Source organism: Lasioglossum baleicum, chromosome 16 (genome assembly GCF_051020765.1).
Source record: "Lasioglossum baleicum chromosome 16, iyLasBale1, whole genome shotgun sequence".
NCBI lineage: Eukaryota > Metazoa > Arthropoda > Insecta > Hymenoptera > Halictidae > Lasioglossum > Lasioglossum baleicum.
In genome coordinates this window covers 801,210-859,004 of record NC_134944.1, presented here as the reverse complement: position 1 = coordinate 859,004, position 57,795 = coordinate 801,210, and the positions used below count along the sequence as shown (strand labels likewise).

Genomic DNA, 57,795 nt, shown 5'->3' with positions numbered 1-57,795 from the left:
AGCTCAGTCGAGGAACGGGAAAGGGAGAGTACGAAGCAATGCTATCGGACGCCCGGCAGCTCAGGAGAGGACAGGAGTTGCAGCCTGGACGCCTCCCTGGCTAAATGGGAGAGGACGGCCATTACTAAGTACTAATAAAGACAAAAGCACTGAAAATATTTTCCGGTGTAACACACGCCGCACTACGGGGTGTCGTGGGGCAATCATGGAAATCGATGATGGGTGTATCAAATTATTACACGATGACAATCATCCGGAACGAATGCACACAACTAACCACGAAAAAATGAAGCAGGAAATGCTTCAGCTTAGTCAAGAAACGGCGTTACCATTCAAGAAAATATTCGACGATGTTTGTAGAAAGAAGGTTTTCAAACATTTCTCGAGGAACGAGACAACCCCAGGGCGCGAATCCGCTTCGGCAGTATCCTGAGATTAAGACAAGAATCGCGCCGAAACTTCTAAAATCCCTAAAACGCCTTGTTAGGGGTTAGCAACGATTGGTATAAATACCGGTAGGCTGTCGCAGAGCATTTTTGCTGCGCCTGTGGGAGAGGACGAGGTAAGAACACGGCCGCCCATAGGTTAGGGAGAGTACGAAGCAATGCTAGCGGACGCCCGGCAGCTCAGGAGAGGACAGGAGTTGCAGCCTGGACTCCTCTCTGGATAAATGGGAGAGGACGGCCATTGCCCATTACTAATAAAGACAAAAGCACCGAAAATATTTTCCGCTGTAACACACGTCGCAATACGGGATGTCGTGGAGCAATAATGGAAGGCGGTGATGGGTGTATCAAATTATTACACGATCACAATCATCCGGAACGAATGCACACAACTGACCACGAAAAAATGAAGCAAGAAATGCTTCAGCTCAGTCGAGGAACGGGAAAGGGAGAGTACGAAGCAATGCTATCGGACGCCCGGCAGCTCAGGAGAGGACAGGGGTTGCACCTGGACGCCTCCCCGACTAAATGGGAGAGGACGGCCATTACTAAGTAGTAATAAAGACAAAAGCATCGAAAATATTTTCCGGTGTAACACACGCCGCACTACGGCGTGTCGTGGGGCAATCATGGAAGTCGGTGATGGGTGTATCAAATTATTACACGATCACAATCATCCGGAACGAATGCACACAACTGACCACGAAAAAATGAAGCAAGAAATGCTTCAGCTCAGTCGAGGAACGGGAAAGGGAGAGTACGAAGCAATGCTATCGGACGCCCGGCAGCTCAGGAGAGGACAGGAGTTGCAGCCTGGACGCCTCCCTGGCTAAATGGGAGAGGACGGCCATTACTAAGTACTAATAAAGACAAAAGCACTGAAAATATTTTCCGGTGTAACACACGCCGCACTACGGGGTGTCGTGGGGCAATCATGGAAATCGATGATGGGTGTATCAAATTATTACACGATCACAATCATCCGGAACGAATGCACACAACTAACCACGAAAAAATGAAGCAGGAAATGCTTCAGCTTAGTCAAGAAACGGCGTTACCATTCAAGAAAATATTCGACGATGTTTGTAGAAAGAAGGTTTTCAAACATTTCTCGAGGAACGAGACAACCCCAGGGCGCGAATCCACTTCGGCAGTATCCTGAGATTAAGACAAGAATCGTGCCGAAACTTCTAAAATCCCTAAAACGCCTTGTTAGGGGTTAGCAACGATTGGTGTAAATGCCGGTAGGCTGTCGCAGAGCATTTTTGCTGCGCCTGTGGGAGAGGACGAGGTAAGAACACGGCCGCCCATAGGTTAGGGAGAGTACGAAGCAATGCTAGCGGACGCCCGGCAGCTCAGGAGAGGACAGGAGTTGCAGCCTGGACTCCTCTCTGGATAAATGGGAGAGGACGGCCATTACTCATTACTAATAAAGACAAAAGCACCGAAAATATTTTCCGCTGTAACACACGTCGCAATACGGGGTGTCGTGGAGCAATAATGGAAATCGATGATGGGTGTATCAAATTATTACACGATCACAATCATCCGGAACGAATGCACACAACTGAGCACGAAAAAATGAAGCAAGAAATGCTTCAGCTTAGTCGAGAAACGGGAAAGGGAGAGTACGAAGCAATGCTATCGGACGCCCGGCAGCTCAGGAGAGGACAGGAGTTGCAGCCTGGACGCCTCTCTGGATAAATGGGAGAGGACGGCCATTGCCCATTACTAATAAAGACAAAAGCACCGAAAATATTTTCCGCTGTAACACACGTCGCAATACGGGGTGTCGTGGAGCAATAATGGAAGGCGGTGATGGGTGTATCAAATTATTACACGGTCACAATCATCCGGAACGAATGCACACAACTGACCACGAAAAAATGAAGCAAGAAATGCTTCAGCTCAGTCGAGGAACGGGAAAGGGAGAGTACGAAGCAATGCTATCGGACGCCCAGCAGCTCAGGAGAGGACAGGGGTTGCACCTGGACGCCTCCCCGACTAAATGGGAGAGGACGGCCATTACTAAGTAGTAATAAAGACAAAAGCATCGAAAATATTTTCCGGTGTAACACACGCCGCACTACGGCGTGTCGTGGGGCAATCATGGAAGTCGGTGATGGGTGTATCAAATTATTACACGATCACAATCATCCGGAACGAATGCACACAACTGACCACGAAAAAATGAAGCAAGAAATGCTTCAGCTCAGTCGAGGAACGGGAAAGGGAGAGTACGAAGCAATGCTATCGGACGCCCGGCAGCTCAGGAGAGGACAGGAGTTGCAGCCTGGACGCCTCCCTGGCTAAATGGGAGAGGACGGCCATTACTAAGTACTAATAAAGACAAAAGCACTGAAAATATTTTACGGTGTAACACACGCCGCACTACGGGGTGTCGTGGGGCAATCATGGAAATCGATGATGGGTGTATCAAATTATTACACGATCACAATCATCCGGAACGAATGCACACAACTAACCACGAAAAAATGAAGCAAGAAATGCTTCAGCTCAGTCGAGGAACGGGAAAGGGAGAGTACGAAGCAATGCTATCGGACGCCCGGCAGCTCAGGAGAGGACAGGAGTTGCAGCCTGGACGCCTCCCTGGCTAAATGGGAGAGGACGGCCATTACTAAGTACTAATAAAGACAAAAGCACTGAAAATATTTTCCGGTGTAACACACGCCGCACTACGGGGTGTCGTGGAGCAATAATGGAAGGCGGTGATGGGTGTATCAAATTATTACACGATCACAATCATCCGGAACGAATGCACACAACTGACCACGAAAAAATGAAGCAAGAAATGCTTCAGCTCAGTCGAGGAACGGGAAAGGGAGAGTACGAAGCAATGCTATCGGACGCCCGGCAGCTCAGGAGAGGACAGGGGTTGCACCTGGACGCCTCCCCGACTAAATGGGAGAGGACGGCCATTACTAAGTAGTAATAAAGACAAAAGCATCGAAAATATTTTCCGGTGTAACACACGCCGCACTACGGCGTGTCGTGGGGCAATCATGGAAGTCGGTGATGGGTGTATCAAATTATTACACGATCACAATCATCCGGAACGAATGCACACAACTGACCACGAAAAAATGAAGCAAGAAATGCTTCAGCTCAGTCGAGGAACGGGAAAGGGAGAGTACGAAGCAATGCTATCGGACGCCCGGCAGCTCAGGAGAGGACAGGAGTTGCAGCCTGGACGCCTCCCTGGCTAAATGGGAGAGGACGGCCATTACTAAGTACTAATAAAGACAAAAGCACTGAAAATATTTTCCGGTGTAACACACGCCGCACTACGGGGTGTCGTGGGGCAATCATGGAAATCGATGATGGGTGTATCAAATTATTACACGATCACAATCATCCGGAACGAATGCACACAACTAACCACGAAAAAATGAAGCAAGAAATGCTTCAGCTCAGTCGAGGAACGGGAAAGGGAGAGTACGAAGCAATGCTATCGGACGCCCGGCAGCTCAGGAGAGGACAGGAGTTGCAGCCTGGACGCCTCCCTGGCTAAATGGGAGAGGACGGCCATTACTAAGTACTAATAAAGACAAAAGCACTGAAAATATTTTCCGGTGTAACACACGCCGCACTACGGGGTGTCGTGGAGCAATAATGGAAGGCGGTGATGGGTGTATCAAATTATTACACGATCACAATCATCCGGAACGAATGCACACAACTGACCACGAAAAAATGAAGCAAGAAATGCTTCAGCTCAGTCGAGGAACGGGAAAGGGAGAGTACGAAGCAATGCTATCGGACGCCCGGCAGCTCAGGAGAGGACAGGAGTTGCAGCCTGGACGCCTCTCTGGATAAATGGGAGAGGACGGCCATTGCCCATTACTAATAAAGACAAAAGCACCGAAAATATTTTCCGCTGTAACACACGTCGCAATACGGGGTGTCGTGGAGCAATAATGGAAGGCGGTGATGGGTGTATCAAATTATTACACGATCACAATCATCCGGAACGAATGCACACAACTGAGCACGAAAAAATGAAGCAAGAAATGCTTCAGCTCTGTCGAGGAACGGGAAAGGGAGAGTACGAAGCAATGCTATCGGACGCCCGGCAGCTCAGGAGAGGACAGGGGTTGCACCTGGACGCCTCCCCGACTAAATGGGAGAGGACGGCCATTACTAAGTAGTAATAAAGACAAAAGCATCGAAAATATTTTCCGGTGTAACACACGCCGCACTACGGGGTGTCGTGGGGCAATCATGGAAGTCGGTGATGGGTGTATCAAATTATTACACGATCACAATCATCCGGAACAAATGCACACAACTGACCACGAAAAAATGAAGCAAGAAATGCTTCAGCTCAGTCGAGGAACGGGAAAGGGAGAGTACGAAGCAATGCTATCGGACGCCCGGCAGCTCAGGAGAGGACAGGAGTTGCAGCCTGGACGCCTCCCTGGCTAAATGGGAGAGGACGGCCATTACTAAGTACTAATAAAGACAAAAGCACTGAAAATATTTTCCGGTGTAACACACGCCGCACTACGGGGTGTCGTGGGGCAATCATGGAAATCGATGATGGGTGTATCAAATTATTACACGATGACAATCATCCGGAACGAATGCACACAACTAACCACGAAAAAATGAAGCAGGAAATGCTTCAGCTTAGTCAAGAAACGGCGTTACCATTCAAGAAAATATTCGACGATGTTTGTAGAAAGAAGGTTTTCAAACATTTCTCGAGGAACGAGACAACCCCAGGGCGCGAATCCGCTTCGGCAGTATCCTGAGATTAAGACAAGAATCGCGCCGAAACTTCTAAAATCCCTAAAACGCCTTGTTAGGGGTTAGCAACGATTGGTATAAATACCGGTAGGCTGTCGCAGAGCATTTTTGCTGCGCCTGTGGGAGAGGACGAGGTAAGAACACGGCCGCCCATAGGTTAGGGAGAGTACGAAGCAATGCTAGCGGACGCCCGGCAGCTCAGGAGAGGACAGGAGTTGCAGCCTGGACTCCTCTCTGGATAAATGGGAGAGGACGGCCATTGCCCATTACTAATAAAGACAAAAGCACCGAAAATATTTTCCGCTGTAACACACGTCGCAATACGGGATGTCGTGGAGCAATAATGGAAGGCGGTGATGGGTGTATCAAATTATTACACGATCACAATCATCCGGAACGAATGCACACAACTGACCACGAAAAAATGAAGCAAGAAATGCTTCAGCTCAGTCGAGGAACGGGAAAGGGAGAGTACGAAGCAATGCTATCGGACGCCCGGCAGCTCAGGAGAGGACAGGGGTTGCACCTGGACGCCTCCCCGACTAAATGGGAGAGGACGGCCATTACTAAGTAGTAATAAAGACAAAAGCATCGAAAATACTTTCCGGTGTAACACACGCCGCACTACGGGGTGTCGTGGGGCAATCATGGAAGTCGGTGATGGGTGTATCAAATTATTACACGATCACAATCATCCGGAACGAATGCTCACAACTGAGCACGAAAAAATGAAGCAAGAAATGCTTCAGCTTAGTCGAGAAACGGGAAAGGGAGAGTACGAAGCAATGCTATCGGACGCCCGGCAGCTCAGGAGAGGACAGGAGTTGCAGCCTGGACGCCTCTCTGGATAAATGGGAGAGGACGGCCATTGCCCATTACTAATAAAGACAAAAGCACCGAAAATATTTTCCGCTGTAACACACGTCGCAATGCGGGGTGTCGTGGAGCAATAATGGAAGGCGGTGATGGGTGTATCAAATTATTACACGGTTACAATCATCCGGAACGAATGCACACAACTGACCACGAAAAAATGAAGCAAGAAATGCTTCAGCTCAGTCGAGGAACGGGAAAGTGAGAGTACGAAGCAATGCTATCGGACGCCCGGCAGCTCAGGAGAGGACAGGAGTTGCAGCCTGGACGCCTCCCTGGCTAAATGGGAGAGGACGGCCATTACTAAGTACTAATAAAGACAAAAGCACTGAAAATATTTTCCGGTGTAACACACGCCGCACTACGGGGTGTCGTGGGGCAATCATGGAAATCGATGATGGGTGTATCAAATTATTACACGATCACAATCATCCGGAACGAATGCACACAACTAACCACGAAAAAATGAAGCAGGAAATGCTTCAGCTTAGTCAAGAAACGGCGTTACCATTCAAGAAAATATTCGACGATGTTTGTAGAAAGAAGGTTTTCAAACATTTCTCGAGGAACGAGACAACCCCAGGGCGCGAATCCACTTCGGCAGTATCCTGAGATTAAGACAAGAATCGTGCCGAAACTTCTAAAATCCCTAAAACGCCTTGTTAGGGGTTAGCAACGATTGGTGTAAATGCCGGTAGGCTGTCGCAGAGCATTTTTGCTGCGCCTGTGGGAGAGGACGAGGTAAGAACACGGCCGCCCATAGGTTAGGGAGAGTACGAAGCAATGCTAGCGGACGCCCGGCAGCTCAGGAGAGGACAGGAGTTGCAGCCTGGACTCCTCTCTGGATAAATGGGAGAGGACGGCCATTGCTCATTACTAATAAAGACAAAAGCACCGAAAATATTTTCCGCTGTAACACACGTCGCAATACGGGGTGTCGTGGAGCAATAATGGAAATCGATGATGGGTGTATCAAATTATTACACGATCACAATCATCCGGAACGAATGCACACAACTAACCACGAAAAAATGAAGCAGGAAATGCTTCAGCTTAGTCAAGAAACGGCGTTACCATTCAAGAAAATATTCGACGATGTTTGTAGAAAGAAGGTTTTCAAACATTTCTCGAGGAACGAGACAACCCCAGGGCGCGAATCCACTTCGGCAGTATCCTGAGATTAAGACAAGAATCGCGCCGAAACTTCTAAAATCCCTAAAACGCCTTGTTAGGGGTTAGCAACGATTGGTGTAAATGCCGGTAGGCTGTCGCAGAGCATTTTTGCTGCGCCTGTGGGAGAGGACGAGGTAAGAACACGGCCGTCCATAGGTTAGGGAGAGTACGAAGCAATGCTAGCGGACGCCCGGCAGCTCAGGAGAGGACAGGAGTTGCAGCCTGGACTCCTCTCTGGATAAATGGGAGAGGGCGGCCATTGCTCATTACTAATAAAGACAAAAGCACCGAAAATATTTTCCGCTGTAACACACGTCGCAATACGGGGTGTGGTGGAGCAATAATGGAAGGCGGTGATGGGTGTATCAAATTATTACACGATCACAATCATCCGGAACGAATGCACACAACTGAGCACGAAAAAATGAAGCAAGAAATGCTTCAGCTTAGTCGAGAAACGGGAAAGGGAGAGTACGAAGCAATGCTATCGGACGCCCGGCAGCTCAGGAGAGGACAGGGGTTGCACCTGGACGCCTCCCCGACTAAATGGGAGAGGACGGCCATTACTAAGTAGTAATAAAGACAAAAGCATCGAAAATACTTTCCGGTGTAACACACGCCGCACTACGGGGTGTCGTGGGGCAATCATGGAAGTCGGTGATGGGTGTATCAAATTATTACACGATCACAATCATCCGGAACGAATGCTCACAACTGAGCACGAAAAAATGAAGCAAGAAATGCTTCAGCTTAGTCGAGAAACGGGAAAGGGAGAGTACGAAGCAATGCTATCGGACGCCCGGCAGCTCAGGAGAGGACAGGAGTTGCAGCCTGGACGCCTCTCTGGATAAATGGGAGAGGACGGCCATTGCCCATTACTAATAAAGACAAAAGCACCGAAAATATTTTCCGCTGTAACACACGTCGCAATGCGGGGTGTCGTGGAGCAATAATGGAAGGCGGTGATGGGTGTATCAAATTATTACACGGTTACAATCATCCGGAACGAATGCACACAACTGACCACGAAAAAATGAAGCAAGAAATGCTTCAGCTCAGTCGAGGAACGGGAAAGGGAGAGTACGAAGCAATGCTATCGGACGCCCGGCAGCTCAGGAGAGGACAGGAGTTGCAGCCTGGACGCCTCCCTGGCTAAATGGGAGAGGACGGCCATTACTAAGTACTAATAAAGACAAAAGCACTGAAAATATTTTCCGGTGTAACACACGCCGCACTACGGGGTGTCGTGGGGCAATCATGGAAATCGATGATGGGTGTATCAAATTATTACACGATCACAATCATCCGGAACGAATGCACACAACTAACCACGAAAAAATGAAGCAGGAAATGCTTCAGCTTAGTCAAGAAACGGCGTTACCATTCAAGAAAATATTCGACGATGTTTGTAGAAAGAAGGTTTTCAAACATTTCTCGAGGAACGAGACAACCCCAGGGCGCGAATCCACTTCGGCAGTATCCTGAGATTAAGACAAGAATCGTGCCGAAACTTCTAAAATCCCTAAAACGCCTTGTTAGGGGTTAGCAACGATTGGTGTAAATGCCGGTAGGCTGTCGCAGAGCATTTTTGCTGCGCCTGTGGGAGAGGACGAGGTAAGAACACGGCCGCCCATAGGTTAGGGAGAGTACGAAGCAATGCTAGCGGACGCCCGGCAGCTCAGGAGAGGACAGGAGTTGCAGCCTGGACTCCTCTCTGGATAAATGGGAGAGGACGGCCATTGCTCATTACTAATAAAGACAAAAGCACCGAAAATATTTTCCGCTGTAACACACGTCGCAATACGGGGTGTCGTGGAGCAATAATGGAAATCGATGATGGGTGTATCAAATTATTACACGATCACAATCATCCGGAACGAATGCACACAACTGAGCACGAAAAAATGAAGCAAGAAATGCTTCAGCTTAGTCGAGAAACGGGAAAGGGAGAGTACGAAGCAATGCTATCGGACGCCCGGCAGCTCAGGAGAGGACAGGAGTTGCAGCCTGGACGCCTCTCTGGATAAATGGGAGAGGACGGCCATTGCCCATTACTAATAAAGACAAAAGCACCGAAAATATTTTCCGCTGTAACACACGTCGCAATACGGGGTGTCGTGGAGCAATAATGGAAGGCGGTGATGGGTGTATCAAATTATTACACGGTCACAATCATCCGGAACGAATGCACACAACTGACCACGAAAAAATGAAGCAAGAAATGCTTCAGCTCAGTCGAGGAACGGGAAAGGGAGAGTACGAAGCAATGCTATCGGACGCCCAGCAGCTCAGGAGAGGACAGGGGTTGCACCTGGACGCCTCCCCGACTAAATGGGAGAGGACGGCCATTACTAAGTAGTAATAAAGACAAAAGCATCGAAAATATTTTCCGGTGTAACACACGCCGCACTACGGCGTGTCGTGGGGCAATCATGGAAGTCGGTGATGGGTGTATCAAATTATTACACGATCACAATCATCCGGAACGAATGCACACAACTGACCACGAAAAAATGAAGCAAGAAATGCTTCAGCTCAGTCGAGGAACGGGAAAGGGAGAGTACGAAGCAATGCTATCGGACGCCCGGCAGCTCAGGAGAGGACAGGAGTTGCAGCCTGGACGCCTCCCTGGCTAAATGGGAGAGGACGGCCATTACTAAGTACTAATAAAGACAAAAGCACTGAAAATATTTTACGGTGTAACACACGCCGCACTACGGGGTGTCGTGGGGCAATCATGGAAATCGATGATGGGTGTATCAAATTATTACACGATCACAATCATCCGGAACGAATGCACACAACTAACCACGAAAAAATGAAGCAAGAAATGCTTCAGCTCAGTCGAGGAACGGGAAAGGGAGAGTACGAAGCAATGCTATCGGACGCCCGGCAGCTCAGGAGAGGACAGGAGTTGCAGCCTGGACGCCTCCCTGGCTAAATGGGAGAGGACGGCCATTACTAAGTACTAATAAAGACAAAAGCACTGAAAATATTTTCCGGTGTAACACACGCCGCACTACGGGGTGTCGTGGAGCAATAATGGAAGGCGGTGATGGGTGTATCAAATTATTACACGATCACAATCATCCGGAACGAATGCACACAACTGACCACGAAAAAATGAAGCAAGAAATGCTTCAGCTCAGTCGAGGAACGGGAAAGGGAGAGTACGAAGCAATGCTATCGGACGCCCGGCAGCTCAGGAGAGGACAGGGGTTGCACCTGGACGCCTCCCCGACTAAATGGGAGAGGACGGCCATTACTAAGTAGTAATAAAGACAAAAGCATCGAAAATATTTTCCGGTGTAACACACGCCGCACTACGGCGTGTCGTGGGGCAATCATGGAAGTCGGTGATGGGTGTATCAAATTATTACACGATCACAATCATCCGGAACAAATGCACACAACTGACCACGAAAAAATGAAGCAAGAAATGCTTCAGCTCAGTCGAGGAACGGGAAAGGGAGAGTACGAAGCAATGCTATCGGACGCCCGGCAGCTCAGGAGAGGACAGGAGTTGCAGCCTGGACGCCTCCCTGGCTAAATGGGAGAGGACGGCCATTACTAAGTACTAATAAAGACAAAAGCACTGAAAATATTTTCCGGTGTAACACACGCCGCACTACGGGGTGTCGTGGGGCAATCATGGAAATCGATGATGGGTGTATCAAATTATTACACGATGACAATCATCCGGAACGAATGCACACAACTAACCACGAAAAAATGAAGCAGGAAATGCTTCAGCTTAGTCAAGAAACGGCGTTACCATTCAAGAAAATATTCGACGATGTTTGTAGAAAGAAGGTTTTCAAACATTTCTCGAGGAACGAGACAACCCCAGGGCGCGAATCCGCTTCGGCAGTATCCTGAGATTAAGACAAGAATCGCGCCGAAACTTCTAAAATCCCTAAAACGCCTTGTTAGGGGTTAGCAACGATTGGTATAAATACCGGTAGGCTGTCGCAGAGCATTTTTGCTGCGCCTGTGGGAGAGGACGAGGTAAGAACACGGCCGCCCATAGGTTAGGGAGAGTACGAAGCAATGCTAGCGGACGCCCGGCAGCTCAGGAGAGGACAGGAGTTGCAGCCTGGACTCCTCTCTGGATAAATGGGAGAGGACGGCCATTGCCCATTACTAATAAAGACAAAAGCACCGAAAATATTTTCCGCTGTAACACACGTCGCAATACGGGGTGTCGTGGAGCAATAATGGAAGGCGGTGATGGGTGTATCAAATTATTACACGATCACAATCATCCGGAACGAATGCACACAACTGACCACGAAAAAATGAAGCAAGAAATGCTTCAGCTCAGTCGAGGAACGGGAAAGGGAGAGTACGAAGCAATGCTATCGGACGCCCGGCAGCTCAGGAGAGGACAGGGGTTGCACCTGGACGCCTCCCCGACTAAATGGGAGAGGACGGCCATTACTAAGTAGTAATAAAGACAAAAGCATCGAAAATACTTTCCGGTGTAACACACGCCGCACTACGGGGTGTCGTGGGGCAATCATGGAAGTCGGTGATGGGTGTATCAAATTATTACACGATCACAATCATCCGGAACGAATGCTCACAACTGAGCACGAAAAAATGAAGCAAGAAATGCTTCAGCTTAGTCGAGAAACGGGAAAGGGAGAGTACGAAGCAATGCTATCGGACGCCCGGCAGCTCAGGAGAGGACAGGAGTTGCAGCCTGGACGCCTCTCTGGATAAATGGGAGAGGACGGCCATTGCCCATTACTAATAAAGACAAAAGCACCGAAAATATTTTCCGCTGTAACACACGTCGCAATGCGGGGTGTCGTGGAGCAATAATGGAAGGCGGTGATGGGTGTATCAAATTATTACACGGTTACAATCATCCGGAACGAATGCACACAACTGACCACGAAAAAATGAAGCAAGAAATGCTTCAGCTCAGTCGAGGAACGGGAAAGTGAGAGTACGAAGCAATGCTATCGGACGCCCGGCAGCTCAGGAGAGGACAGGAGTTGCAGCCTGGACGCCTCCCTGGCTAAATGGGAGAGGACGGCCATTACTAAGTACTAATAAAGACAAAAGCACTGAAAATATTTTCCGGTGTAACACACGCCGCACTACGGGGTGTCGTGGGGCAATCATGGAAATCGATGATGGGTGTATCAAATTATTACACGATCACAATCATCCGGAACGAATGCACACAACTAACCACGAAAAAATGAAGCAGGAAATGCTTCAGCTTAGTCAAGAAACGGGAAAGGGAGAGTACGAAGCAATGCTATCGGACGCCCGGCAGCTCAGGAGAGGACAGGAGTTGCAGCCTGGACGCCTCTCTGGATAAATGGGAGAGGACGGCCATTGCCCATTACTAATAAAGACAAAAGCACCGAAAATATTTTCCGCTGTAACACACGTCGCAATACGGGGTGTCGTGGAGCAATAATGGAAGGCGGTGATGGGTGTATCAAATTATTACACGATCACAATCATCCGGAACGAATGCACACAACTGACCACGAAAAAATGAAGCAAGAAATGCTTCAGCTCAGTCGAGGAACGGGAAAGGGAGAGTACGAAGCAATGCTATCGGACGCCCGGCAGCTCAGGAGAGGACAGGAGTTGCAGCCTGGACGCCTCCCTGGCTAAATGGGAGAGGACGGCCATTACTAAGTACTAATAAAGACAAAAGCACTGAAAATATTTTCCGGTGTAACACACGCCGCACTACGGGGTGTCGTGGGGCAATCATGGAAATCGATGATGGGTGTATCAAATTATTACACGATCACAATCATCCGGAACGAATGCACACAACTAACCACGAAAAAATGAAGCAGGAAATGCTTCAGCTTAGTCAAGAAACGGCGTTACCATTCAAGAAAATATTCGACGATGTTTGTAGAAAGAAGGTTTTCAAACATTTCTCGAGGAACGAGACAACCCCAGGGCGCGAATCCACTTCGGCAGTATCCTGAGATTAAGACAAGAATCGCGCCGAAACTTCTAAAATCCCTAAAACGCCTTGTTAGGGGTTAGCAACGATTGGTGTAAATGCCGGTAGGCTGTCGCAGAGCATTTTTGCTGCGCCTGTGGGAGAGGACGAGGTAAGAACACGGCCGTCCATAGGTTAGGGAGAGTACGAAGCAATGCTAGCGGACGCCCGGCAGCTCAGGAGAGGACAGGAGTTGCAGCCTGGACTCCTCTCTGGATAAATGGGAGAGGGCGGCCATTGCTCATTACTAATAAAGACAAAAGCACCGAAAATATTTTCCGCTGTAACACACGTCGCAATACGGGGTGTGGTGGAGCAATAATGGAAGGCGGTGATGGGTGTATCAAATTATTACACGATCACAATCATCCGGAACGAATGCACACAACTGAGCACGAAAAAATGAAGCAAGAAATGCTTCAGCTTAGTCGAGAAACGGGAAAGGGAGAGTACGAAGCAATGCTATCGGACGCCCGGCAGCTCAGGAGAGGACAGGAGTTGCAGCCTGGACGCCTCTCTGGATAAATGGGAGAGGACGGCCATTGCCCATTACTAATAAAGACAAAAGCACCGAAAATATTTTCCGCTGTAACACACGTCGCAATACGGGGTGTCGTGGAGCAATAATGGAAGGCGGTGATGGGTGTATCAAATTATTACACGATCACAATCATCCAGCACAAATGCACACAACTGACCACGAAAAAATGAAGCAAGAAATGCTTCAGCTCAGTCGAGGAACGGGAAAGGGAGAGTACGAAGCAATGCTATCGGACGCCCGGCAGCTCAGGAGAGGACAGGGGTTGCACCTGGACGCCTCCCCGACTAAATGGGAGAGGACGGCCATTACTAAGTAGTAATAAAGACAAAAGCATCGAAAATATTTTCCGGTGTAACACACGCCGCACTACGGCGTGTCGTGGGGCAATCATGGAAGTCGGTGATGGGTGTATCAAATTATTACACGATCACAATCATCCGGAACAAATGCACACAACTGACCACGAAAAAATGAAGCAAGAAATGCTTCAGCTCAGTCGAGGAACGGGAAAGGGAGAGTACGAAGCAATGCTATCGGACGCCCGGCAGCTCAGGAGAGGACAGGAGTTGCAGCCTGGACGCCTCCCTGGCTAAATGGGAGAGGACGGCCATTACTAAGTACTAATAAAGACAAAAGCACTGAAAATATTTTCCGGTGTAACACACGCCGCACTACGGGGTGTCGTGGGGCAATCATGGAAATCGATGATGGGTGTATCAAATTATTACACGATGACAATCATCCGGAACGAATGCACACAACTAACCACGAAAAAATGAAGCAGGAAATGCTTCAGCTTAGTCAAGAAACGGCGTTACCATTCAAGAAAATATTCGACGATGTTTGTAGAAAGAAGGTTTTCAAACATTTCTCGAGGAACGAGACAACCCCAGGGCGCGAATCCGCTTCGGCAGTATCCTGAGATTAAGACAAGAATCGCGCCGAAACTTCTAAAATCCCTAAAACGCCTTGTTAGGGGTTAGCAACGATTGGTATAAATACCGGTAGGCTGTCGCAGAGCATTTTTGCTGCGCCTGTGGGAGAGGACGAGGTAAGAACACGGCCGCCCATAGGTTAGGGAGAGTACGAAGCAATGCTAGCGGACGCCCGGCAGCTCAGGAGAGGACAGGAGTTGCAGCCTGGACTCCTCTCTGGATAAATGGGAGAGGACGGCCATTGCCCATTACTAATAAAGACAAAAGCACCGAAAATATTTTCCGCTGTAACACACGTCGCAATACGGGGTGTCGTGGAGCAATAATGGAAGGCGGTGATGGGTGTATCAAATTATTACACGATCACAATCATCCGGAACGAATGCACACAACTGACCACGAAAAAATGAAGCAAGAAATGCTTCAGCTCAGTCGAGGAACGGGAAAGGGAGAGTACGAAGCAATGCTATCGGACGCCCGGCAGCTCAGGAGAGGACAGGGGTTGCACCTGGACGCCTCCCCGACTAAATGGGAGAGGACGGCCATTACTAAGTAGTAATAAAGACAAAAGCATCGAAAATACTTTCCGGTGTAACACACGCCGCACTACGGGGTGTCGTGGGGCAATCATGGAAGTCGGTGATGGGTGTATCAAATTATTACACGATCACAATCATCCGGAACGAATGCTCACAACTGAGCACGAAAAAATGAAGCAAGAAATGCTTCAGCTTAGTCGAGAAACGGGAAAGGGAGAGTACGAAGCAATGCTATCGGACGCCCGGCAGCTCAGGAGAGGACAGGAGTTGCAGCCTGGACGCCTCTCTGGATAAATGGGAGAGGACGGCCATTGCCCATTACTAATAAAGACAAAAGCACCGAAAATATTTTCCGCTGTAACACACGTCGCAATGCGGGGTGTCGTGGAGCAATAATGGAAGGCGGTGATGGGTGTATCAAATTATTACACGGTTACAATCATCCGGAACGAATGCACACAACTGACCACGAAAAAATGAAGCAAGAAATGCTTCAGCTCAGTCGAGGAACGGGAAAGTGAGAGTACGAAGCAATGCTATCGGACGCCCGGCAGCTCAGGAGAGGACAGGAGTTGCAGCCTGGACGCCTCCCTGGCTAAATGGGAGAGGACGGCCATTACTAAGTACTAATAAAGACAAAAGCACTGAAAATATTTTCCGGTGTAACACACGCCGCACTACGGGGTGTCGTGGGGCAATCATGGAAATCGATGATGGGTGTATCAAATTATTACACGATCACAATCATCCGGAACGAATGCACACAACTAACCACGAAAAAATGAAGCAGGAAATGCTTCAGCTTAGTCAAGAAACGGCGTTACCATTCAAGAAAATATTCGACGATGTTTGTAGAAAGAAGGTTTTCAAACATTTCTCGAGGAACGAGACAACCCCAGGGCGCGAATCCACTTCGGCAGTATCCTGAGATTAAGACAAGAATCGTGCCGAAACTTCTAAAATCCCTAAAACGCCTTGTTAGGGGTTAGCAACGATTGGTGTAAATGCCGGTAGGCTGTCGCAGAGCATTTTTGCTGCGCCTGTGGGAGAGGACGAGGTAAGAACACGGCCGCCCATAGGTTAGGGAGAGTACGAAGCAATGCTAGCGGACGCCCGGCAGCTCAGGAGAGGACAGGAGTTGCAGCCTGGACTCCTCTCTGGATAAATGGGAGAGGACGGCCATTGCTCATTACTAATAAAGACAAAAGCACCGAAAATATTTTCCGCTGTAACACACGTCGCAATACGGGGTGTCGTGGAGCAATAATGGAAATCGGTGATGGGTGTATCAAATTATTACACGATCACAATCATCCGGAACGAATGCACACAACTGAGCACGAAAAAATGAAGCAAGAAATGCTTCAGCTTAGTCGAGAAACGGGAAAGGGAGAGTACGAAGCAATGCTATCGGACGCCCGGCAGCTCAGGAGAGGACAGGAGTTGCAGCCTGGACGCCTCTCTGGATAAATGGGAGAGGACGGCCATTGCCCATTACTAATAAAGACAAAAGCACCGAAAATATTTTCCGCTGTAACACACGTCGCAATACGGGGTGTCGTGGAGCAATAATGGAAGGCGGTGATGGGTGTATCAAATTATTACACGATCACAATCATCCGGAACGAATGCACACAACTGACCACGAAAAAATGAAGCAAGAAATGCTTCAGCTCAGTCGAGGAACGGGAAAGGGAGAGTACGAAGCAATGCTATCGGACGCCCGGCAGCTCAGGAGAGGACAGGAGTTGCAGCCTGGACGCCTCCCTGGCTAAATGGGAGAGGACGGCCATTACTAAGTACTAATAAAGACAAAAGCACTGAAAATATTTTCCGGTGTAACACACGCCGCACTACGGGGTGTCGTGGGGCAATCATGGAAATCGATGATGGGTGTATCAAATTATTACACGATCACAATCATCCGGAACGAATGCACACAACTAACCACGAAAAAATGAAGCAGGAAATGCTTCAGCTTAGTCAAGAAACGGCGTTACCATTCAAGAAAATATTCGACGATGTTTGTAGAAAGAAGGTTTTCAAACATTTCTCGAGGAACGAGACAACCCCAGGGCGCGAATCCACTTCGGCAGTATCCTGAGATTAAGACAAGAATCGCGCCGAAACTTCTAAAATCCCTAAAACGCCTTGTTAGGGGTTAGCAACGATTGGTGTAAATGCCGGTAGGCTGTCGCAGAGCATTTTTGCTGCGCCTGTGGGAGAGGACGAGGTAAGAACACGGCCGTCCATAGGTTAGGGAGAGTACGAAGCAATGCTAGCGGACGCCCGGCAGCTCAGGAGAGGACAGGAGTTGCAGCCTGGACTCCTCTCTGGATAAATGGGAGAGGGCGGCCATTGCTCATTACTAATAAAGACAAAAGCACCGAAAATATTTTCCGCTGTAACACACGTCGCAATACGGGGTGTGGTGGAGCAATAATGGAAGGCGGTGATGGGTGTATCAAATTATTACACGATCACAATCATCCGGAACGAATGCACACAACTGAGCACGAAAAAATGAAGCAAGAAATGCTTCAGCTTAGTCGAGAAACGGGAAAGGGAGAGTACGAAGCAATGCTATCGGACGCCCGGCAGCTCAGGAGAGGACAGGAGTTGCAGCCTGGACGCCTCTCTGGATAAATGGGAGAGGACGGCCATTGCCCATTACTAATAAAGACAAAAGCACCGAAAATATTTTCCGCTGTAACACACGTCGCAATACGGGGTGTCGTGGAGCAATAATGGAAGGCGGTGATGGGTGTATCAAATTATTACACGATCACAATCATCCAGCACAAATGCACACAACTGACCACGAAAAAATGAAGCAAGAAATGCTTCAGCTCAGTCGAGGAACGGGAAAGGGAGAGTACGAAGCAATGCTATCGGACGCCCGGCAGCTCAGGAGAGGACAGGGGTTGCACCTGGACGCCTCCCCGACTAAATGGGAGAGGACGGCCATTACTAAGTAGTAATAAAGACAAAAGCATCGAAAATATTTTCCGGTGTAACACACGCCGCACTACGGGGTGTCGTGGGGCAATCATGGAAGTCGGTGATGGGTGTATCAAATTATTACACGATCACAATCATCCGGCACAAATGCACACAACTGACCACGAAAAAATGAAGCAAGAAATGCTTCAGCTCAGTCGAGGAACGGGAAAGGGAGAGTACGAAGCAATGCTAGCGGACGCCCGGCAGCTCAGGAGAGGACAGGAGTTGCAGCCTGGACGCCTCTCTGGATAAATGGGAGAGGACGGCCATTGCCCATTACTAATAAAGACAAAAGCACCGAAAATATTTTCCGCTGTAACACACGTCGCAATACGGGGTGTCGTGGAGCAATAATGGAAATCGATGATGGGTGTATCAAATTATTACACGATCACGATCATCCGGAACGAATGCACACAACTGAGCACGAAAAAATGAAGCAAGAAATGCTTCAGCTTAGTCGAGAAACGGGAAAGGGAGAGTACGAAGCAATGCTATCGGACGCCCGGCAGCTCAGGAGAGGACAGGAGTTGCAGCCTGGACGCCTCCCTGGCTAAATGGGAGAGGACGGCCATTACTAAGTACTAATAAAGACAAAAGCACTGAAAATATTTTCCGGTGTAACACACGCCGCACTACGGGGTGTCGTGGGGCAATCATGGAAATCGATGATGGGTGTATCAAATTATTACACGATCACAATCATCCGGAACGAATGCACACAACTAACCACGAAAAAATGAAGCAGGAAATGCTTCAGCTTAGTCAAGAAACGGCGTTACCATTCAAGAAAATATTCGACGATGTTTGTAGAAAGAAGGTTTTCAAACATTTCTCGAGGAACGAGACAACCCCAGGGCGCGAATCCACTTCGGCAGTATCCTGAGATTAAGACAAGAATCGCGCCGAAACTTCTAAAATCCCTAAAACGCCTTGTTAGGGGTTAGCAACGATTGGTGTAAATGCCGGTAGGCTGTCGCAGAGCATTTTTGCTGCGCCTGTGGGAGAGGACGAGGTAAGAACACGGCCGTCCATAGGTTAGGGAGAGTACGAAGCAATGCTAGCGGACGCCCGGCAGCTCAGGAGAGGACAGGAGTTGCAGCCTGGACTCCTCTCTGGATAAATGGGAGAGGGCGGCCATTGCTCATTACTAATAAAGACAAAAGCACCGAAAATATTTTCCGCTGTAACACACGTCGCAATACGGGGTGTGGTGGAGCAATAATGGAAGGCGGTGATGGGTGTATCAAATTATTACACGATCACAATCATCCGGAACGAATGCACACAACTGAGCACGAAAAAATGAAGCAAGAAATGCTTCAGCTTAGTCGAGAAACGGGAAAGGGAGAGTACGAAGCAATGCTATCGGACGCCCGGCAGCTCAGGAGAGGACAGGAGTTGCAGCCTGGACGCCTCTCTGGATAAATGGGAGAGGACGGCCATTGCCCATTACTAATAAAGACAAAAGCACCGAAAATATTTTCCGCTGTAACACACGTCGCAATACGGGGTGTCGTGGAGCAATAATGGAAGGCGGTGATGGGTGTATCAAATTATTACACGATCACAATCATCCGGCACAAATGCACACAACTGACCACGAAAAAATGAAGCAAGAAATGCTTCAGCTCAGTCGAGGAACGGGAAAGGGAGAGTACGAAGCAATGCTATCGGACGCCCGGCAGCTCAGGAGAGGACAGGGGTTGCACCTGGACGCCTCCCCGACTAAATGGGAGAGGACGGCCATTACTAAGTAGTAATAAAGACAAAAGCATCGAAAATATTTTCCGGTGTAACACACGCCGCACTACGGGGTGTCGTGGGGCAATCATGGAAGTCGGTGATGGGTGTATCAAATTATTACACGATCACAATCATCCGGCACAAATGCACACAACTGACCACGAAAAAATGAAGCAAGAAATGCTTCAGCTCAGTCGAGGAACGGGAAAGGGAGAGTACGAAGCAATGCTAGCGGACGCCCGGCAGCTCAGGAGAGGACAGGAGTTGCAGCCTGGACTCCTTTCTGGATAAATGGGAGAGGGCGGCCATTGCTCATTACTAATAAAGACAAAAGCACCGAAAATATTTTCCGCTGTAACACACGTCGCAATACGGGGTGTCGTGGAGCAATAATGGAAGGCGGTGATGGGTGTATCAAATTATTACACGATCACAATCATCCGGAACGAATGCACACAACTGACCACGAAAAAATGAAGCAAGAAATGCTTCAGCTCAGTCGAGGAACGGGAAAGGGAGAGTACGAAGCAATGCTATCGGACGCCCGGCAGCTCAGGAGAGGACAGGAGTTGCAGCCTGGACGCCTCCCTGGCTAAATGGGAGAGGACGGCCATTACTAAGTACTAATAAAGACAAAAGCACTGAAAATATTTTCCGGTGTAACACACGCCGCACTACGGGGTGTCGTGGGGCAATCATGGAAATCGATGATGGGTGTATCAAATTATTACACGATCACAATCATCCGGAACGAATGCACACAACTGACCACGAAAAAATGAAGCAAGAAATGCTTCAGCTCAGTCGAGGAACGGCAAAGGGAGAGTACGAAGCAATGCTATCGGACGCCCGGCAGCTCAGGAGAGGACAGGAGTTGCAGCCTGGACGCCTCCCTGGCTAAATGGGAGAGCACGGCCATTACTAAGTACTAATAAAGACAAAAGCACTGAAAATATTTTCCGGTGTAACACACGCCGCACTACGGGGTGTCGTGGGGCAATCATGGAAGTCGGTGATGGGTGTATCAAATTATTACACGATCACAATCATCCGGAATGAATGCACACAACTGACCACGAAAAAATGAAGCAAGAAATGCTTCAGCTCAGTCGAGGAACGGGAAAGGGAGAGTACGAAGCAATGCTATCGGACGCCCGGCAGCTCAGGAGAGGACAGGAATTGCAGCCTGCACGCCTCCCTGGCTAAATGGGAGAGGACGGCCATTACTAAGTACTAATAAAGACAAAAGCAATGAAAATATTTTCCGGTGTAACACACGCCGCACTACGGGGTGTCGTGGGGCAATCATGGAAATCGATGATGGGTGTATCAAATTATTACACGATCACAATCATCCGGAACGAATGCACACAACTAACCACGAAAAAATGAAGCAGGAAATGCTTCAGCTTAGTCAAGAAACGGCGTTACCATTCAAGAAAATATTCGACGATGTTTGTAGAAAGAAGGTTTTCAAACATTTCTCGAGGAACGAGACAACCCCAGGGCGCGAATCCACTTCGGCAGTATCCTGAGATTAAGACAAGAATCGCGCCGAAACTTCTAAAATCCCTAAAACGCCTTGTTAGGGGTTAGCAACGATTGGTGTAAATGCCGGTAGGCTGTCGCAGAGCATTTTTGCTGCGCCTGTGGGAGAGGACGAGGTAAGAACACGGCCGTCCATAGGTTAGGGAGAGTACGAAGCAATGCTAGCGGACGCCCGGCAGCTCAGGAGAGGACAGGAGTTGCAGCCTGGACTCCTTTCTGGATAAATGGGAGAGGGCGGCCATTGCTCATTACTAATAAAGACAAAAGCACCGAAAATATTTTCCGCTGTAACACACGTCGCAATACGGGGTGTCGTGGAGCAATAATGGAAGGCGGTGATAGGTGTATCAAATTATTACACGATCACAATCATCCGGAACGAATGCACACAACTGACCACGAAAAAATGAAGCAAGAAATGCTTCAGCTCAGTTGAGGAACGGGAAAGGGAGAGTACGAAGCAATGCTATCGGACGCCCGGCAGCTCAGGAGAGGACAGGAGTTGCAGCCTGGACGCCTCCCTGGCTAAATGGGAGAGGACGGCCATTACTAAGTACTAATAAAGACAAAAGCACTGAAAATATTTTCCGGTGTAACACACGCCGCACTACGGGGTGTCGTGGGGCAATCATGGAAATCGATGATGGGTGTATCAAATTATTACACGATCACAATCATCCGGAACGAATGCACACAACTGACCACGAAAAAATGAAGCAAGAAATGCTTCAGCTCAGTCGAGGAACGGGAAAGGGAGAGTACGAAGCAATGCTATCGGACGCCCGGCAGCTCAGGAGAGGACAGGAGTTGCAGCCTGGACGCCTCCCTGGCTAAATGGGAGAGCACGGCCATTACTAAGTACTAATAAAGACAAAAGCACTGAAAATATTTTCCGGTGTAACACACGCCGCACTACGGGGTGTCGTGGGGCAATCATGGAAATCGATGATGGGTGTATCAAATTATTACACGATCACAATCATCCGGAACGAATGCACACAACTAACCACGAAAAAATGAAGCAGGAAATGCTTCAGCTTAGTCAAGAAACGGCGTTACCATTCAAGAAAATATTCGACGATGTTTGTAGAAAGAAGGTTTTCAAACATTTCTCGAGGAACGAGACAACCCCAGGGCGCGAATCCACTTCGGCAGTATCCTGAGATTAAGACAAGAATCGCGCCGAAACTTCTAAAATCCCTAAAACGCCTTGTTAGGGGTTAGCAACGATTGGTGTAAATGCCGGTAGGCTGTCGCAGAGCATTTTTGCTGCGCCTGTGGGAGAGGACGAGGTAAGAACACGGCCGTCCATAGGTTAGGGAGAGTACGAAGCAATGCTAGCGGACGCCCGGCAGCTCAGGAGAGGACAGGAGTTGCAGCCTGGACTCCTTTCTGGATAAATGGGAGAGGGCGGCCATTGCTCATTACTAATAAAGACAAAAGCACCGAAAATATTTTCCGCTGTAACACACGTCGCAATACGGGGTGTCGTGGAGCAATAATGGAAGGCGGTGATGGGTGTATCAAATTATTACACGATCACAATCATCCGGAACGAATGCACACAACTGACCACGAAAAAATGAAGCAAGAAATGCTTCAGCTCAGTTGAGGAACGGGAAAGGGAGAGTACGAAGCAATGCTATCGGACGCCCGGCAGCTCAGGAGAGGACAGGAGTTGCAGCCTGGACGCCTCCCTGGCTAAATGGGAGAGGACGGCCATTACTAAGTACTAATAAAGACAAAAGCACTGAAAATATTTTCCGGTGTAACACACGCCGCACTACGGGGTGTCGTGGGGCAATCATGGAAATCGATGATGGGTGTATCAAATTATTACACGATCACAATCATCCGGAACGAATGCACACAACTGACCACGAAAAAATGAAGCAAGAAATGCTTCAGCTCAGTCGAGGAACGGGAAAGGGAGAGTACGAAGCAATGCTATCGGACGCCCGGCAGCTCAGGAGAGGACAGGAGTTGCAGCCTGGACGCCTCCCTGGCTAAATGGGAGAGCACGGCCATTACTAAGTACTAATAAAGACAAAAGCACTGAAAATATTTTCCGGTGTAACACACGCCGCACTACGAGGTGTCGTGGGGCAATCATGGAAATCGATGATGGGTGTATCAAATTATTACACGATCACAATCATCCGGAACGAATGCACACAACTAACCACGAAAAAATGAAGCAGGAAATGCTTCAGCTTAGTCAAGAAACGGCGTTACCATTCAAGAAAATATTCGACGATGTTTGTAGAAAGAAGGTTTTCAAACATTTCTCGAGGAACGAGACAACCCCAGGGCGCGAATCCACTTCGGCAGTATCCTGAGATTAAGACAAGAATCGCGCCGAAACTTCTAAAATCCCTAAAACGCCTTGTTAGGGGTTAGCAACGATTGGTGTAAATGCCGGTAGGCTGTCGCAGAGCATTTTTGCTGCGCCTGTGGGAGAGGACGAGGTAAGAACACGGCCGTCCATAGGTTAGGGAGAGTACGAAGCAATGCTAGCGGACGCCCGGCAGCTCAGGAGAGGACAGGAGTTGCAGCCTGGACTCCTTTCTGGATAAATGGGAGAGGGCGGCCATTGCTCATTACTAATAAAGACAAAAGCACCGAAAATATTTTCCGCTGTAACACACGTCGCAATACGGGGTGTCGTGGAGCAATAATGGAAGGCGGTGATGGGTGTATCAAATTATTACACGATCACAATCATCCGGAACGAATGCACACAACTGAGCACGAAAAAATGAAGCAAGAAATGCTTCAGCTTAGTCGAGAAACGGGAAAGGGAGAGTACGAAGCAATGCTATCGGACGCCCGGCAGCTCAGGAGAGGACAGGAGTTGCAGCCTGGACGCCTCTCTGGATAAATGGGAGAGGACGGCCATTGCCCATTACTAATAAAGACAAAAGCACCGAAAATATTTTCCGCTGTAACACACGCCGCACTACGGGGTGTCGTGGGGCAATCATGGAAGTCGGTGATGGGTGTATCAAATTATTACACGATCACAATCATCCGGAACGAATGCATACAATTCACCACGTTTGTATACCTGGCCGTCGGCTGCTTGTCTGAATTTTCAAGGGGGGTAGTTTTATGGAAGGTCTAGATAAAGACAGCGGGGGCCCAGTTGTATACCGCGGTGATCCTGGGTGCCCACATTTAATGTCTAGTTACGACTATTGGGGTTTTAGTCGGGGCTCTCCGACATTGGCCATCCTTATCTTCGGCGATAAGGATGATTATCCATAATGGATTTCCCCAATTTAAAAAAAAAAGGTTGACAGTTTCTACAACGGCGGTTGCCAGTAAATAGAAGAGACGTATCTCTTCTAGAAGCACCACCTCATTATACCAGAACAATCAGGAATCATTTGGACGATGAATTTCCCGACAAATGGATTGGGAGAGGAGCATCCAAGAGCAACTGGCCAGCAAGATCGACCGATTTAAATCCCCTGGACTTCTTTTTTGGGGGATATTTGAAACAAATCCTGTATGATGCCAGGCGCCAATGAAGAGGAATTGGAGTTTAGACTGCGGTACGGGTGCAATATTTTCCAGCACATAATGGAAGATTTTCGAAACGTGCGAGAAAATTTTTATGAAAGACTTCGCGTGTGTGTTAACGAAAATGGTGGTCACATCGAAAAACGTATGTAACTGCGTGTTGGATATTGTACCTACAGCACCCCTCCTTATTACATAATATTTTACAGGAAGAGGTTCGATGGTGGGGACCTTGCTGGTCCCGGAGGGGAATAGGTTGGAATCAGTGTCGCCAGCAATCGAGGGGAATCAAGTACCCCTGTCTGATGTGACCAGTCCAGTCTACGGCACGGGCACCGTGGTCTACGGACTTAGTGGGGCAGTGATGCCAGATTCTAATTTATCTAGAAATTCTTCTTTTATTTCTTCCTGACAAAGTTCTCTTTCTTTTATTACTTTTTGCACAGCAGACGAAAATTCTGATCGCTTAAAGAGTTCTTCTCTTGTTGTTTTATCTCGTGAAAATCGATATAAACCACGTCCTTTCTTATTATCATTTGTAAACAGAAAGTCTTTCAAAATATCATCTTCTTCTATGTTTATACAATCAAACTTAGAAGGATAAAAATTTCTAAACCGCCCCTGTTTTAATTTCTCCTCTTTCGTAAGATCCAAGCCAAAATTAGAATAGACAATAAGATATTCGATACTATTTGATGAAGTACCAGATTTATAGATCAAATGTTTAACAAAAGTATCAAAGTAATTGTTAATAGAAAAACGAAGTTTTTCTTTAGTAAATAATCTAGCATAACTAATGCCATTATTTACGTAATACTTGTCTATGTTTTCAATTTGTATATGAATAGACTTCTCTTTATAACGAAGGACAATATTATTAAATTTGTCGACTTTGGAATCTCCGAATGTTAATGACAATGAAGGATATTTATGTTCGTACATAAACTTCCTGCATAAGCAAAGTATCGACAAGTCCAATTGATACATAAGTCCAATCAAACGATGAGGAAAATGATTGCCATATTGATTAGTTTGGCAAGGATTATACCATTGGTCAGGCAAATCCTGTCTAGATTCATCTTGCAAACCACCATGCAACTCGGAATCCTCTTCTTTACGCAACCTCTTCGATACTACGTCATTTATATCTATAACACGGCTTCGTTTTCTACAACTAGGACCAACTTCAGAATTTTCCTTAGCTGTACTCCTTGAACGTCTAGTTTGTTTACACGAGGAGGTTCCAGCATCTCCTAATGGCTTTGAAGGCTCTTTACCTGAAATAAAAATTACCAATAGTTTTTCATTATAAATATGTTTCTTCCATCGATCGTATTTGCTGATAATACATTTTTAAATGTTTTCGGCGCAACGGTTCGATCGTTTATTACGAATTATAAAGCAACTTTGCTAATTGTCAAACAAAATCAACGTTTCGATCCTAGTTTGGATCTTTTTCAAGATTTATTCGAATCGCGTTTGCTTTGGGGAAAATAAATTTATTATAAATGTGCGACACGCGTGTGTTGCGTGCGTCGTACATGCTTGTTGTCAAGATACTGAGTTTTTCATTATCACTGTTGTATTATTACATGATCGCGCGCAAAACAAAAGTTTTTTTTTTATAACTCACCGCATGAATCCAGAATATTAGACATAATATGTCAAGAGACTGTAATAATACCGAGGAACAGAGAAGTTCTTCTCTGCTATATTTAAATTAGCAATCAGTATGAGCCAAACTTTATGTGATTAATAATTTATCAGCATCATATTAAAAGGTATAATTTCCTTTGTCTCTTTGACACGAAAATTTTAACTGAATCACTTGGTTTGTGCTTTTCAAAGTTGGAATTAGTGCATGATAACGAGATAGATATTCGCTTCATTATATTTTCGTATAAATTTTCTCTGTTTTTCTTGATTATTTCAAGAGCAATTTTTATGAATTTAGCACACAATTATAGTACACTAAGAACTTGCTGAGAAATATGGCCGGTCTAGAAACAGGAACACGTGCTCACAGAGAAGATACGAATGAGTTGGAATCGTTGGAACGAGTGCTCGTTGGTGCTCGTGCTCGTGATCCGTGACCATCCGTGACTCGTGGCTGCTCGTGGCTTGTTTGTGCTCACGCACGCCTACGATCCTACGATTTCGGCGCATCCGGTACAGTGATGGTAGGTAAGGCCCTTTTTTCGCGCATGCGCGACTATTCTAACCTCAGATGGCCTCAGTCATGTACGAAGATCGGGTACCTTGGCCACCTCGCTAATTTCGCATAATTTCATTATGTTAGGTAAATATATAGATTTACGCCTAATTCTCATTGGCTGTGTCCGGCGTGGTCCGGCGCAAGCGCAGTACGTCATTATGTATGCAGCGCCACTCATTGGCACAGCGTCACATAACCTGTGAGCTTGTGAACATCTTCGAACGTCACTGAACGTCACAACGTCACCAAGCATCTCATATCGTTTCATTTCAGTGTCATGTTTCAGTATTAGAAAAACTATTTTGTGTCAAATACTTCAACAGTGTTAAAAGAAGCTATTAAAATGAAGTGCTTTGTGCCCTCGTGTAAAAACCGATCAGATCATCGAAATTGGAAAACAAGGATTAATTATGTAAAAGTTTCATTTCATCGGTATGAAGATTATTTTATTATATATAGTTAATATAATTATGATCTTGGAATATATTTTATTTTAATCTTTGATTCTGTTTGCAGTTTTCCAAGAGATCCTGATACTCGCAGTTTATGGTTAGATATTTTAGGCATCAGAGTATCGGAAATTCCAGAGACAGCTTCTGTTTGCTCAATGCACTTCGAAGAAACAAGTTTCTACACAAAAGGTTCATATGGGCGATTGAAATACAATGCATTACCACGTGTATGTCTAATAACGAGTATTTTCAATTTTTTTGAGTATACCAAACGTATTGCACAATAATGTTTTATTTCTACATATATGTGTTTGTTTTATTCCAGAAAACCCTTAATGAAGAAGAGACATCTCACAGTGATATGTGTGAAAATAATGTGGACACGAGATTATCACCTAACACAAGTATGTATACGTTTATAAAAAGATTATTTTTGATAAATACATTCATTGTCATAATAAAAACAAAAAATTTATATTATAGTAGTTACTTCTAAACTAACATAATATTTGTTATTATTACAGCAGAAGGTTTGATCCCTAAAACTGAAGAGGTTCAAAGTATAGCTGATACTGAAAAGTTGTTTGATGACTGTCCATTATCACCAGAACTGTCCACATCTAATAAAGAAGACAAGGGAACAATGATGTCGCCTAAATTCGTATACAATTCTCCAGAGAGAGTGAGATTAAGAGAAAGACTAAAATATGTGGAAGCAGACTCACGGAAGAAACTGTGTGCCCTGCGGCAACAGTTACGGAGGAAAGAAAACCAAGTTATTCATCTGAAGAATATTATAGAGGACTTAAAAAGGCAGAGATGTTGAATATGCTTTGTGGAATAGATGGCGAAACTTTTAACTGCATATACAAGAAGGATACTGTATGCGTATCTAAGAGGAGAACCAGGCATAAGTCTGGAAGCATTGAGATCCATCAGTGAATGTTCTTTAATTAAAGCTTGAGATAAGCTGCGCGTAATTGCCACACGTTTACCATCAATCTCAACCCCACGTTTTTCAAATGAAGGTAAATAAAATTCTTGTCTTACTGACTCATTTAAAAACTAAATTACCTTAACATAATGACGGGAAGGAATACTGAACTATAGTGCCTTTACATGAAAATATATAAATAAATTATAATTTATTCGTTTATATAACTCTATTCCGATGTTATATAGCGGTTACATTAGATGAAATAATTATTAAGGTTACATTAAAAGAAAATAATATTTTGTTTTGTGTTATTTTTTTTTAAATCAAAATTAAGTTGCTTATATGGAAGCACCGTGTTATAGAAGGGTTACCTGTTACGAGATATAAACTCTGACAAATGCTTGTTGCTTTTTGTTAGAATATACTGGCTGTATTTGTGCTTTCCCTTTTATCATTTTCCCTAGGTTAGTTCCCTACGTTTCTGTTGCGAACTATTAATTTCTTCAGCTTTTCTCTCATGGTAACTAGAATTACTTTGTTGTGGGCTAATTTTCTGCTTTTTGCTACTTTTATCCTAGCTACCTGAACCCATATACCCTTCTTCATTGCTTAAAGGAATAGGAGAATCATATCTACATCTATTTTCGTCTTTTTCTATCCTTAAATATCCTGTCTTGAAGTGATATATCATCTAAGAAAGTAGAAGGACCTTTTCTCACTTTTTTATGTAATATATTAAACATCTCATGTCGATTTTTTTTTATAAGATTGTTTAAATACATCGTTTTGTTGCCCGCCTTATCAAAACAAAGGTCATGTAATTTTTCAAAAATAGTACAAACATTAATTCCTACTCCGTGCAATATCTTGGATAAACCCTTCGGCGTAAAAAGTTCTTCCTTGGCTAAGAAGTGATTTAAATAATTTTCTTTATTAAAACAAACTTTGTGAAAATTTCTTAAAATAGAAGTGGCATTGTTTCCTGCCATGGACAATATATTGGATAAATCACTTGGCATAAAACCTACCTTACGGAAATCATCCAAAAGCTGCGTTTTGTTTCCTGCCTCATCAAAACAAACATTATGAAAATCTTTAAAAGCAAAACAAATATTACCTCTTACTCCATGCAATATATTACACAAATTGCTCAGTGTAAAACCTTCTTCTTCATCCAAAAAATGGTTTAAATACTTTCTTGTTTTTCCAATAAAACAAAAATCATGAAATCTTTGCAAACTATCCGATGCTCCACTTAATATACTGCACAAATCACATGGCCTGAAACCCGCGTTATAGAAATCATCTAAAAGTTTTGTTCTTTTTCCTTCGTCGTTAAAACAAACGCTATGCAATCTTTTTAAGATGGAAGAAGTATGAACTCCTGCTTTACATAACATACAGGATAAGTTACTTGGCTGAAAACCTGCCTCATAGAAATCATCTAAAAGTTTGGTTCTTTTCCCCTCGTCATTAAAACAAACACTATGCAATTTTTCAAAAGCATCTTTAGCACCAGCTCCTACTCCACCCAAAATACTGGATATGTTGTACATCGTAAAAGTTTTCTCCCCACCTTTTTTCTCAGTAAAATGCTTTAAATACAGCTTTTTATTTCCTTGCCTATCAAACCAAAGATCATATAAATCTTTGAAAGCTTTGGAAGCATTAGCTCCTGCTCCACCTAGAATACTGGCCATGTTAGATAGATTCATTTCTTCATCCTCTAGAGTTTTTAAATATTGTGTTCTATTTTCTTTTTCATCAAACCAAAGTTTATATAAATCTTTGAAAGCTATAGAAGCATTAGTTCCTGCTCCATGTAAAATACTAGATACAGTGAATAGATTTATTCCTTCTCTCTCTGGAGCTTTTAAATATTGCGTTTTATTTCCTCGCTTATCAAACCAAATGTCAAGCAAGTCTTTAAAAGCTTTTGCAGTACTAGATCCTGCTCCATGCAAAATACTTGATACAGTAAATAGATTTATTCCTTCTTTCTCTAGAGTTTTTAAATATTGTGTTCTATTTCCTTTTTTATCAAACCAAAGGTTATATAAATCTTTGAAAGCTTTAGAAGCACTAGTTCCTGCTCCACTTAAAATACTGGATACACGAACTAGATCTACTCCATTTTCTTCTAGTTTTATTAAATATTTTGTTTTTTTTCCGTTCTGATCAAACCAAAGATCGTATAAGTCTTGAAAAGCTTTTGCTGCATTAGTTCCTGCTTTACCCAGAATACTGGAAACATTAGATAGATTTATTCCTTCTTTCTCTAGAGTTTTTAAATATTTTGTTCGATTTCCTTTTTCATCAAACCAAAGATTATATAAATCTTTAAAGGCTTCTGCAGCATTAGCTCCTGCTCGATGCAAGATACTGGACATATTAGATAGATTTATTCCTTTTTCTTCTAGAGTTTTTAAATATCGTCTTTTATTTCCTTGCTCGTCAAACCAAAGATCATATAAATCTTTAAAAGCTTTAGGAGCATTAGCTCCTGCTCCACCTAGAATACTGGACATGTTAGATAGATTTATTCCTCCTTTCTCGAGAGTTTTGAAATATTTTGTTCGATTTCCTTTTTTATCAAACCAAAGATTATATAAATCTTTAAAAGCTTTCGAAGCACTAGTTCTTGCTCCACATAAAATACTGGACACACGAACTAGATCTACTCCATTCTCTTCTAGCTTCATTAAATATTTTGTTTTCTCTCCGTTCTGATCAAACCAAAGATCATACAAGTCTTTAAAAGCTATTGCAGCATCAGCTCTTGCTCCATGCAAAATGCTTGATATATTGGCTAGATTTATTTCTTCTGTTTCAAGAGTTTTCAAGTATTGCGTTCTATTTCCTTCTTTATCGAACCAAAAGTCATATAAGTCTTTAAAAGCTTTTACTGCACTATCTCCTGCTCCATGCAAAATGCTGGATACAGTAGATAGGTTTATTCCTTTCCTTTTCAGAACTTCCAGACACTTTCTTCCTTCTCCTTTCACTAGAAAACCTAAGAACTGATAAAACGAAGACGTCCCTTCTCTGCCAACCACACTTTTAGCAAATTTCATTTCTTCATCAATGTTTTTATTCTGAATGTCCTGATAACTAGATCTATCACTTTTTAAATCTCCCAAAAGCTTTTCCATTATTCCTTTCTTAATGGGGCCAAATTCATGAGATTCTGACCAACGTAACGCTATTTCATGTAATTCTTCGTAATCATACGGAACTTCATTAGACTTACTTTCTATTCCATTTTTTATAATGCTGTTCAGTTCTTCTTTATTAGGCTGATTAGCTACAAATATTAGTGTATCTAAAAATTTCTCTTTTATTTCTTTTTCATTCTCATCAGAGAGTGTTTCTTCTTCTTTTCCCCTTCGGAAAGAAGGCGGAAGCTTCAATAAACTCGAAAGCTTTGTTGTTTCTTTCCGTGAAAATTGATAAAGACCTTTTTTATCTATACACGAACAATCTCTTAAAATTTTGTACTTCTTCTTTTGAATATTTATCCGTTCAAGTTTTAAAGGATGAAAATCCTTGGATTGCCCTTCTTTTAATACCTTCTCTTTTGTAAGATCTAGATCTGCATTAGTATAGATAATAAAATATTCTATATCTTCCCCTGATTTTTCAACAAATAGAGTAAAAAGCTTATCGATAGAAAACGTATTATTCTGTTGTCTAGAAGAAAATAAATGACTATAATCAACATTACTATCTGCGTTGTGAGCCTTTAAGTAAGTAATTCTACCTTTATAATTGATAGTAATATCGATAGATGTATTTTTTCCTTCAAAATTAATGGAAAACATATTTTTATGCAAGAACATGTCGTGCAAAAAAAGCATTAACAAATTGAATTCATATATAATTCCAGATGTATAGTTTCCAAGTTTTTTATCCTCTTCTAAATTACTTAATATTCTTTCTTGTAATGCTATATAATTGTAATTGTCTTGGACTTCACTATTTCTTTTCATTTCACTTTTAATAATGCTGTTCAGCTCTTCTCTATTAGGTTGATTAACTGCAAACACTAATTTATCTAAAAATGCTTCTTTTATTTCCTTTTCAAATCCCTGAGGAAGCTCTCTTTTTTTTATTACTCTCTGCACGGCAGGCGAGAATTTTAATCGCTTTAAGAGTTCTTCTCTTGTTGTTTTATCTCGTGAAAACTGATAAAAACCATGCCTTTGTATGTTATTACTTGTAAATAAAAAGCTTTTTAGAATGTCAAATGCTTCTACATTTATGCTACAAAATTTAAAAGGATAAAAGTCTTTGGATCGTCCTTGTTTTAATTCCTTTTCTTCCGTAAGATCCAAGCCTGAATTAGTATAGACAGTAAGACATTCCACATTATATAAACTATCTGACTTAGAGATTACATGTTTAACAAAACTATCAAAGTAACTATTAATAGAAGAACTTCGTCTTTCTTTATTAAATAACCTAGCATAATTGATATTATTATTTATATAATTATCCACATTTTCAACTTGTATATGAATAGACTTCTCTTTATAGCGGAGAACAATATTACTAAATTTATCAATTTCAGAATTTTGGAATGCCAATGACAATGAAGGGTATTTACGTTTGTGCGTAAACTTTCTACATAAGCAAAGTATCAACAAGTCCAATTGATACATGAGTCCAATCAAACGATGAGGAAATTGATTGCCGTATCGATTAGTTTGGCAAGGATTACACAATTGGTCAGGCAAATCCTGTCTAGATTCATCTTGCAAACCACCACGCAACTCGGAATCCTCTTCTTTACGCAACCTCTTCGATACTACGTCATTTGTATCTATAACACGGCTTCGTTTTCTACAACTAGGACCAACCTCAGAATTTTCCTTAGCTATACTCCTTGAACGACTACTTTGTTTGCACGAGGAGGTTCCAGCATCTCCTAATGGCTTCGAAGGCTCTTTACCTGAAATAAAAATTACCAATAGTTTTTCATTATAAATATGTTTCTTCTATCGATCGTGTTTGCTGATAATACATTTTTAAATGTTTTCGGCGCAACGGTTCGATCGTTTATTACGAATTATAAAGCAACTTTGCTAATTGTTAAACAAAATCAACGTTTCGATCCTAGTTTGGATCTTTTTCAAGATTTATTCGAATCGCGTTTGCTTTGGGGAAAATAAATTTATTATAAATGTGCGACACGCGTGTGTTGCGTGCATCGTACATGCTTGTTGTTAAGATACTGAGTTTTCATTATCACTGTTGTATTATTACATGATCGCGCGCAAGACAAAAGAAGTTTTTTTTTATAACTCACCGCATGAATCCAGAATATTAGACATAATATGTCAAGAGACTGTAATAATACCGAGGAACAGAGAAGTTCTTCTCTGCTATATTTAAATTAGCAATCAGTATGAGCCAAACTTTATGTGATTAATAACTTATCAGCATCATATTAAAAGGTATAATTTCCTTTGTCTCTTTGACACGAAAATTTTAACTGAATCACTTGGTTTGTGCTTTTCAAAGTTGGAATTAGTGCATGATAACGAGAAAGATCATATTGGCTTTCTTGATTATTTCCAGATCAATTTTTATGAATTTAACACACAATATAGTACACTAAGAAACTTATGGAAATATGGCCGGTCTATTTATATACAAACAGGAACACGTGCTCACTGGCACAGCGTTACATAACCTGTGAGCAGTGATTGGCAATTGGCAGTGATGCCAGAATCGAGGACGCGAAGACGCTTCCCCAGTGTGGCCAGATTGCAGAGTGGCCAGACGAGTCCGACCTTGGGACTCGCGAGGGGAATACAGTACCCCTTCTCTGATGACCAGCAATATGCGCAAGCGCGACGGGGATCGAGTAAGGCGCATGGGAGACACGTTGCGCTTGCGCGATGGGGACGCAACAATGACAGATGACATATTACCAGCGATGCCAGAATCGGGGACGCGAGGACGCTTCCCCTCCAGCACAGGTTCCCCCTCTCTGACGGACCGTCCTCGCCGTAGCTTCTGCTGCGCACGCGCTACACACGAACGTACTTCTACTCTGCCCGTGTGAGTGCATGCTCGATTGCACGCGCGCTACACAAACAAGCGTACCTCTACCATGTCCGTGTGACTACCTGCTCGACCGAACGCGTCGGCGACGCGTTCCTTCGATTTTCACCAATTTTCATGTTGCCGAAGTTTCGGAAGCACGAGTCGGAAAGTCGGGATCTGGAGACGGCGCGCATTTGAATCCCGGGACGGCGCGGCGCGGCGCGGTGCACATTTTGCTATAACTTTTGATCTAAAAAAGATATCGAAGCGAAATTTGGACTAAATTTTTTTTTTAAAAACCGGGTTTAATGGTTCATCCTAAAATATGTTTTGTATTTCTTAAAAAATTTTTCTCGTTGATTTTTAAAGTTAAGGTAGTCCAGAAGGCCCCCAACACAAATTGATTTTTAGTCGAACCATGCTCAATAAACAATTACGAAAAAATTTATAAATATTCCACTTAATAGCACACATGATTGAGATTTTTTTCAGATTTTTCAGATTATGCAGACATGTTTGTGAAAATCTCGTAATTGAAAATCTCGAAACATTCGAAGAAAATGCATATTTCGTATTGAACTTTTCGAGATACCAGTTTTATAAAAATTCATTAGTCCGATATTATTGAAACAATTGTCCTTAATTTTTCTCAGAATTTTTTATAAATTGTATCGTTGTTAAAAAATCAAAATCAATTTTTTCGATACTTCTTTGTTGATGTATTATGTAATACTGAATATTTTTATAATCAGAAAAATAATGTACAGACTTGATAATGCAATATAAAATATTTTATTTACGTTATATTTCAATATACATATGTGCATCACTCCTAACAATTTTGGTAATCACATAATTATTGTAACGACATTTTACATACATATATCAGGTCGTTAAGTATGAAACTAGACAAATAAAACACAAATTTCAAATACATTTGTCAAGTTTCATACATCTCCGGTTACGAAAATCGATTTTAAATGGTCCCTGCCTTTCTGTAACATAACAAAAAAAAAAATTAGTTAAAGTCATGATTGCAAAGTATAGAATAAAATATTAATGTATAACTTTATAGTATAGTTTATATTTATCTTTTCTTTCAAGTCATTCTTGAATCTGCTAATATTGATTTTACGTTATCGCGATTTTAAATGGTCCTCTGTCTTTCTACAACATAAAAAAAAACACATAGTTAAAGTTATAAGTACAAAGTACTTACAGAATGAAATATTAATGTAACGATACACTTCTCTTTTCTTTGAAGTCATTCTTGAATCTGCTAATATTGATTTTACGTTATCGCGATTTTAAATGGTCCTCTGTCTTTCTACAACATATAAAAAAACACATAGTTAAAGTTATAAGTACAAAGTACTTACAGAATGAAATATTAATGTAACGATACACTTCGCTTTTCTTTGAAGTCATTCTTGAATCTGCTATTTCATTACCGCTGACACCCACGCGTTGCTATATTCAAAGAAAAAGTAGACCTAATTAAAATCGTAATTCTAATTGCAATCTTGTAGGACTCAATATAAATAGTAACGTATACTTATCTTTTTTTATCGATGAATATGGTCACTCACTAAAATAAATTCATAATAAGATAAAAAAATGTTAGAAACCCATTAAAAAGTATTAAAAACGCGACAAAGAAACTGGAGGCTGTTTACTATAATAATAATAATAATAATAATAGTATTTTATTTCCCATTTCGGGGTACAAACGCGGACCCCCGCTCCGCTTACAAACTTCACCTTCCTTATCTCTTCATTCTTAACTTAAATTTACACTTAAATGCGAGAGAGAGAGCACACCGTTCACTCATTCCTTTAACTATGTGTTTTTATGCTATAGAAAGGCAGAGGCCCATTCAAAATCGCGTGTGTGTCAGCTGGAGTGGACTTTCTGGACAACGTAAAATCAATATTAGCAGATTCAAGAGAATGACTTCAAAGAAAAGATAAGTATAAACTATACTATAAAGTTATACATTAATATTTTATTCTATACTTTGCAATCATGACTTTAACTAATTTTTTTTTTTTGTTATGTTACAGAAAGGCAGGGACCATTTAAAATCGATTTTCGTAACCGGAGATGTATGAAACTTGACAAATGTGTTTGTTGTGTTTTATTTGTCTAGTTTCATACTTAACGACCTGATATATGTAAAATGTCGTTACAATAATTATGTGATTACCAAAATTGTTAGGAGTGATGCACATATGTATATTGAAATATAACGTAAATAAAATATTTTATATTGCATTATCAAGTCTGTACATTATTTTTCTGATTATAAAAATATTCAGTATTACATAATACATCAATAAAGAAGTATCGAAAAAATTGATTTTGATTTTTCAACAACGATACAATTTATAAAAAATTCTGAGAAAAATTAAGGACAATTGTTTCAATAATATCGGACTAATGAATTTTTATAAAACTGGTATCTCGAAAAGTTCAATACGAAATATGCATTTTCTTCGAATGTTTCGAGATTTTCAATTACGAGATTTTCACAAACATGTCTGCATAATCTGAAAAATCTGAAAAAAATCTCAATCATGTGTGCTATTAAGTGGAATATTTATAAATTTTTTCGTAATTGTTTATTGAGCATGGTTCGACTAAAAATCAATTTGTGTTGGGGGCCTTCTGGACTACCTTAACTTTAAAGATCAACGAGAAAAATTTTTTAAGAAATACAAAACATATTTTAGGATGAACCATTAAACCCGGTTTTTTAAAAAAAAATTTAGTCCAAATTTCGCTTCGATATCTTTTTTAGATCAAAAGTTATAGCAAAATGTGCACCGCGCCGCGCCGCGCCGTCCCGGGATTCAAATGCGCGCCGTCTCCAGATCCCGACTTTCCGACTCGTGCTTCCGAAACTTCGGCAACATGAAAATTGGTGAAAATCGAAGGAACGCGTCGCCGACGCGTTCGGTCGAGCAGGTAGTCACACGGACATGGTAGAGGTACGCTTGTTTGTGTAGCGCGCGTGCAATCGAGCATGCACTCACACGGGCAGAGTAGAAGTACGTTCGTGTGTAGCGCGTGCGCAGCAGAAGCTTCGGCGAGGACGGTCCGTCAGAGAGGGGGAACCTGTGCTGGAGGGGAAGCGTCCTCGCGTCCCCGATTCTGGCATCACTGCATATGACTGCATATTACAAGTTTTAGGTTATTGCCGCATATCGAACCTATTACCTAATGAAATGAATCATATGAATCGTTCTAGATATTATCAACATTCTTTATTATAAATAAAATGAATTGTAACATGTGGGAGTTTCAGTTGTGAAATGAAGTATGCTTATTATGTATAATATGTATGTTGAAAAAAATGTTGAAATCTGTACTACTGAGTTACATTCCAGTAAAATCATAAATGTCCTAAAAATAAATCATAATCTATTTTAACACTTTTAAGGAATGGACATAGCAAGTTTTGAAACTACCTTTTTCAATGCATATCTTAAAAAGTTTAGTATTGGGAAGATGACACAAATTGTAGAACTAAAAATATTGTGTGAATATAATAAATATATTATACATAATGCAGTGATATACAATAAAATTGTAGGACAATATAGCCTATCAGCTAGATATATACGCTACGGGAAAGGATGACTGGCGTGGGCGTTCAAATAAGAACTATTCAGTTATTGCCAGTGAAGCTGTCCGCCAAGAGTGAGATTTATTAATGAACTCTACGAACTGAACACTCAGAGCGTCACATAACACAATCAAATACAATACGATACAATAAAATATAATAAACAAATACACACACACACACACAAAATAAGCAAACAAATACTCAATGTATGTCACTGTCCTTGCCGCTATTCTCAGTTTCACCAGCGAGCAAGGTTGCAGGTGATTTTTTTGGTATTTCTTCTCTATTGTACATTTGGGCATTAAATAATTCTAACATCTGATCTGTTATTTGGAAGCTGGAAGCATCAATTTGTTTTGATTGCAAATATAATTTAATACGTGTAAGATCGCGAAGCGTGTGTGTCCAGAAATAGCTTTATATTTCGCTAAACAGTCAGAAGTTAAAATAGACATTCTTTTAAATAAATTTCCATCCAAAGTGATAGCTAAGAAAGCGTTACACCAGTGGTTCTTATTAGGCATAAAACCTACCGCACGAGAAAGAAATAAGTTGAAACGATTAGATGTTGTTGAATTTTGGAGCACCGTTAGGAATTTAAAGGATGAATCTGATAATTTGTTGTACGATGAAATTGCAAAACTTGCGTTAATATGCTTGTCATTGCCGCATTCAAATGCACATGTGGAAAGATATTTTTCCATGATAACAGACATAAAAGATAAAAAAAAGAAACATGTTAGATACACACACGATTCGCGATCTTACACGTATTAAATTATATTTGCAATCAAAACAAATTGATGCTTCCAGTTTCCAAATAACAGATCAGATGTTAGAATTATTTAATGCCCAAATGTACAATAGAGAAGAAATACCAAAAAAATCACCTGGAACCTTGCTCGCTGGTGAAACTGAGAGTAGCGGCAATGACAGTGATATATATTGAGTATTTGTTTGTTTATTTTGGTGTGTATGTGTATTTGTTTATTATATTTTATTGTATCGTATTGTATTTGATTGTGTTATGTGATGCTCTGAGTGTTCAGTTCGTAGAGTTCATTAATAAATCTCACTACAACTTTTTAAGATATGCATTGAAAAAGGTAGTTTCAAAACTTGCTATGTCCATTCCTTAAAAGTGTTAAAATAGATTATGATTTATTTTTAGGACATTTATGATTTTACTGGAATGTAACTCAGTAGTACAGATTTCAACATTTTTTTCAACATACATATTATACATAATAAGCATACTTCATTTCACAACTGAAACTCCCACATGTTACAATTCATTTTATTTATAATAAAGAATGTTGATAATATCTAGAACGATTCATATGATTCATTTCATTAGGTAATAGGTTCGATATGCGGCAATAACCTAAAACTTGTAATATGTCATCTGTCATTGTTGCGTCCCCATCGCGCAAGCGCAACGTGTCTCCCATGCGCCTTACTCGATCCCCGTCGCGCTTGCGCATATTGCTGGTCATCAGAGAAGGGGTACTGTATTCCCCTCGCGAGTCCCAAGGTCGGACTCGTCTGGCCACTCTGCCAGATTGATGGTAAAAGTTTCACCGTGAAACCAACATCTTTTCCCCCTCCAGGCTCTCCACCTTATCCCCTTCCACTATCCTATTTCACTGTTCAGTACCTACCGCGCACGCACAACGTGTCTTCCATTCGCCTCACTCTGCCTCACTCTATTCTCGTCGCGCAACGTGTCACATATTACTCTGGTCATCAGAGAGGGGTACTTGTATTCCCCCCGATTCCTTTTCGATTACCCCTGTCTGGACACACTGCGCTTCCCCTCCGGCACAGGACCCCCCACCAGTGTCCCGATTGAACCAACCGTAACTCGCGCATGCGCGGCCAAGACAGTAGCGTATCTACAATGACGCAGCAGAGTGGCCAGCAGTGGCCAGGGCCCTGATGCCTTGAGGCAGTTATATTGGCGGGAATGTACCGGTGTTATTAGCGGGACGACTGATGGACGAGAGACCTAACGCGGAACGTTAATATTTTATTATACAATGGCAGTTAATAGTGAAGAAAGACTTTTTAAAAGTCTGTTGGGTGCTCAAGCTACCCGATTTCATCGAAATAGTTACGTTACTGAGGCTGAAATTGCCGCGCATGCGCGAGTTACGGTTGGTTCAATCGGCACACTGCCCCCCACTCTGACGGACCGTGGACGTACCGTCCTCGCCGTTGCTTCTGCTGCGCACCAGTGTTGCTAGATGGTACGGGAAAACTCGCGCATGCGCGGCGAATCCAGGAACGTATCTGCGTTCTACAGTCCGTAGCTTGTGGGGCAAGTTTTCTTTAGAGCGGTCTTAAACTTTTGTCCGCTTCTGTGTATATACAATTAGAATATATTTATATATTACATGTACATATATACACATCAAATTTTAATATAACATACGCATGTTAAACGTTATGTTTGAAAATCGAAAAGAAAAGATTGTGCGAAGCTATGCGGGGCAACCAAGGTGCCCGATTTCGTACTTCAGTGACGCTGGAATCGTCGCGCATGCGCGAGTTTTCCCGTACCATCTAGCAACACTGCTGCGCACGCGCTACACACGAACGTACTTCTACTCTGCCCCAGTGTCGCCAGAAAGTGACCGAACCGTCCCTCGAGGGGAATACAAGGTACCCCCTCTCTGATGACCAGAGTAATATCCCAGACAACCAAGCGAATCGGAGCCACATCTCGAGCCCAGCGTGTCGACGCCACCAAACGGTCACGTACAATGGTCGACCCTATTCGCAGCTGTCCAAGCCACACGATGACTAGATTGTGGCCTAGTGATGCCAGAATCGGGGACGCGAGGACGCTTCCCCTCCAGCACAGGTTCCCCCTCTCTGACGGACCGTCCTCGCCGAAGCTTCTGCTGCGCACGCGCTACACACGAACGTACTTCTACTCTGCCCGTGTGAGTGCATGCTCGATTGCACGCGCGCTACACAAACAAGCGTACCTCTACCATGTCCGTGTGACTACCTGCTCGACCGAACGCGTCGGCGACGCGTTCCTTCGATTTTCACCAATTTTCATGTTGCCGAAGTTTCGGAAGCACGAGTCGGAAAGTCGGGATCTGGAGACGGCGCGCATTTGAATCCCGGGACGGCGCGGCGCGGCGCGGTGCACATTTTGCTATAACTTTTGATCTAAAAAAGATATCGAAGCGAAATTTGGACTAAATTTTTTTTTAAAAAACCGGGTTTAATGGTTCATCCTAAAATATGTTTTGTATTTCTTAAAAAATTTTTCTCGTTGATCTTTAAAGTTAAGGTAGTCCAGAAGGCCCCCAACACAAATTGATTTTTAGTCGAACCATGCTCAATAAACAATTACGAAAAAATTTATAAATATTCCACTTAATAGCACACATGATTGAGATTTTTTTCAGATTTTTCAGATTATGCAGACATGTTTGTGAAAATCTCGTAATTGAAAATCTCGAAACATTCGAAGAAAATGCATATTTCGTATTGAACTTTTCGAGATACCAGTTTTATAAAAATTCATTAGTCCGATATTATTGAAACAATTGTCCTTAATTTTTCTCAGAATTTTTTATAAATTGTATCGTTGTTAAAAAATCAAAATCAATTTTTTCGATACTTCTTTGTTGATGTATTATGTAATACTGAATATTTTTATAATCAGAAAAATAATGTACAGACTTGATAATGCAATATAAAATATTTTATTTACGTTATATTTCAATATACATATGTGCATCACTCCTAACAATTTTGGTAATCACATAATTATTGTAACGACATTTTACATACATATATCAGGTCGTTAAGTATGAAACTAGACAAATAAAACACAAATTTCAAACACATTTGTCAAGTTTCATACATCTCCGGTTACGAAAATCGATTTTAAATGGTCCCTGCCTTTCTGTAACATAACAAAAAAAAAAAAAAATTAGTTAAAGTCATGATTGCAAAGTATAGAATAAAATATTAATGTATAACTTTATAGTATAGTTCATACTTATCTTTTCTTTGAAGTCATTCTCTTGAATCTGCTAATATTGATTTTACGTTGTCCAGAAAGTCCACTCCAGCTGACACACACGCGATTTTGAATGGGCCTCTGCCTTTCTATAGCATAAAAAACACATAGTTAAAGTTATAATTATACAAAGTACAGAATGAAATATTAATGTAATCATACACTTCGCTTTTCTTTGAAGTCATTCTTGAATCTGCTATTTCATTACCGCTGACACCCACGCGTTGCTATATTCAAAGAAAAAGTAGACATAATTAAAATCGTAATTCTAATTGCAATCTTGTAGGACTCAATATAAATAGTAACGTATACTTATCCTTTTTTATCGATGAATATGGTCACTCACTAAAATAAATTCCTAATAAGATAAAAAAATGTTAAAAACCCATTAAAAAGTATCAAAAACGCGACAAAGAAACTGTAGGCTGTTTACTATAATAATAATAATAATAATAATAATAATAGTATTTTATTTCCCATTTCGGGGTACAAACACGGACCTCCGCTCGGCTTACAAACTTCACCTTCCTTATCGCTTCATTCTTAACTTAAATTTACACTTAAACACGAGAGAGAGAGAGCACACCGTTCACTCATTCCTCACACATTCTTCTTCACTCATTCACACACTCTGGACCCCCGGTTCCGCTGCTCATCCTTTCTCTCATCTCTTCCACTCTCTTCATCCATACTGTTGGCTGTTTACTATATGAACTAAACTATCGAACGATTAACGAAGAAAACACGACCTCACTAGTTCGAAAACGAGTGCAAAGTTAATTGATTATAACTTTGCGAGGGCGATGAATTTTCATATAAATGCTTTCCCGACATAAGGGATAAATGTCTGTCATCGACAAATGTGTTTGAAATTTGTGTTTTATTTGTCTAGTTTCATACTTAACGACCTGATATATGTATGTAAAATGTCGTTACAATAATTATGTGATTACCAAAATTGTTAGGAGTGATGCACATATGTATATTGAAATATAACGTAAATAAAATATTTTATATTGCATTATCAAGTCTGTACATTATTTTTCTGATTATAAAAATATTCAGTATTACATAATACATCAACAAAGAAGTATCGAAAAAATTGATTTTGATTTTTTAACAACGATACAATTTATAAAAAATTCTGAGAAAAATTAAGGACAATTGTTTCAATAATATCGGACTAATGAATTTTTATAAAACTGGTATCTCGAAAAGTTCAATACGAAATATGCATTTTCTTCGAATGTTTCGAGATTTTCAATTTTTTTAAACATGTCTGCATAATCTGAAAAATCTGAAAAAAATCTCAATCATGTGTGCTATTAAGTGGAATATTTATAAATTTTTCGTAATTGTTTATTGAGCATGGTTCGACTAAAAATCAATTTGTGTTGGGGGCCTTCCGGACTACCTTAACTTTAAAGATCAACGAGAAAAATTTTTTAAGAAATACAAAACATATTTTAGGATGAACCATTAAACCCGGTTTTTAAAAAGAAAATTTAGTCCAAATTTCGCTTCGATATCTTTTTTAGATCAAAAGTTATAGCAAAATGTGCACCGCGCCGCGCCGCGCCGTCCCGGGATTCAAATGCGCGCCGTCTCCAGATCCCGACTTTCCGACTCGTGCTTCCGAAACTTCGGCAACATGAAAATTGGTGAAAATCGAAGGAACGCGTCGCCGACGCGTTCGGTCGAGCAGGTAGTCACACGGACATGGTAGAGGTACGCTTGTTGTGTAGCGCGCGTGCAATCGAGCATGCACTCACACGGGCAGAGTAGAAGTACGTTCGTGTGTAGCGCGTGCGCAGCAGAAGCTACGGCGAGGACGGTCCGTCAGAGAGGGGGAACCTGTGCTGGAGGGGAAGCGTCCTCGCGTCCCCGATTCTGGCATCACTGTTGTGGCCTCGCCTCAAATGCGCGAGAGGGCTCGTAGTGTTCCCTGGACACGGATCTTGGCACATGATGTCGTTGCCACAATCCGGGATATCGTGCCCAGTTTAACGATCGGGCCGTTGTAAGAGGGCAGCACATAGCCGCACTAACTCTTCCTTTTTACTTATTTTGTACGCATTCAAGGCGCGAAAATTAAATGATAGATTTTATTTATTGTAGTATTTGTAGTAGTTTTCCTAGACTGCGGATCTTTATGCAAAATAAAAATTGTCTGCATCGATTGCAAGAGATAGAAACTAAATTGAATGTTACTTTTTTATGCAAAAAAAAGTTCTCGTCATAAAAGCTACATTTATTTTATAATGCTCATATAAATATTCATTAGAAACGAATCAAATTTTATTTCATTTAAAAAGGAGGCGTGACAATCTTATTTGTTAGCACAGCACAGTCGCACTAATGTGCCGAATGCCGTGAGTTATACAGGGCACTCTCTTCCTTTTTGTTATCTCTTCCTTATGTTACTTCTTCCCCCCTCGCCGTTCCATTATCTTTACAGTTACATTAAGAGTAAACCTACACATAAATCAATAAACTAGTAATACATTAATTATCCCCTAATACGTACAGTTACACGAATTAATATTCGGACGATCTAAAAAAGATGATAACTTTTTTAATATTGTACTATACGATTCGAACTTTTTTGGGGAGCTAGAGCAATTAGTTTACTACATCATGTGAAAAGAAATTTTTTCAAAAATTGCATTTGGTCGGAATTGCAGAGAAAATACTAAATCTTACATTTTACAACTTTTTCGTGCGGGCCTATATTGAAAATTTAAAAAGTACGTTTTCTAGGCCTGCGTAAATAATATGCACTGTGAAAGTTTCATCGAAATCGGTTGATGCGGGAAAAAAACGACAGGCCTTGAAAGATGTAAGAATTCTTCGATATAGGCTGAAAATCTGCGATTTTTACCATTTTTAAACGTTTTAAACGTAGCTCATTGCAACGTTAACCGATTTTGACGAAACTTTCAAAATATGTTTAGTCGACACAGATCTACAAAGCGTATTTTTCAATTTTTCAATATGGGCCCACATAAAAAAGTTGTAAAATGCAACTCTTAGTATTTTTCCATACAATTCCGATCAATTGCAATTTTTGAAAAAATTTCTTTTCACATCCTGTAGTAAACTAATTGCTCTAGCTCCCCAAAAAGTTCAAATCGTTTAGTACAATATTAAAAAAGTTCTCGTCTGTTTTAGAACGTCCGAATATTAATTCGAGTAACTGCAGTTCCAGTATCTCCTTTTTCCAGGATTGCAAGGGTAAGATAACGTAAAAGAAAATATACTTTATTTAAGATCTAACGATACTAAGCTAACCTAAACTAACTATATCGAAAAGAAAAGTCCACTCGGTACTAAGCTGTTCTACGCTGTGCAGTTCGATCTGCTCGCATTGACTTCCAGGGCCACTATGCCTATTTAGCCTTCGTCAAGGGCTCTCGTCGCCAGTCGTTCTTTTACTTCTCCCCCACGATCTATACCTGAGTAATAAACGTAACGGTTTTTTCCGCGAAGGTTTGGGACTGTTTGGGACTTGGGACCAGTGATGGTATATTCGTGGGCCGTGGGTCGTTCCCCTGAGTCACATTCAATTTAGTTTCTATCTCTTGCAATCGATGCAGACAATTTTTATTTTGCATAAAGATCCGCAGTCTAGGAAAACTACTACAAATACTACAATAAATAAAATCTATCATTTAATTTTCCCGCCTTGAATGCGTACAAAATAAGTAAAAAGGAAGAGTTAGTGCGGCTGTGCTGCCCTCTTACAACGGCCCGATCGTTAAACTGGGCACGATATCCCGGATTGTGGCAACGACATCATGTGCCAAGATCCGTGTCCAGGGAACACTACGAGCCCTCACGCGCATTTGTGGCCTGGACAGAATCAAGGATTTTGGCTGTCTGGGATGTGACACGTTGCGCGTGCGCGATGGAGACGCAACAACGACTGACATTTCGCAGGTTTTAGGTTATTGCCGCGTATCGTATCGTACCCATGGATATAGGAATATAGGCGGGATGGAGCATGTCGTTGCGGGGTGGAAGTCATTTTCAGGAGGGGACGAGGTAGAAGCATGGAACCATGGGTAGAATCATGTAACCCAGCGTTACATCATGTATATGTATAATATAGGGATGGAGCGTGAGCTAGCATTATGGGCAAGGGGGGTTATTTTTCGATAACGGCCATATAACGGCAAATAGAACGAGGGATTAAAGAAAACTAAAATTATAGAATATAGAAAGGAAATTAAAACGTGTAACACGAATTAAAGAACATACTAATTTTACATAAAAAATTTCTTATTTATATTTTAAAATTATTATTTTTAGTAAATGAATAGGTGTTATATATTTAATAATTAATAGGGATATCATAAATGTAATTTTTTCTTATAGTATAATTAAAAATAGGGCACAATAAGTTTTTACGCATAATAGGTTTATATACTATACATATACATATGTACAGTAGCGGACCGCTCTAAAGAAGACGATAACTTTTTTAATATAGTACTATACGATTTGAACTGTTTTGGGAAGCTAGAGCAATTAGTTTACAAAAGGATGTGAAAAGAAATTTTTTCATTATTTCTCCTCGATTTCCTCGATTTCTCAGTTCTGACTGCTGGGCTGCACTAAAAGGTTGTGTAACTGTATGTAACCATTATGTAACGCATGCATAATGACGTACTGCGCTTGCGCCAGACACAGCCAATGAAAAAGATGCAACTTCTACCCATAGATCCATGCGCTTCTACCTCGTCCCCTCCGGAAAAGAAAAAACCCCCCTTGCCCAAAATGCTAGCTCATGCTCCATCCCTATATTCCTATATCCATGATCGTACCTATTAGAAATGAAACATGTGGGTCGTTCTAAATAGAGACTGTAAACATTTTTTATTATAAATAAAATTAATTGTAACATGTGGGAGTTTCAGTCGTGAAGCGAAGTATAAATGCTTACTATATGTACAATTTAAAAAATCTTGAAATCTGTATGTATGTAGTACTGAGTTAAATTCCAGTAAAATCAATAAATCACAATATATTTTAACACTGTTAACCCTCATACGCTCCTCAAAAATAGTTGCATAAAAGAGACTGGGATAATAAATTCACTCATTTTTCTTCTACACGATAAATTGACAAATTATGTTTTATTTGTAACGTTACATTTTAAAGAAATACAACTCACAACATAGACATAAAGGGATCAATAATTACATAGTATGTGAAATAAGTAAATGGGTGAATTTTACGCGGCAATAACCTAAAACCTGCGAAATGTCATGTCATTGTTGCGTCCCCATCGCGCACGCGCAACGTGTCTTCCATTCGCCCCACTAAATCCCGTCGCGCACGCGCAACGTGTCACATATTACTCTGGTCATCAGAGAGGGGGTACATCATTTCACCGTGACTCCCCTCATCTGGCGACACTGCTCTGCCCGTGTGAGTGCCTGCTCGATTGCACGCGCGCTACACAACAAGTACCTCTATCATGTCCGTGTGACTACCTGCTCGACCGAACGACGCCGACGCGTTCCTTCGATTTCCACCAATTTTCACGTTGCCGAAGTTTCGGAAGCATGAATCGGAAAGTCGGCATGGTCGGCGTCTGGAGACAGCGCGCATTTGAATCCCGGGACGGCGCGGCGCGGCGCGGTGCACATTTTGCTATAACTTTTGATCTAAAAAAGATATCGAAGCGAAATTTGGACTAAATTTTTTTTTTTTAAATCGGGTTTAGTAGTCTATCCTAAAATATGTTTTGTATTTCTTAACAAATTTTTCTCGTTGATTTTTAAAGTTACGGTGGCCCAGAGGGCCCCCAACACAAATTGGTTTTTACTCGAACCATGCTCAATAAACAATTACGAAAAAATTAAGAAATATTCTACCTAATAGAACACATGACCGAGATTTTTTTCAGATTTTTCAGATTATGCAAACATGTTAAAAAAATTGAAAATCTCCAAACATTCGAAGAAAATGCATATTTCGTATTGAACTTTTCGAGATACCAGTTTTATAAAAATTCAGTATTCAGATATTATTGAAACAATTGTCCTTAATTTTTACCAGAAGTTTTTATAAATTGTGTTGGTGTTAAAAAAATCCAAATCAATTTTTTCGATACTTCTTTCCTTTTTTGTAGATGTATTATGTGTATTATTGGATATTTTTATATTCAGAAAAATAATGTACAGACTTAATAATGCAATACAAAACATTTTATTTACATTATATTTCAATATACATATATGCATAGCTTCCAACACTTCCGGTTGGAGTAGGCGGCAAAAAAGTCTTCGGCTGTGAACTTTTTGGCATAATTCTTTTTTCCTTTAAACAATTTTTTTTTGTTCTTTGTTTACATTAAATTATTGTAGCAACATTTCAAATATATTTTCAAAGTGTTTTAAAAATGTTTTATGCAATAGTATCTCGCACTACGAAAATCCATCATGATGGCTCACAATTAGTTGCAATGTCTTTGACATTATGTACTACTTTCATTTATTGATTCTGTTGAATGTCAAATGGTATACAACTTCATATTTTACTATTGTCGTATATATATATATATGTTAGTTAGTTTCTTTTCATTTATCATTAGAAGAACTCTTAATTTTCAAACATTTTGGTGTTATGTTATCTTTGCAATGGCAACTGATGTATCATAAGCCCACAAAGTTTGATGTCCTACGATTTCGAACCATTTATAACTGTTGTAACACTCAAGAAACGGCAAAGTACCAACGGAGAAATAGATCGATGGTCATGTATGGTATTTATGTGTAAAGTGAGGTCTTTGAATTTGATGAACACAACGAAGTCAATGGGAAATTAAATGATTCCGTCTCAAGTTCCAATCATTCATCTCAGATAGTAGAAAGTGGAAGTGAAGTAAAACAATCTCAGATAATTACCATGATGTTAAAAAGAACACAAAACATAAGGATGTTCAGACTACCGATAGCGATATGATAAAAATATGGAGAGATCCATTAATATTGAACGATCCCACAGAATCGGATTCAATTGAATCGCAAGATGCACGCGTTGAAGAGAAAATATCGCAACTGCCAAAAGAAGTGCTAACGATATACTATCGCTGTAATTATCTAAATGTGAAATTAATAAAAGAAGGACAGCTGTATATAAAAAAAAAGAAATCGGTCTTTAAATCAGAAGTTGAAATTACGGTAGATGAACAGAAAATTTCCAATTTTAATGATAAAAATAGAACCGAGTCTACAAAGATTCGAACTCCTCTTGCCAATCGTTCAAACAATGGTAATCCGAACAGGTAATTAGAAATAAAAGCATAAAGGCTACAGTTTCACAAGAGTATAATTCTTTAAAATGATAATAAATTTTTACTATAAAGATTTACTATTATTTTTACTATATTCCACCCGCAATTTAAAAATATTAATAACACTTTAAAAATATAAGTAAAATTTCATTGCTATAATTATATGAAGAACAAAGAACAAAAAAAATGTGTTTAAAGGAAAAAAAGAATTATTCGGTGCGGGATTCGATCAAGGGCCAAAAAGGTCGCAGCCGAAGACTTTACCGCCTACCTACGCCAACCGAAAGTGTTGGAAGCTAACCTCATATGTATATTTGAAATATAATGTAAATAAAATGTTTTGTATTGCATTATTAAGTCTGTACATTATTTTCCTGAATATAAAAATATCCAATAATACACATAATACATCTACAAAAAAGGAAAGAAGTATCGAAAAAATTGATTTGGATTTTTTTAACACCAACACAATTTATAAAAATTTCTGAAAAAAATTAAGGACAGTTGTTTTAATAATATCTGACTACTGAATTTTTATAAAACTGGTACCTCGAAAATTTCAATACGAAATATGCATTTTCTTCGAATGTTTGGAGATTTTCAATTTTTTTAACATGTTTGCATAATCTGAAAAATCTGAAAAAAATCTCGGTCATGTGTTCTATTAGGTAGAATATTTCTTAATTTTTTCGTAATTATTTATTGAGCATGGTTCGACTAAAAATCAATTTGTGTTGGGGGCCCTCTGGACCACCGTAACTTTAAAAATCAACGAGAAAAATTTGTTAAGAAATACAAAACATATTTTAGGATAGACTACTAAACCCGGTTTTTAAAAAAAAAAATTTAGTCCAAATTTCGCTTCGATATCTTTGCATCTGTCTCCAGATGCCGACCATGCCGACTTTCCGATTCATGCTTCCGAAACTTCGGCAACGTGAAAATTGGTGAAAATCGAAGGAACGCGTCGGCGTCGTTCGGTCGAGCAGGTAGTCACACGGACATGGTAGAGGTACGCTTGTTGTGTAGCGCGCGTGCAATCGAGCAGGCACTCACACGGGCAGAGTAGAAGTACGTTCGTGTGTAGCGCGTGCGCAGCAGAAGCAACGGCGAGGACGGTACGTCCACGGCCCGTCAGAGTTGGGGGTCCTGTGCAGTCCTGTGCCGGAGGGGAAGCGTCCTCGCGTCAGTCGCGTCCTCGATTCTGGCATCAGCGCGCTAAAGGCGCTGCGCGGAAAAAACAGTAACGTATCTACTATTGGGTAGATGAAATGGGGTTCCTTGAGCACCCCGCAGAATTTAAAAAAATGTATATGATTTGATTCTGAAAAATGAATGTATAACAAGTGTATACATTACAGTTTGTGTATATTTTGTAACTCGTAGGACACGTCCTGGAGTCTTTTTGTCCGGTAAGATTATTTCGATACATTCCCGCCAATATAACTGCCTCAGGGCTCTGGCCGCTCTGCTACCCAATAGTAGATACGTTACTGTTTTTTCCGCGCAGCGCCTCTAGCGGCCATCCACCGTATGAAAAAGGTTGGGCACAATCGAAGCACTGGCTCACGGCTCACAGAGAAGATTGCACCGATGATACTGCCAGCCCCCAGCTCCTGTGCTATTCAGCTGGACCAGTAAGCGGGCGGGACCGGGCGCGGAGATAACGTGGAACTTACAGTGATCTGAAATACCACATAGCTAAAAGTTCTACCACCGACGAGATACTCGTCAAGTAGAAGAAGAATGATATAGTATAGAATGCTCACATTACCCATTCTGTAATTGCCTTATAATACTATCACCGACGAAATACTATCTCGTGTCTTTACCGAAATAGAATCAGACGATATATGACATTGTTCACGCCCGGGGCAAATCAGCTTGGATAATACATATACATATTTTGTTCTGAAGGAAGGTCAAATTGCAAAATGTTATGGAAGACAATAGGTATAGGAATAGAATTTATTGAAAATCAACATAGTTATTAAATGTGCAGCTACTAGCTCGATATTATCCTCTATTCATAAGACACTAAAAGTTCTTACAAATAGAGGATAATACAGGGGGTGTAAGCTGCAATGGAAATAGGTGGTCCAATATATGTAGTTCGGCCCTAGCAGGCCCTGGTACTGAGGTGGCGTTGATGGCATGCCAGCGCATGCGCACTGATCATGAACGACGTGACGTCACCAAGCTGGAAGCCAACCACAGCCAAGGAAATAGTTGGTCCAGTATATGTAGTTCGACCCTAGTACTGAGGTGGCGTTGGTGTCGCTGCAGTTTTTGCGATACATATACCAAAATTTTCAATGCGTTTATAAGATCGTCGGTGGGCCAATCAGCTAAAGAGTTGGACTACCAAGCGGTAGACCGAGGTTCGAATCCTGTTGGGGTAAACAGTTTTTTTTTACAACCGTCTACCGCTTTATATCTATATATACTGCCATTAGTTCGGCCCTACTACTGAGGTGGCGCTGAAATACTGGCCACTTCTTTAACACGGCAGCTTGCACTCCCTGGGATAATACCGATTGCTCAGGTCTCACCACGAGGAGGTTGCTGCACGAGAGACCCGAAAGGGAGTCAGAACGAATGCAATATTCCTTCTGTGTGTGTGGCTCCCTTTCTTACAACGACAGACTTAATACTAAATTACGCAAGTATGTCGAGTAATTATCGCAGAGCAAAAGGTGTGAATCGGAGAAGAAGTCTCCGATCCACGGGGGATCAAAGGCGAATCAGGCAGAAGGCTCTGATTCTTTCAAAGTGAGAAACAAGAGCGAACCAGAGCAGAAGGCTCTGGTTCGAAGGTGACGCGGCGCGTACAATGCTTGCAGACCAGCCCCGGCCGAAGCCGATACCCGACGTGTCCTCACCAAGAAAAATGGACAGTGAGAAGTGTTCAAACGTAATACCATCTCTCTGCCAACTACCTGCCACCAGGCAACGCAATGCGTTGAGGTGACTCGGGTAGGATGACGAACAGAGAATTTCTCTGCCAACTACCTGCCACCAGGCAACGCAAAGCGTTGAGGTGACTCGGGTAGGATTACGAACAGAGAGAACGGCAATACGAGTGAACAGGTCTCAATGAACCACCCCTCTCAATGTATCGACGCCGAATAACGGCTCCAACCGGTCTGGTACATACAAGCAAGGTCCGACACAGCAGAAGGCTGTGTCGGAATCAAGCAAACGAGCAAAGTGAAGTTACGGCAATAATTACTCGACATATTTACAACGACGATATACAATCTTAATAGCTAACGCACGCAAGCCGAGCAATTATTGTGGACCAAAAAACTAAATCGCACAAGAGGGAAGAATCAAAGCAGAAGGCTTTGATTCGCAAAGAAGAAACATGAGCCTGAGCAGAAGGCTCAGGTTCGGGGGTGACGCTAAGGCAATAATATAATCGCTCGGCAAATAAAACTAACTTAATAATATGGTACAGTCTTCTCGATGTATCCTCTTCTTGGTATGTCCTCTTCTTGGTTTGCCGTCATCTCGGGGTGTCCTCTTCTTGGTGTATTCTAACTAAAACAGACTAGTAATGATTAGACATATCACTATATAACCCCGCACACGAGTGCAAAAGCCTAATATCCGCTCACGAGAGCAAACCTAAGACCAGCTCACGAGAGCTAAACTAACCCCGCACACGAGTGCGAATCTAACCAGCTCACTAGAGCCAAACTAACCCCGCACACGAGTGCGGCCTATAGACGATTCGGGTACCCCGGGGACGCTACACCCCGTACTCACTCACGGCCCCATCCGTGAGTGAGCCCCTGGGGGACCTCCAATCGGAGGAAAGCAATTTCAAACAAGATGTGATAACTCAACAATTGGAAATTCAGAAATAACACGAGTGCGAATAGAGCAAATATAAGCCCGCACGTAAGTGCAATCCTAACCATGCACATGAGTGCGGATACAACAATTTCACAAGAGCAATTATAATTCTGCACATGAGTGCGAATACAACCAGCGAACCAGTTCACAAGAGCAATTATAATTCTGCACATGAGTGCGAATTCAACCAGAGAACCAGCTCATGAGAGCAATTGTAACCCCGCACAGAAGTGCGTATACAACCAGCGAACTAGCTCGTGAGAATAATTATAACCCCGCACACGAGTGCGAATACGACCAATTCACAAGAGCTATGCTAACTGCTCACACGAATGCAACCTATATGTGCATCGGGTAGCCCCGGGGACGCTACACCCCGTACTCACTCACGGCCCCATCCGTGAGTGAGCCCCTGAGGGATCTCCGATCGGAGGAATGCCAATTTTAACCAAGAAATTTAAATTTTAAGAAGATTCAATACTGAAAGTCTCGATGGAAATTCCAATTAGCATATTAGAGATAATTATCGATGGTATTCGTTGAATAAACAGTTGAAGGACAAGTTTGATTAAGCTGGGCCAAGGGTACACAAAGGAAGCATTGAATAATATTAGTAATAAAACTTACCGTTGTTCCTTGAATGAACAGTTGAAGGTAGGCCAGGGTAGCTGTAGATGACCCCTTGTCCACCTCTGGTCCACCTCTGGGAAGTCCTCCTGGCAGTGATGCCAGAGCTTGTGGTACTGTGGTACTAAACCATACCCCCACCATAGCCTACTATTGCCCCTACGTTGTTTTCCAACGCGCCCGCGCGCTACACTCACCAGCGTATTACTCTACTGTATCCGTAGAGGTACGCTGGTGAGTGTAGCGCGCGGGCGCGTTGGAACACGACGGAGGGGCAATAGTAGGCTATGGTGGGGGTATGGTTTAGTACCACAGTACCACAGCTCTGGCATCACTGCCTCCTGGTCCCGGAGCACGTCCGCTCACGCCGCTCCCCCCGACCCGACTGACTGACTGACGGAGCAGTGATGCCAAGGCTGTGGTACTGTGGTACTAAACCATACCCCCACCATAGCCTACTATTGCCCCCACGTATCCTTTCCAACACGCCCGCGCGCTACACTCACCAGCGTACCTCTATGGATACAGTAGAGGTACGCTGGTGAGTGTAGCGCGCGGGCGCGTTGGAAAACAACGTAGGGACAATAGTAGGCTATGGTGGGGGTATGGTTTAGTACCACAGTACCACAGCCTTGGCATCACTGTGACGGAGAGCTCTCGCCGCGCTCGAGCGGCACCCCCCACCCCACCGAATATCGATCGATGTCGATCGCCGTGACAATTATTGATAAATTTATTATTTCTAGCTGGCTAATGTTTATAATAATTCCATTTTACAGCGAGGTCCACAAGCAATCCCTTGGCTATCTGACCACCTAATTTTTTAGTCAAAGTGGCTAATAGTATTCGTGATACGGAATAACTTTTAAACCATGAACATTCGCACGCATTAAAATTATTCAATAAAATTCACACATAAATTTATTATTTCTGGCTGTTTAATGTTTATAACAATTCCTTTTGCCAATGATGTTAATGAGCACTCCCTTGACCATCTCGCCATCTAATTTTTTACAGTAAAGTCTTTTCAACATATTTCAACAAAAACATCTGATTCTTCTCCCCTGTGGAAAAACCAGTGCGTTCGATTTGTGTCTCCTCAGCGAGCACAATTACGTAAATTCTTCTGTTTCGCTATAAACAAGTAAGCGCGAAATAAGCTTTGTTACCAGCTTTGCGCGCCGTGCGCTCTCATTACAGAAAATTGACTGTAGCGAAATTATTAAAATCCACGAGTGAAACCGCAGGAACCCGGTTTGAGACACTAAATTCAGTGAGTCCAGCAATTTCTTCACGCCCCGATTCGGATCTTCTCCTTCCGTCCTTTCGCGCAACTCGATCCAGGCGCTTATGCTTTCACTAACTTCCCCCCCCCATAAAAAAGCGGTGAAACAATCTGAAAACAGAACCACTTTGTAAATAATTACCGCTTCTCATTATGCTTATTAATGTATATTTATCTGATTTTTTAAATTAGATGAACATTGTAAACATTGTAAACTCTGAACTGTCTTGACAACAAGCATGTCCGACGCACGTAACACACGCGTGCCACACAATTATTATACATTTATTTTCCCCAAAGCAAACGCGATTCAAATAAATCTTGAAAAGGATCCAAACTAGGATCGAAACGTTGATTTTGTTTGATAATTAGCGAAATTGCTTCATAATCAGTAATAAACGATCGAACCGTTGCGCCGGAAGCATTTTACATTTATTAACAGCAAATACGATCGATAGAAGAAACATATTTATCATGGATGGCGAAAAACTCACAACAAAGGAAAGTTTTTATGCGTCGATGTCGTGACAGTTTGGAATTGAAACTGTAAAGATTATCGAGGAAGTGTCTTGACAACAAGCACTTTCATTGTAGATGTTTAAAAAAAGGGTGAAAACATTTTTTTGGTGTCGTATGAACCCCATTTTACCATTCATCTGTGTCCTCAAGACATTTAATGTATCTTTGAAAACAACAAAGATATTTGAGGTGATAACGTTAGATGACTCAACCAGTATATAGCGTGTAGACTGTACATTAACAATAATAATCAATTACTGAAGTTTTCTATATTCCGTAGCGTCGAAATGTTCATAAGAAAGGGTAAGTCGTCGATACGTCTCGTAAGATCGACAATTTATGCACGGGACTGTACGTAAATTTGTATCAATTGCCGGTACAGCTGCTTCAATTTATTGTGGGATTAGAAACAATGAGTGGGGTCAAATGGTCCCTTCTTGTCATAATGTACCAACCCTCGTTGGCATCTGTCATGACGTCACGTGTACGACCGAAATTATCAGCCGTCCATTTGTTTTCCAACCATACTGCTAATCGCGGCTTCTTTCAGTTCAATAAAAAAAAAATTACTTCGTGGCATCTACATAAATGCTTTCTTACAGCTTCGTTATTAGACTGCGGATCTTTATGCGAAATAAAAATTTTCTACCTGGATTTGCGATTCAACTGCAGTGAGGTAGGGATTTATTTTCTTCGTCAATACGTTTAATAGGATGAAAATAATTTAACAGCATTTTATCTCGTTTTTGTCATAAATGCATAAAATCCGCTGTCTATTCATTATGGGTTAACGGGGAGTTTATAGAAAATATAATAAATCTGAAATAACAACGCATCATGTAATTATTGGTGATATTAAACAACTTCCATGCATTTGAATTTAATAGATGAAGACAAAAACTCTCTATCTCAATTATATACGTTATTTCGTTCATTATGAAACATCACATGTGTACCCAAAGTAATCTTTCAATTGATTGATAGGGTGTACAAAGTATTCGTACACCTTTTAAAAACTAATAACTTTTTTTATAATTGTACCGAACGCCATGATTTTGTGTAATAAATTAGAAGCATTGGCTAACGAAATGATATGCCAAAAAGATTTTCCAAACATTATAATTTACAAGGTTACAGGCAAAAATGAAAAAGGCATTTTTTAACTTTCCGATTTTATAGGGAAGTTATTGTAATGACCCCGAAAATCGAAAATCGATTTTTTAGCAGATCTTCACGTTTCATGGTCATTGGAGTCATTTTAGACTATTTTTATCAAAATGTTCGTATATGTGTGTGTGTGTGTGTGTGTGTGTGTGTGTGTGCGTGCGCGCTGTGTGTGCGATGTCTGTTTGAATGGTATCAAATTTTTCGTTAACGTTTTCTGAAAAAGTAACAACGCGATCAGAATGATGAATGATGCAATCGATGTGCCCCGTCGTAACTTAGAGCTGATTAGATTATGGTCCATTTTGGTCCAGTAGTTTTTTAGTTTTTTTATTTTTTTTCGAGAGAAGTTCATTCAACAATGCAATTTATACGAGAGAACGGAAAGTTTCCACCGAAGAAACAAACGTAATTACACAAAAAATTTTTTTTATTTTTTTAATTTAAAAAAAAATTTTTTTTTGTACCTTATGCTAATGTTTCCGCTTACAATAATCGAAAATTATCCCAATGCAAGAGTGAGTTAATCATCTCTAATCCCGAGAATACATTTTGAAAGAATATCGATGAAAGTACAAAAAAAATTTATATTACAATCTTTAAAAAAACAATCAGTTCA

General features: G+C 42.0%; 3 protein-coding genes across 10 annotated transcripts; 1 reads left to right on the top strand and 2 right to left on the bottom strand.

Moving 5' to 3' along the window:
• Positions 1-23,693: 23,693 nt before the first annotated feature.
• On the bottom strand, positions 23,694-27,420 carry LOC143217202 (uncharacterized). Of its 2 annotated transcripts, none has more exons than XM_076441150.1 (2): positions 26,719-27,420; positions 23,694-26,362 (listed from the first exon to the last, which is right to left on the bottom strand). In XM_076441150.1, the coding sequence occupies exons 1-2, from the start codon at positions 26,741-26,743 to the stop codon at positions 25,428-25,430; spliced, it is 960 nt and encodes a 319-aa protein (XP_076297265.1). In that variant the 5' UTR covers positions 26,744-27,420; the 3' UTR covers positions 23,694-25,427. The 2 variants fall into 2 exon arrangements, with proteins under 2 accessions (XP_076297265.1, XP_076297264.1); XM_076441149.1 differs by having other exon boundaries at positions 27,110-27,420.
• Positions 27,421-27,596: 176 nt separating this feature from the next.
• Positions 27,597-37,015, top strand: LOC143217208 (uncharacterized). Of its 7 annotated transcripts, XM_076441169.1 has the most exons (7): positions 27,597-27,732; positions 27,817-27,979; positions 28,078-28,156; positions 28,277-28,780; positions 32,384-32,435; positions 33,260-34,755; positions 36,602-37,015. In XM_076441169.1, the coding sequence occupies exons 1-4, from the start codon at positions 27,644-27,646 to the stop codon at positions 28,576-28,578; spliced, it is 633 nt and encodes a 210-aa protein (XP_076297284.1). In that variant the 5' UTR covers positions 27,597-27,643; the 3' UTR covers positions 28,579-28,780; positions 32,384-32,435; positions 33,260-34,755; positions 36,602-37,015. The 7 variants fall into 7 exon arrangements, with proteins under 7 accessions (XP_076297284.1, XP_076297285.1, XP_076297281.1 ...); XM_076441170.1 differs by lacking the exon at positions 32,384-32,435 and having other exon boundaries at positions 34,270-34,755; XM_076441166.1 differs by lacking the exon at positions 32,384-32,435 and having other exon boundaries at positions 36,805-37,015.
• LOC143217200 (uncharacterized) lies at positions 28,593-34,240 on the bottom strand. The gene is made up of 3 exons (XM_076441147.1): positions 33,998-34,240; positions 32,450-33,640; positions 28,593-32,379 (listed from the first exon to the last, which is right to left on the bottom strand). Exons 1-3 carry the CDS (start codon positions 34,020-34,022, stop codon positions 32,309-32,311), a joined length of 1,287 nt encoding a protein of 428 aa, XP_076297262.1. The 5' UTR covers positions 34,023-34,240; the 3' UTR covers positions 28,593-32,308.
• Positions 37,016-57,795: the final 20,780 nt, after the last annotated feature.

What these genes read in the sequence shown, in the direction of transcription:
- LOC143217202 (XM_076441149.1), bottom strand. Translation starts at nt 27,251, where the DNA reads ATGCGCCGAAATCGTAGGATCGTAGGCGTGCGTGAGCACAAACAAGCC. An exon ending in AACTCATTCGTATCTTCTCT is followed by an intron (nt 26,363 to 27,109) that starts GTGAGCACGTGT and finishes TTTTTATTTCAG; the next exon opens with GTAAAGAGCCTTCAAAGCCA.
- LOC143217208 (XM_076441170.1), top strand. Translation starts at nt 27,644, where the DNA reads ATGAAGTGCTTTGTGCCCTCGTGTAAAAACCGATCAGATCATCGAAAT. An exon ending in GTAAAAGTTTCATTTCATCG is followed by an intron (nt 27,733 to 27,816) that starts GTATGAAGATTA and finishes TTCTGTTTGCAG; the next exon opens with TTTTCCAAGAGATCCTGATA. An exon ending in AATACAATGCATTACCACGT is followed by an intron (nt 27,980 to 28,077) that starts GTATGTCTAATA and finishes GTTTTATTCCAG; the next exon opens with AAAACCCTTAATGAAGAAGA.
- LOC143217200 (XM_076441147.1), bottom strand. Translation starts at nt 34,022, where the DNA reads ATGTCTAATATTCTGGATTCATGCG. An exon ending in TAATATTCTGGATTCATGCG is followed by an intron (nt 33,641 to 33,997) that starts GTGAGTTATAAA and finishes TTTTTATTTCAG; the next exon opens with GTAAAGAGCCTTCGAAGCCA. An exon ending in TATTACTATCAATTATAAAG is followed by an intron (nt 32,380 to 32,449) that starts GTAGAATTACTT and finishes ATTTTCTTCTAG; the next exon opens with ACAACAGAATAATACGTTTT.